The sequence below is a fragment of the Protomyctophum bolini genome (genome assembly GCF_963924005.1).
Source record: "Protomyctophum bolini genome assembly, chromosome: 6".
Lineage (NCBI taxonomy): Eukaryota > Metazoa > Chordata > Actinopteri > Myctophiformes > Myctophidae > Protomyctophum > Protomyctophum bolini.
In genome coordinates this window covers 47,728,708-47,789,655 of record NC_137867.1, presented here as the reverse complement: position 1 = coordinate 47,789,655, position 60,948 = coordinate 47,728,708, and the positions used below count along the sequence as shown (strand labels likewise).

Here is a 60,948-nt window from a genome sequence, read left to right as displayed (position 1 = left end):
GGACCATGGGCTATAGCCCATATCGTACGGCATACAATAGCGCGCTGTTTTTCATCATTTTTGAGGATTTAAAAAAAATGACGAAATGAAAAAAACGATGGGTTATAGCCCATGTTTTTGAAATTTTGAAAAAAAAAGTTAGCCTCGTTTCTCATCATTTTGGACCATGGGCTATAGCCCATATCGTACGGCATACTATAGCACGCCGTTTTTCATCATTTTTGAGGATTTGAAAAAAATGACGAAATGAAAAAAACGATGGGTTATAGCCCATGTTTTTGAAATTTTGAAAAAAAAAGTTAGCCTCGTTTCTCATCATTTTGGACCATGGGCTATAGCCCATATCGTACGGCATACTATAGCGCGCCGTTTTTCATCATTTTTGAGGATTTGAAAAAAATGACAAAATGACAAAAACGATGGGTTATAGCCCATGTTTTTTGAAATTTTGAAAAAAAAAGTTAGCCTCGTTTCTCATCATTTTGGACCATGGGCTATAGCCCATATCGTACGGCATACAATAGCGCGCTGTTTTTCATCATTTTTGAGGATTTAAAAAAAATGACGAAATGACAAAAACGATGGGTTATAGCCCATGTTTTTGAAATTTTGAAAAAAAAAGTTAGCCTCGTTTCTTATCATTTTGGACCATGGGCTATAGCCCATATCGTACGGCATACTATAGCGCGCCGTTTTTCATCATTTTTGAGGATTTGAAAAAAATGACGAAATGACAAAAACGATGGGTTATAGCCCATGTTTTTGAAATTTTGAAAAAAAAAGTTAGCCTCGTTTCTCATCATTTTGGACCATGGGCTATAGCCCATATCGTACGGCATACTATAGCGCGCCGTTTTTCATCATTTTTGAGGATTTAAAAAAAATGACGAAATGACAAAAACGATGGGTTATAGCCCATGTTATTGAAATTTTGAAAAAAAAAGTTAGCCTCGTTTCTCATCATTTTGGACCATGGGCTATAGCCCATATCGTACGGCATACTATAGCGCGCCGTTTTTCATCATTTTTGAGGATTTGAAAAAAATGACAAAATGACAAAAACGATGGGTTATAGCCCATGTTTTTGAAATTTTGAAAAAAAAAGTTAGCCTCGTTTCTCATCATTTTGGACCATGGGCTATAGCCCATATCGTACGGCATACTATAGCGCGCCGTTTTTCATCATTTTTGAGGAGTTGAAAAAAATGACAAAATGACAAAAACGATGGGTTATAGCCCATGTTTTTTGAAATTTTGAAAAAAAAGGTTAGCCTCGTTTCTCATCATTTTGGACCATGGGCTATAGCCCATATCGTACGGCATACTATAGCGCGCCGTTTTTCATCATTTTTGAGGATATGAAAAAAATGACGAAATGACAAAAACGATGGGTTATAGCCCATGTTTTTGAAATTTTGAAAAAAAAAGTTAGCCTCGTTTCTTATCATTTTGGACCATGGGCAATAGCCCATATCGTACGGCATACTATAGCGCGCCGTTTTTCATCATTTTTGAGGATTTGAAAAAAATGACGAAATGACAAAAACGATGGGTTATAGCCCATGTTTTTGAAATTTTGAAAAAAAAAGTTAGCCTCGTTTCTCATCATTTTGGACCATGGGCTATAGCCCATATCGTACGGCATACTATAGCGCGCCGTTTTTCATCATTTTTGAGGATTTGAAAAAAATGACAAAATGACAAAAACGATGGGTTATAGCCCATGTTTTTTTTAATTTTGAAAAAAAAAGTTAGCCTCGTTTCTCATCATTTTGGACCATGGGCTATAGCCCATATCGTACGGCATACTATAGCGCGCCGTTTTTCATCATTTTTGAGGATTTGAAAAAAATGACGAAATGAAAAAAACGATGGGTTATAGCCCATGTTTTTGAAATTTTGAAAAAAAAGTTAGCCTCGTTTCTCATCATTTTGGACCATGGGCTATAGCCCATATCGTACGGCATACTATAGCGCGCCGTTTTTCATCATTTTTGAGGATTTGAAAAAAATGACGAAATGACAAAAACGATGGGTTATAGCCCATGTTTTTTGAAATTTTGAAAAAAAAAGTTAGCCTCGTTTCTCATCATTTTGGACCATGGGCTATAGCCCATATCGTACGGCATACAATAGCGCGCTGTTTTTCATCATTTTTGAGGATTTAAAAAAAATGACGAAATGAAAAAAACGATGGGTTATAGCCCATGTTTTTGAAATTTTGAAAAAAAAAGTTAGCCTCGTTTCTCATCATTTTGGACCATGGGCTATAGCCCATATCGTACGGCATACTATAGCGCGCCGTTTTTCATCATTTTTGAGGATTTGAAAAAAATGACGAAATGAAAAAAACGATGGGTTATAGCCCATGTTTTTGAAATTTTGAAAAAAAAAGTTAGCCTCGTTTCTCATCATTTTGGACCATGGGCTATAGCCCATATCGTACGGCATACAATAGCGCGCTGTTTTTCATCATTTTTGAGGATTTAAAAAAAATGACGAAATGACAAAAACGATGGGTTATAGCCCATGTTTTTGAAATTTTGAAAAAAAAAGTTAGCCTCGTTTCTTATCATTTTGGACCATGGGCTATAGCCCATATCGTACGGCATACTATAGCGCGCCGTTTTTCATCATTTTTGAGGATTTGAAAAAAATGACGAAATGACAAAAACGATGGGTTATAGCCCATGTTTTTGAAATTTTGAAAAAAAAAGTTAGCCTCGTTTCTCATCATTTTGTCCCATGGGCTATAGCCCATATCGTACGGCATACTATAGCGCGCCGTTTTTCATCATTTTTGAGGATTTGAAAAAAATGACAAAATGACAAAAACGATGGGTTATAGCCCATGTTTTTTTTAATTTTGAAAAAAAAAGTTAGCCTCGTTTCTCATCATTTTGGACCATGGGCTATAGCCCATATCGTACGGCATACTATAGCGCGCCGTTTTTCATCATTTTTGAGGATTTGAAAAAAATGACGAAATGACAAAAACGATGGGTTATAGTCTATGTTTTTGAAATTTTGAAAAAAAAAGTTAGCCTCGTTTCTCATCATTTTGGACCATGGGCTATAGCCCATATCGTACGGCATACTATAGCGCGCCGTTTTTCATCATTTTTGAGGATTTGAAAAAAATGACAAAATGACAAAAACGATGGGTTATAGCCCATGTTTTTTGAAATTTTGAAAAAAAAGGTTAGCCTCGTTTCTCATCATTTTGGACCATGGGCTATAGCCCATATCGTACGGCATACTATAGCGCGCCGTTTTTCATCATTTTTGAGGATATGAAAAAAATGACGAAATGACAAAAACGATGGGTTATAGCCCATGTTTTTGAAATTTTGAAAAAAAAAGTTAGCCTCGTTTCTTATCATTTTGGACCATGGGCTATAGCCCATATCGTACGGCATACTATAGCGCGCCGTTTTTCATCATTTTTGAGGATTTGAAAAAAATGACGAAATGACAAAAACGATGGGTTATAGCCCATGTTTTTGAAATTTTGAAAAAAAAAGTTAGCCTCGTTTCTCATCATTTTGGACCATGGGCTTTAGCCCATATCGTACGGCATACAATAGCGCGCTGTTTTTCATCATTTTTGAGGATTTAAAAAAAATGACGAAATGACAAAAACGATGGGTTATAGCCCATGTTTTTGAAATTTTGAAAAAAAAAGTTAGCCTCGTTTCTTATCATTTTGGACCATGGGCTATAGCCCATATCGTACGGCATACTATAGCGCGCCGTTTTTCATCATTTTTGAGGATTTGAAAAAAATGACGAAATGACAAAAACGATGGGTTATAGCCCATGTTTTTGAAATTTTGAAAAAAAAAGTTAGCCTCGTTTCTCATCATTTTGGACCATGGGCTATAGCCCATATCGTACGGCATACTATAGCGCGCCGTTTTTCATCATTTTTGAGGATTTGAAAAAAATGACAAAATGACAAAAACGATGGGTTATAGCCCATGTTTTTTTTAATTTTGAAAAAAAAAGTTAGCCTCGTTTCTCATCATTTTGGACCATGGGCTATAGCCCATATCGTACGGCATACTATAGCGCGCCGTTTTTCATCATTTTTGAGGATTTGAAAAAAATGACGAAATGAAAAAAACGATGGGTTATAGCCCATGTTTTTGAAATTTTGAAAAAAAAGTTAGCCTCGTTTCTCATCATTTTGGACCATGGGCTATAGCCCATATCGTACGGCATACTATAGCGCGCCGTTTTTCATCATTTTTGAGGATTTGAAAAAAATGACGAAATGACAAAAACGATGGGTTATAGCCCATGTTTTTTGAAATTTTGAAAAAAAAAGTTAGCCTCGTTTCTCATCATTTTGGACCATGGGCTATAGCCCATATCATACGGCATACAATAGCGCGCTGTTTTTCATCATTTTTGAGGATTTAAAAAAAATGACGAAATGAAAAAAACGATGGGTTATAGCCCATGTTTTTGAAATTTTGAAAAAAAAAGTTAGCCTCGTTTCTCATCATTTTGGACCATGGGCTATAGCCCATATCGTACGGCATACTATAGCACGCCGTTTTTCATCATTTTTGAGGATTTGAAAAAAATGACGAAATGAAAAAAACGATGGGTTATAGCCCATGTTTTTGAAATTTTGAAAAAAAAAGTTAGCCTCGTTTCTCATCATTTTGGACCATGGGCTATAGCCCATATCGTACGGCATACTATAGCGCGCCGTTTTTCATCATTTTTGAGGATTTGAAAAAAATGACAAAATGACAAAAACGATGGGTTATAGCCCATGTTTTTTGAAATTTTGAAAAAAAAAGTTAGCCTCGTTTCTCATCATTTTGGACCATGGGCTATAGCCCATATCGTACGGCATACTATAGCGCGCCGTTTTTCATCATTTTTGAGGATTTGAAAAAAATGACGAAATGACAAAAACGATGGGTTATAGCCCATGTTTTTTGAAATTTTGAAAAAAAAAGTTAGCCTCGTTTCTCATCATTTTGGACCATGGGCTATAGCCCATATCGTACGGCATACTATAGCGCGCCGTTTTTCATCATTTTTGAAGATTTGAAAAAGATGACGAAATGAAAAAAACGATGGGTTATAGCCCATGTTTTTGAAATTTTGAAAAAAAAAGTTAGCCTCGTTTCTCATCATTTTGGACCATGGGCTATAGCCCATATCGTACGGCATACTATAGCGCGCCGTTTTTCATCATTTTTGAGGATTTGAAAAAAATGACAAAATGACAAAAACGATGGGTTATAGCCCATGTTTTTTGAAATTTTGAAAAAAAAAGTTAGCCTCGTTTCTCATCATTTTGGACCATGGGCTATAGCCCATATCGTACGGCATACTATAGCGCGCCGTTTTTCATCATTTTTGAGGATTAAAAAAAATGACAAAATGACAAAAACGATGGGTTATAGCCCATGTTTTTGAAATTTTGAAAAAAAAAGTTAGCCTCGTTTCTCATCATTTTGGACCATGGGCTATAGCCCATATCGTACGGCATACTATAGCGCGCCGTTTTTCATCATTTTTGAGGATTTGAAAAAAATGACAAAATGACAAAAACGATGGGTTATAGCCCATGTTTTTTGAAATTTTGAAAAAAAAAGTTAGCCTCGTTTCTCATCATTTTGGACCATGGGCTATAGCCCATATCGTACGGCATACTATAGCACGCCGTTTTTTAACATTTTTGAGGATTTGAAAAAAATGACAAAATGACAAAAACGATGGGTTATAGCCCATGTTTTTTGAAATTTTGGAAAAAAACGTTAGCCTCGTTTCTCATCATTTTGGACCATGGGCTATAGCCCATATCGTACGGCATACTATAGCGCGCCGTTTTTCATCATTTTTGAGGATTTGAAAAAAATGACGAAATGACAAAAACGATGGGTTATAGCCCATGTTTTTTGAAATTTTGAAAAAAAAAGTTAGCCTCGTTTCTCATCATTTTGGACCATGGGCTATAGCCCATATCGTACGGCATACTATAGCGCGCCGTTTTTCATCATTTTTGAAGATTTGAAAAAGATGACGAAATGAAAAAAACGATGGGTTATAGCCCATGTTTTTGAAATTTTGAAAAAAAAAGTTAGCCTCGTTTCTTATCATTTTGGACCATGGGCTATAGCCCATATCGTACGGCATACTATAGCGCGCCGTTTTTCATCATTTTTGAGGATTTGAAAAAAATGACAAAATGACAAAAACGATGGGTTATAGCCCATGTTTTTTGAAATTTTGAAAAAAAAAGTTAGCCTCGTTTCTCATCATTTTGGACCATGGGCTATAGCCCATATCGTACGGCATACTATAGCGCGCCGTTTTTCATCATTTTTGAGGATTTGAAAAAAATGACAAAATGACAAAAACGATGGGTTATAGCCCATGTTTTTTTTAATTTTGAAAAAAAAAGTTAGCCTCGTTTCTCATCATTTTGGACCATGGGCTATAGCCCATATCGTACGGCATACTATAGCGCGCCGTTTTTCATCATTTTTGAGGATTTGAAAAAAATGACGAAATGAAAAAAACGATGGGTTATAGCCCATGTTTTTGAAATTTTGAAAAAAAAGTTAGCCTCGTTTCTCATCATTTTGGACCATGGGCTATAGCCCATATCGTACGGCATACTATAGCGCGCCGTTTTTCATCATTTTTGAGGATTTGAAAAAAATGACGAAATGACAAAAACGATGGGTTATAGCCCATGTTTTTTGAAATTTTGAAAAAAAAAGTTAGCCTCGTTTCTCATCATTTTGGACCATGGGCTATAGCCCATATCATACGGCATACAATAGCGCGCTGTTTTTCATCATTTTTGAGGATTTAAAAAAAATGACGAAATGAAAAAAACGATGGGTTATAGCCCATGTTTTTGAAATTTTGAAAAAAAAAGTTAGCCTCGTTTCTCATCATTTTGGACCATGGGCTATAGCCCATATCGTACGGCATACTATAGCACGCCGTTTTTCATCATTTTTGAGGATTTGAAAAAAATGACGAAATGAAAAAAACGATGGGTTATAGCCCATGTTTTTGAAATTTTGAAAAAAAAAGTTAGCCTCGTTTCTCATCATTTTGGACCATGGGCTATAGCCCATATCGTACGGCATACTATAGCGCGCCGTTTTTCATCATTTTTGAGGATTTGAAAAAAATGACAAAATGACAAAAACGATGGGTTATAGCCCATGTTTTTTGAAATTTTGAAAAAAAAAGTTAGCCTCGTTTCTCATCATTTTGGACCATGGGCTATAGCCCATATCGTACGGCATACTATAGCGCGCCGTTTTTCATCATTTTTGAGGATTTGAAAAAAATGACGAAATGACAAAAACGATGGGTTATAGCCCATGTTTTTTGAAATTTTGAAAAAAAAAGTTAGCCTCGTTTCTCATCATTTTGGACCATGGGCTATAGCCCATATCGTACGGCATACTATAGCGCGCCGTTTTTCATCATTTTTGAAGATTTGAAAAAGATGACGAAATGAAAAAAACGATGGGTTATAGCCCATGTTTTTGAAATTTTGAAAAAAAAAGTTAGCCTCGTTTCTCATCATTTTGGACCATGGGCTATAGCCCATATCGTACGGCATACTATAGCGCGCCGTTTTTCATCATTTTTGAGGATTTGAAAAAAATGACAAAATGACAAAAACGATGGGTTATAGCCCATGTTTTTTGAAATTTTGAAAAAAAAAGTTAGCCTCGTTTCTCATCATTTTGGACCATGGGCTATAGCCCATATCGTACGGCATACTATAGCGCGCCGTTTTTCATCATTTTTGAGGATTAAAAAAAATGACAAAATGACAAAAACGATGGGTTATAGCCCATGTTTTTGAAATTTTGAAAAAAAAAGTTAGCCTCGTTTCTCATCATTTTGGACCATGGGCTATAGCCCATATCGTACGGCATACTATAGCGCGCCGTTTTTCATCATTTTTGAGGATTTGAAAAAAATGACAAAATGACAAAAACGATGGGTTATAGCCCATGTTTTTTGAAATTTTGAAAAAAAAAGTTAGCCTCGTTTCTCATCATTTTGGACCATGGGCTATAGCCCATATCGTACGGCATACTATAGCACGCCGTTTTTTAACATTTTTGAGGATTTGAAAAAAATGACAAAATGACAAAAACGATGGGTTATAGCCCATGTTTTTTGAAATTTTGGAAAAAAACGTTAGCCTCGTTTCTCATCATTTTGGACCATGGGCTATAGCCCATATCGTACGGCATACTATAGCGCGCCGTTTTTCATCATTTTTGAGGATTTGAAAAAAATGACGAAATGACAAAAACGATGGGTTATAGCCCATGTTTTTTGAAATTTTGAAAAAAAAAGTTAGCCTCGTTTCTCATCATTTTGGACCATGGGCTATAGCCCATATCGTACGGCATACTATAGCGCGCCGTTTTTCATCATTTTTGAAGATTTGAAAAAGATGACGAAATGAAAAAAACGATGGGTTATAGCCCATGTTTTTGAAATTTTGAAAAAAAAAGTTAGCCTCGTTTCTCATCATTTTGGACCATGGGCTATAGCCCATATCGTACGGCATACTATAGCGCGCCGTTTTTCATCATTTTTGAGGATTTGAAAAAAATGACAAAATGACAAAAACGATGGGTTATAGCCCATGTTTTTTGAAATTTTGAAAAAAAAAGTTAGCCTCGTTTCTCATCATTTTGGACCATGGGCTATAGCCCATATCGTACGGCATACTATAGCGCACCGTTTTTCATCATTTTTGAGGATTTGAAAAAAATGACAAAATGACAAAAACGATGGGTTATAGCCCATGTTTTTTGAAATTTTGAAAAAAAAAGTTAGCCTCGTTTCTCATCATTTTGGACCATGGGCTATAGCCCATATCGTACGGCATACTATAGCGCGCCGTTTTTCATCATTTTTGAGGATTAAAAAAAATGACAAAATGACAAAAACGATGGGTTATAGCCCATGTTTTTGAAATTTTGAAAAAAAAAGTTAGCCTCGTTTCTCATCATTTTGGACCATGGGCTATAGCCCATATCGTACGGCATACTATAGCGCGCCGTTTTTCATCATTTTTGAGGATTTGAAAAAAATGACAAAATGACAAAAACGATGGGTTATAGCCCATGTTTTTTGAAATTTTGAAAAAAAAAGTTAGCCTCGTTTCTCATCATTTTGGACCATGGGCTATAGCCCATATCGTACGGCATACTATAGCACGCCGTTTTTCATCATTTTTGAGGATTTAAAAAAAATGACAAAATGACAAAAACGATGGGTTATAGCCCATGTTTTTTGAAATTTTGAAAAAAAAAGTTAGCCTCGTTTCTCATCATTTTGGACCATGGGCTATAGCCCATATCGTACGGCATACTATAGCGCGCCGTTTTTCATCATTTTTGAGGATTTGAAAAAAATGACGAAATGACAAAAACGATGGGTTATAGCCCATGTTTTTGAAATTTTGAAAAAAACAGTTAGCCTCGTTTCTCATCATTTTGGACCATGGGCTATAGCCCATATCGTACGGCATACTATAGCGCGCCGTTTTTCATCATTTTTGAGGATTTGAAAAAAATGACAAAATGACAAAAACGATGGGTTATAGCCCATGTTTTTTGAAATTTTGAAAAAATAAGTTAGCCTCGTTTCTCATCATTTTGGACCATGGGCTATAGCCCATATCGTACGGCATACTATAGCGCGCCGTTTTTCATCATTTTTGAGGATTAAAAAAAAATGACGAAATGACAAAAACGATGGGTTATAGCCCATGTTTTTGAAATTTTGAAAAAAAAAGTTAGCCTCGTTTCTCATCATTTTGGACCATGGGCTATAGCCCATATCGTACGGCATACTATAGCGCGCCGTTTTTCATCATTTTTGAGGATTTGAAAAAAATGACAAAATGACAAAAACGATGGGTTATAGCCCATGTTTTTTGAAATTTTGAAAAAAAAAGTTAGCCTCGTTTCTCATCATTTTGGACCATGGGCTATAGCCCATATCGTACGGCATACTATAGCGCGCCGTTTTTCATCATTTTTGAGGATTTGAAAAAAATGACAAAATGACAAAAACGATGGGTTATAGCCCATGTTTTTTGAAATTTTGAAAAAAAAAGTTAGCCTCGTTTCTCATCATTTTGGACCATGGGCTATAGCCCATATGGTACGGCATACTATAGCGCGCCGTTTTTCATCATTTTTGAGGATTTGAAAAAAATGACAAAATGATAAAAACGATGGGTTATAGCCCATGTTTTTTGAAATTTTGAAAAAAAAAGTTATCCTCGTTTCTCATCATTTTGGACCATGGGCTATAGCCCATATCGTACGGCATACTATAGCGCGCCGTTTTTCATCATTTTTGAGGATTTGAAAAAAATGACAAAATGACAAAAACGATGGGTTATAGCCCATGTTTTTTGAAATTTTGAAAAAAAAAGTTAGCCTCGTTTCTCATCATTTTGGACCATGGGCTATAGCCCATATGGTACGGCATACTATAGCGCGCCGTTTTTCATCATTTTTGAGGATTTGAAAAAAATGACAAAATGATAAAAACGATGGGTTATAGCCCATGTTTTTTGAAATTTTGAAAAAAAAAGTTATCCTCGTTTCTCATCATTTTGGACCATGGGCTATAGCCCATATCGTACGGCATACTATAGCGCGCCGTTTTTCATCATTTTTGAGGATTTAAAAAAAATGACGAAATAACAAAAACGATGGGTTATAGCCCATGTTATTGAAATTTTGAAAAAAAAAGTTAGCCTCGTTTCTCATCATTTTGGACCATGGGCTATAGCCCATATCGTACGGCATACTATAGCGCGCCGTTTTTCATCATTTTTGAGGATTTGAAAAAAATGACGAAATGACAAAAACGATGGGTTATAGCCCATGTTTTTTGAAATTTTGAAAAAAAAAGTTAGCCTCGTTTCTCATCATTTTGGACCATGGGCTATAGCCCATATCGTACGGCATACTATAGCGCGCCGTTTTTCATCATTTTTGAGGATTAAAAAAAAATGACAAAAACGATGGGTTATAGCCCATGTTTTTGAAATTTTGAAAAAAAAAGTTAGCCTCGTTTCTCATCATTTTGGACCATGGGCTATAGCCCATATCGTACGGCATACTATAGCGCGCCGTTTTTCATCATTTTTGAGGATTTGAAAAAAATGACGAAATGACAAAAACGATGGGTTATAGCCCATGTTTTTGAAATTTTGAAAAAAAAAGTTAGCCTCGTTTCTCATCATTTTGGACCATGGGCTATAGCCCATATCGTACGGCATACTATAGCGCGCCGTTTTTCATCATTTTTGAGGATTTGAAAAAAATTGACAAGATGACAAAAACGATGGGTTATAGCCCATGTTTTTTGAAATTTTGAAAAAAAAAGTTAGCCTCGTTTCTCATCATTTTGGACCATGGGCTATAGCCCATATCGTACGGCATACTATAGCGCGCCGTTTTTCATCATTTTTGAGGATTTGAAAAAAATGACGAAATGACAAAAACGATGGGTTATAGCCCATGTTTTTGAAATTTTGAAAAAAAAAGTTAGCCTCGTTTCTCATCATTTTGGACCATGGGCTATAGCCCATATCGTACGGCATACTATAGCGCAATTTGCTAATGTTTCCCATCCTCCGCAATTTGCTAATGTTTCCCATCCTTTTCGGTAAATACAACACATTGAGCAGGGCACTGCAGGGAGTTGAACCCCGTTCCGGTAAACCAGAAGTCCGACACCAGTGCCTTAGTTTTTGTGTCATTTTGTGTCATTTACAGGTCCAGGTGTGCATACGCATGTGCGCCTGTGCGTGTGTAGGTGCACAATATAACCCATCGTTTTTTTCATTTTTTCAATATTGTCAAATCCTCAAAAATGATGAAAAACGGCGCGCTATAGTATGCCGTACGATATGGGCTATAGCCCATGGTCCAAAATGATGAGAAACGAGGCTAACTTTTTTTTTCAAAATTTCAAAAAACATGGGCTATAACCCATCGTTTTTGTCATTTTGTCATTTTTTTCAAATCCTCAAAAATGATGAAAAACGGCGCGCTATAGTATGCCGTACGATATGGGCTATAGCCCATGGTCCAAAATGATGAGAAACGAGGCTAACTTTTTTTTTCAAAATTTCAAAAAACATGGGCTATAACCCATCGTTTTTGTCATTTTGTCATTTTTTTCAAATCCTCAAAAATGATGAAAAACGGCGCGCTATAGTATGCCGTACGATATGGGCTATAGCCCATGGTCCAAAATGATGAGAAACGAGGCTAACTTTTTTTTTCAAAATTTCAAAAAACATGGGCTATAACCCATCGTTTTTGTCATTTTGTCATTTTTTTCAAATCCTCAAAAATGATGAAAAACGGCGCGCTATAGTATGCCGTACGATATGGTCCAAAATGATGAGAAACGAGGCTAACTTTTTTTTTCAAAATTTCAAAAACATGGGCTATAACCCATCGTTTTTGTCATTTCGTCATTTTTTTCAAATCCTCAAAAATGATGAAAAACGGCGCGCTATAGTATGCCGTACGATATGGGCTATAGCCCATGGTCCAAAATGATGAGAAACGAGGCTAACTTTTTTTTTCAAAATTTCAAAAAACATGGGCTATAACCCATCGTTTTTGCCATTTTGTCATTTTTTTCAAATCCTCAAAAATGATGAAAAACGGCGCGCTATAGTATGCCGTACGATATGGGCTATAGCCCATGGTCCAAAATGATGACAAACGAGGCTAACTTTTTTTTTCAAAATTTAAAAAAACATGGGCTATAACCCATCGTTTTTGTCATTTTGTCATTTTTTTCAAATCCTCAAAAATGATGAAAAACGGCGCGCTATAGTATGCCGTACGATATGGGCTATAGCCCATGGTCCAAAATGATGAGAAACGAGGCTAACTTCTTTTTTCAAAATTTCAAAAACATGGGCTATAACCCATCGTTTTTGTCATTTCGTAATTTTTTTCAAATCCTCAAAAATGATGAAAAACGGCGCGCTATAGTATGCCGTACGATATGGGCTATAGCCCATGGTCCAAAATGATGAGAAACGAGGCTAACTTTTTTTTTCAAAATTTCAAAAAACATGGGCTATAACCCATCGTTTTTGTCATTTTGTCATTTTTTTCAAATCCTCAAAAATGATGAAAAACGGCGCGCTATAGTATGCCGTACGATATGGGCTATAGCCCATGGTCCAAAATGATGAGAAACGAGGCTAACTTTTTTTTTCAAAATTTCAAAAACATGGGCTATAACCCATCGTTTTTGTCATTTCGTCATTTTTTTCAAATCCTCAAAAATGATGAAAAACGGCGCGCTATAGTATGCCGTACGATATGGGCTATAGCCCATGGTCCAAAATGATGAGAAACGAGGCTAACTTTTTTTTTCAAAATTTCAAAAAACATGGGCTATAACCCATCGTTTTTGTCATTTTTTTCAAATCCTCAAAAATGATGAAAAATGGCGCGCTATAGTATGCCGTACGATATGGGCTATAGCCCATGGTCCAAAATGATGAGAAACGAGGCTAACTTTTTTTTTCAAAATTTCAAAAAACATGGGCTATAACCCATCGTTTTTGTCATTTCGTCATTTTTTTCAAATCCTCAAAAATGATGAAAAACGGCGCGCTATAGTATGCCGTACGATATGGGCTATAGCCCATGGTCCAAAATGATGAGAAACGAGGCTAACTTTTTTTTTCAAAATTTCAAAAAACATGGGCTATAACCCATCGTTTTTGTCATTTCGTAATTTTTTTCAAATCCTCAAAAATGATGAAAAACGGCGCGCTATAGTATGCCGTACGATATGGGCTATAGCCCATGGTCCAAAATGATGAGAAACGAGGCTAACTTTTTTTTTCAAAATTTCAAAAACATGGGCTATAACCCATCGTTTTTGTCATTTTGTCATTTTTTTCAAATCCTCAATAATGATGAAAAACGGCGCGCTATAGTATGCCGTACGATATGGGCTATAGCCCATGGTCCAAAATGATGAGAAACGAGGCTAACTTTTTTTTTCAAAATTTCAAAAACATGGGCTATAACCCATCGTTTTTGTCATTTCGTCATTTTTTTCAAATCCTCAAAAATGATGAAAAACGGCGCGCTATAGTATGCCGTACGATATGGGCTATAGCCCATGGTCCAAAATGATGAGAAACGAGGCTAACTTTTTTTTTCAAAATTTCAAAAACATGGGCTATAACCCATCGTTTTTGTCATTTCGTCATTTTTTTCAAATCCTCAAAAATGATGAAAAACGGCGCGCTATAGTATGCCGTACGATATGGGCTATAGCCCATGGTCCAAAATGATGAGAAACGAGGCTAATTTTTTTTTCCAAAATTTCAAAAACATGGGCTATAACCCATCGTTTTTGTCATTTCGTCATTTTTTTCAAATCCTCAAAAATGATGAAAAACGGCGCGCTATAGTATGCCGTACGATATGGGCTATAGCCCATGGTCCAAAATGATGAGAAACGAGGCTAACTTTTTTTTTCAAAATTTCAAAAACATGGGCTATAACCCATCGTTTTTGTCATTTCGTCATTTTTTTCAAATCCTCAAAAATGATGAAAAACGGCGCGCTATAGTATGCCGTACGATATGGGCTATAGCCCATGGTCCAAAATGATGAGAAACGAGGCTAATTTTTTTTTCCAAAATTTCAAAAACATGGGCTATAACCCATCGTTTTTGTCATTTCGTCATTTTTTTCAAATCCTCAAAAATGATGAAAAACGGCGCGCTATAGTATGCTGTACGATATGGGCTATAGCCCATGGTCCAAAATGATGAGAAACGAGGCTAACTTTTTTTTTCAAAATTTCAAAAAACATGGGCTATAACCCATCGTTTTTGGCATTTTGTCATTTTTTTTAAATCCTCAAAAATGATGAAAAACGGCGCGCTATAGTATGCCGTACGATATGGGCTATAGCCCATGGTCCAAAATGATGAGAAACGAGGCTAATTTTTTTTTTCAAAATTTCAAAAACATGGGCTATAACCCATCGTTTTTGTCATTTCGTCATTTTTTTCAAATCCTCAAAAATGATGAAAAACGGCGCGCTATAGTATGCCGTACGATATGGGCTATAGCCCATGGTCCAAAATGATGAGAAACGAGGCTAACTTTTTTTTTCAAAATTTCAAAAAACATGGGCTATAACCCATCGTTTTTGTCATTTCGTCATTTTTTTTCAAATCCTCAAAAATGATGAAAAACGGCGCGCTATAGTATGCCGTACAATATGGGCTATAGCCCATGGTCCAAAATGATGAGAAACGAGGCTAACATTTTTTTTCAAAATTTAAAAAAACATGGGCTATAACCCATCGTTTTTGTCATTTCGTCATTTTTTTCAAATCCTCAAAAATGATGAAAAACGGCGCGCTATAGTATGCCGTACGATATGGGCTATAGCCCATGGTCCAAAATGATGAGAAACGAGGCTAACTTTTTTTTTCAAAATTTCAAAAAACATGGGCTATAACCCATCGTTTTTGTCATTTTGTCATTTTTTTCAAATCCTCAAAAATGATGAAAAACGGCGCGCTATAGTATGCCGTACGATATGGGCTATAGCCCATGGTCCAAAATGATGAGAAACGAGGCTAACTTTTTTTTTCAAAATTTCAAAAAACATGGGCTATAACCCATCGTTTTTGTCATTTTGTCATTTTTTTCAAATCCTCAAAAATGATGAAAAACGGCGCGCTATAGTATGCCGTACGATATGGGCTATAGCCCATGGTCCAAAATGATGAGAAACGAGGCTAACTTTTTTTTTCAAAATTTCAAAAACATGGGCTATAACCCATCGTTTTTGTCATTTCGTCATTTTTTTCAAATCCTCAAAAATGATGAAAAACGGCGCGCTATAGTATGCCGTACGATATGGGCTATAGCCCATGGTCCAAAATGATGAGAAACGAGGCTAACTTTTTTTTTCAAAATTTCAAAAAACATGGGCTATAACCCATCGTTTTTGTCATTTTGTCATTTTTTTCAAATCCTCAAAAATGATGAAAAACGGCGCGCTATAGTATGCCGTACGATATGGGCTATAGCCCATGGTCCAAAATGATGAGAAACGAGGCTAACTTTTTTTTTCAAAATTTCAAAAACATGGGCTATAACCCATCGTTTTTGTCATTTCGTCATTTTTTTCAAATCCTCAAAAATGATGAAAAACGGCGCGCTATAGTATGCCGTACGATATGGGCTATAGCCCATGGTCCAAAATGATGAGAAACGAGGCTAACTTTTTTTTTCAAAATTTCAAAAAACATGGGCTATAACCCATCGTTTTTGCCATTTTGTCATTTTTTTCGAATCCTCAAAAATGATGAAAAACGGCGCGCTATAGTATGCCGTACGATATGGGCTATAGCCCATGGTCCAAAATGATGAGAAACGAGGCTAACTTTTTTTTTCAAAATTTCAAAAACATGGGCTATAACCCATCGTTTTTGTCATTTCGTAATTTTTTTCAAATCCTCAAAAATGATGAAAAACGGCGCGCTATAGTATGCCGTACGATATGGGCTATAGCCCATGGTCCAAAATGATGAGAAACGAGGCTAACTTTTTTTTTCAAAATTTCAAAAAACATGGGCTATAACCCATCGTTTTTGTCATTTTTTTCAAATCCTCAAAAATGATGAAAAATGGCGCGCTATAGTATGCCGTACGATATGGGCTATAGCCCATGGTCCAAAATGATGAGAAACGAGGCTAACTTTTTTTTTCAAAATTTCAAAAAACATGGGCTATAACCCATCGTTTTTGTCATTTTGTCATTTTTTTCAAATCCTCAAAAATGATGAAAAACGGCGCGCTATAGTATGCCGTACGATATGGGCTATAGCCCATGGTCCAAAATGATGAGAAACGAGGCTAACTTTTTTTTTCAAAATTTCAAAAAACATGGGCTATAACCCATCGTTTTTGTCATTTCGTCATTTTTTTTAAAATCCTCAAAAATGATGAAAAACGGCGCGCTATAGTATGCCGTACGATATGGGCTATAGCCCATGGTCCAAAATGATGAGAAACGAGGCTAACTTTTTTTTTCAAAATTTCAAAAACATGGGCTATAACCCATCGTTTTTGTCATTTTGTCATTTTTTTCAAATCCTCAATAATGATGAAAAACGGCGCGCTATAGTATGCCGTACGATATGGGCTATAGCCCATGGTCCAAAATGATGAGAAACGAGGCTAACTTTTTTTTTCAAAATTTCAAAAACATGGGCTATAACCCATCGTTTTTGTCATTTCGTCATTTTTTTCAAATCCTCAAAAATGATGAAAAACGGCGCGCTATAGTATGCCGTACGATATGGGCTATAGCCCATGGTCCAAAATGATGAGAAACGAGGCTAACTTTTTTTTTCAAAATTTCAAAAACATGGGCTATAACCCATCGTTTTTGTCATTTCGTCATTTTTTTCAAATCCTCAAAAATGATGAAAAACGGCGCGCTATAGTATGCCGTACGATATGGGCTATAGCCCATGGTCCAAAATGATGAGAAACGAGGCTAACTTTTTTTTTCAAAATTTCAAAAACATGGGCTATAACCCATCGTTTTTGTCATTTCGTCATTTTTTTCAAATCCTCAAAAATGATGAAAAACGGCGCGCTATAGTATGCCGTACGATATGGGCTATAGCCCATGGTCCAAAATGATGAGAAACGAGGCTAATTTTTTTTTCCAAAATTTCAAAAACATGGGCTATAACCCATCGTTTTTGTCATTTCGTCATTTTTTTCAAATCCTCAAAAATGATGAAAAACGGCGCGCTATAGTATGCCGTACGATATGGGCTATAGCCCATGGTCCAAAATGATGAGAAACGAGGCTAACTTTTTTTTTCAAAATTTCAAAAACATGGGCTATAACCCATCGTTTTTGTCATTTCGTCATTTTTTTCAAATCCTCAAAAATGATGAAAAACGGCGCGCTATAGTATGCCGTACGATATGGGCTATAGCCCATGGTCCAAAATGATGAGAAACGAGGCTAATTTTTTTTTCCAAAATTTCAAAAACATGGGCTATAACCCATCGTTTTTGTCATTTCGTCATTTTTTTCAAATCCTCAAAAATGATGAAAAACGGCGCGCTATAGTATGCTGTACGATATGGGCTATAGCCCATGGTCCAAAATGATGAGAAACGAGGCTAACTTTTTTTTTCAAAATTTCAAAAAACATGGGCTATAACCCATCGTTTTTGGCATTTTGTCATTTTTTTTAAATCCTCAAAAATGATGAAAAACGGCGCGCTATAGTATGCCGTACGATATGGGCTATAGCCCATGGTCCAAAATGATGAGAAACGAGGCTAATTTTTGTTTTCAAAATTTCAAAAACATGGGCTATAACCCATCGTTTTTGTCATTTCGTCATTTTTTTCAAATCCTCAAAAATGATGAAAAACGGCGCGCTATAGTATGCCGTACGATATGGGCTATAGCCCATGGTCCAAAATGATGAGAAACGAGGCTAACTTTTTTTTTCAAAATTTCAAAAAACATGGGCTATAACCCATCGTTTTTGTCATTTCGTCATTTTTTTTCAAATCCTCAAAAATGATGAAAAACGGCGCGCTATAGTATGCCGTACAATATGGGCTATAGCCCATGGTCCAAAATGATGAGAAACGAGGCTAACATTTTTTTTCAAAATTTAAAAAAACATGGGCTATAACCCATCGTTTTTGTCATTTCGTCATTTTTTTCAAATCCTCAAAAATGATGAAAAACGGCGCGCTATAGTATGCCGTACGATATGGGCTATAGCCCATGGTCCAAAATGATGAGAAACGAGGCTAACTTTTTTTTTCAAAATTTCAAAAAACATGGGCTATAACCCATCGTTTTTGTCATTTTGTCATTTTTTTCAAATCCTCAAAAATGATGAAAAACGGCGCGCTATAGTATGCCGTACGATATGGGCTATAGCCCATGGTCCAAAATGATGAGAAACGAGGCTAACCTTTTTTTTCAAAATTTCAAAAAACATGGGCTATAACCCATCGTTTTTGTCATTTCGTCATTTTTTTTAAATCCTCAAAAATGATGAAAAACGGCGCGCTATAGTATGCCGTACGATATGGGCTATAGCCCATGGTCCAAAATGATGAGAAACGAGGCTAACTTTTTTTTTCAAAATTTCAAAAAACATGGGCTATAACCCATCGTTTTTGTCATTTTGTCATTTTTTTCAAATCCTCAAAAATGATGAAAAACGGCGCGCTATAGTATGCCGTACGATATGGGCTATAGCCCATGGTCCAAAATGATGAGAAACGAGGCTAACTTTTTTTCCCAAAATTTCAAAAAACATGGGCTATAACCCATCGTTTTTGTCATTTTGTCATTTTTTTCAAATCCTCAAAAATGATGAAAAACGGCGCGCTATAGTATGCCGTACGATATGGGCTATAGCCCATGGTCCAAAATGATGAGAAACGAGGCTAACTTTTTTTTTCAAAATTTCAAAAACATGGGCTATAACCCATCGTTTTTGTCATTTCGTCATTTATTTCAAATCCTCAAAAATGATGAAAAACGGCGCGCTATAGTATGCCGTACGATATGGGCTATAGCCCATGGTCCAAAATGATGAGAAACGAGGCTAACTTTTTTTTTCAAAATTTCAAAAAACATGGGCTATAACCCATCGTTTTTGTCATTTTGTCATTTTTTTCAAATCCTCAAAAATGATGAAAAACGGCGCGCTATAGTATGCCGTACGATATGGGCTATAGCCCATGGTCCAAAATGATGAGAAACGAGGCTAACTTTTTTTTTCAAAATTTCAAAAACATGGGCTATAACCCATCGTTTTTGTCATTTCGTCATTTTTTTTAAATCCTCAAAAATGATGAAAAACGGCGCGCTATAGTATGCCGTACGATATGGGCTATAGCCCATATCGTACGGCATACTATAGCGCGCCGTACATATCGTACATGTCATATCGTACATGAGGGTATTGATTTGAGCTCCCTCTTTGTGGGCACTAACAGAGAGACTTTTCGTACGGTATGCTACATGCCTGTCACTTGTGGAGCAATAGAAAGCCACTGTTGTAAAGGGATTCTGTGTATTGTATATTTCAATGTATTGTGTATTGTATATTTTAAAGTATTGTATACCTGTTAAAGTTTTTGATTCATGGGGTTTTTTTTTAATTATTGTTTGGACCCAATGTTTTATACATTTGTGTCAATAAAGTAACTAACTAACTAACTACATCTGCAAAAAAAAATTGGTTTAAGCTGACAGTTAAATATGGCAAAATGCAGTACAGTATATGACAAATATTGATGTCCCTGTATATCAATACAAATATTGATGTCCCTGTATATCAATACAAATATTGATGTCCCTGTATATCAATACAAATATTGATGTCCCTGTATATCAATACAAATATTGATGTCCATGTATATCAATACAAATATTGATGTCCCTGTATATCAATACAAATATTGATGTCCCTGTATATCAATACAAATATTGATGTCCATGTATATCAATACAAATATTGATGTCCCTGTATATCAATACAAATATTGATGTCCATGTATATCAATACAAAGGTGCGTGCGTCAGTGGTGCAGCCAGAAATGTGATTCTAGATGGCCTCGCTATGGCTAGGTGGCCCCGAGAAAAATCGGTTATTTATTTCGCCGTATTTCGGTTATATTGCCCCCAGAGTGACAGTCAGGCAGTACACACACACGCACACGCACACGCACACACACACGCACACACACACGCACACACACACACACACACACACACACACACACACACACACACACACACACAGGGGCTGAGGTCACAGCCCTGAGAGGGGCTGAGGTCACAGCCCCTGAGAGGGGCTGAGGTCACAGCCCCTGAGAGGGGCTGAGGTCACAGCCCCTGAGAACACCAACATGTTTACACACTGTCAACATCATTGCAAAATATTCACTGTTATTGCAAAACTGTGAAGGGCACGCCTGACAAAGAACTATGGGCATGAAGTGGACACAGACATAATATCTGGGTGGGCCTACTTGGAACGATGCAAGTTGGAAATGCATGCCCCACCCAGATATCATGCGTTGGACCCTCTACAGTGGTGCCTGGCCTAGTAAAAAAAGATGAATAATCCCACACGTAAAGTAGAAACTGTTGGAAATCACGGTACGTTCAAAATATGAGCGTTAGTGAATAAAATAAAAATAAGTTGCTTAGTGAATCGGGCCCATTATTCTAAATTCTTCACAATTACGCATCGTTTTTTTTTTAATGTTCAGCTCAGCTTGTAATGAAGCAAATATAAAATAGGTTTAAACTGTTCCGCGTTTTGCTGAGGACCCTCGAGGACCCTCGAGGGCCCCTGGGGGTCCGCAGACCCCACTTTGAGAACCACTGCCATGCAGCCTTACTGTAGGAACACATATCTAAGAACACATCTCTCTCCCCCCCTCTCTCTCTCTCTCTCTCTCTCTCTCTCCCCCCTCTCTCTCTGTCTCTCTCTCCCCCCTCTCTCTCTCTCTCCACCCCCCTCTCTCTCTCTCTCTCCCCCCCTCTCTCTCTCTCTCTCTCTCTCTCCCCCCCCCTCTCTCTCTCTCCACCCCCCTCTCTCTCTCTCTCCACCCTCCCCTCTCTCTCTCTCTCTGTCTCTCTCTCTCTCTCCACCCCCTCTCTCTCTCTCTCTGTCCACCCTCTCTCTCTCTCTCTCTCACCCCTCTCTCTCTCTCTCCACCACCCTCTCTCTCTCTCTCTCTAACGCCCTAATGAACTTTAAACAAGCAACAACTCAGAGGAACACGGAATCCACTCATTCATAGCCTGACCAATAACAGTAGCTCATCTGTCTAATTATTTTTTGCCTGACCAATTAACATTAACCAAATAGTGTTTTATTTCTCTGTTCTTACAGAATAAACTGTCTCCTGAAGTTCCTGTTCGTGTCTTTGACGACTAAAAGAAGTCCGTTACACTATCTCTCTCTCTCCCTCCCCCTCTCTCTCTCTCTCTCTCTCTCCCCCCCCCCCCTCTCTCTCTCTCTCTCTCTGCTTTCATCTCTTCCCGACTCGACTACTGTAACGGACTATTATACTTCCCTCACCTCCTCATCTATTCATCAACTACAGTTAACCCATTCTGACCTAAGATCAGATTCATACGAGGTTTTCCACTGGACACACACTGGTCTGATTAACCCATTCTGACCTGAGATCAGATTCATACGAGGTTTTCCACTGGACACACACTGGTCTGATTAACCCATTCTGACCTGAGATCAGATTCATACGAGGTTTTCCACTGGACACACACTGGTCTGATTAACCCATTCTGACCTGAGATCAGATTCATACGAGGTTTTCCACTGGACACACACTGGTCTGATTAACCCATTCTGACCTGAGATCAGATTCTAAAAAAATGTCAGTCGTTCTTCGATTTTTTTCAAAAATAGCAGACCTACAAGCTCGTAGTGCGCCACCTGCTATTTTTCAATAGCTAAAGCATGACATGATGTGCTAACACCAAAACGGGTTCCCGTTCAGAATGGGTTAATTCAGAACACAGCCGCCAGGATTCTTACAAAACACCAAATCGCAGATCACACACATATCACACCGTATATCACTGGTTACCCATCAAATCCAGAAGCAACTTCACAATCATTCTAACCACTTATAATAAGGAGTTACATGGGCTGGCCTCCCACCCTACCCTACATCTCAGACCTTCTGCTCCCACCCTACCCTACATCTCAGACCTTCTGCTCCCACCCTACCCTACATCTCAGACCTTCTGCTTCCAAAACCAAACACCAGATCACTCCGGTCCTCAAGACAATAAGAGCCTACTGAAAATTAAGATCGCTCCGGTCCTCAAGACAATAAGAGCCTACTGAAAATTAAGATCGCTCCGGTCCTCAAGACAATAAGAGCCTACTGAAAATTAAGATCGCTCCGGTCCTCAAGACAATAAGAGCCTACTGAAAATTAAGATCGCTCCGGTCCTCAAGACAATAAGAGCCTACTGAAAATTAAGATCGCTCCGGTCCTCAAGACAATAAGAGCCTACTGAAAATTAAGATCGCTCCGGTCCTCAAGACAATAAGAGCCTACTGAAAATGAAGATCGCTCCGGTCCTCAAGACAATAAGAGCCTACTGAAAATTAAGATCGCTCCGGTCCTCAAGACAATAAGAGCCTACTGAAAATTAAGATCGCTCCGGTCCTCAGACAATCAGGGCCTACTGAAAATTAAGATCGCTCCGGTCCTCAGACAATCAGGGCCTACTGAAAATTAAGATCGCTCCGGTCCTCAGACAATCAGGGCCTACTGAAAATTAAGATCGCTCCGGTCCTCAGACAATCAGGGCCTACTGAAAATTAAGATCGCTCCGGTCCTCAGACAATCAGGGCCTACTGAAAATTAAGATCGCTCCGGTCCTCAGACAATCAGGGCCTACTGAAAATTAAGATCGCTCCGGTCCTCAGACAATCAGGGCCTACTGAAAATTCCGGCGACCAAACGGGTAACCCAGGGCGACCGGGCTTTTGCCGTATAGCTGCTCCCACACTGTGGAATGCCCTTTCCCCCCCCCCCCCCCCCCCCGTTTCATAAAGAATGCAGATCGAGTCTGTTGACATCTTTAAGAAGTCACTGAAAACATATTTATTTTTCGTTTGTATTTTGATCTGTGATTTGTCGCTTTGAATTGATTGTTTTTTTTTGTTTTTAACCTTGTTTTTTTACTTTGTTGTACAGCACTTTGTAACTGTTGTTTTGATAAGTGCTTTATAAATAAAATTTACTTACTTACTTACTCTCACCCCTCTCTCTCTCTCCCCCTCTCTAACATGCTTCTCCACGCCTCCATCCAATGAGAAACAGGAATACAATGATATAGCCGTCACTCACCCCCCTCTCCCTCTCCCCCCTCTCTCTCTCTCTCTCCCCCCCCTCTCTCTCTCTCCCCCCTCTCTCTCTCTCTCTCTCCCTCTCTCAAACATGTTTCTCCACGCCTCCATCCAATGAGAAACAGGAATACAATGTAGCCGTCACTCGCCCCCCCTCTCCCTCTCCCTCTCGCTCTCTCTCTCTCTCTCTCTCTCTCTCTATAGCCATCACTCGCCCCACCCCCTGAAGGAACCGATCAATATTCAGTGTCTGAACCTCCAATAAATACGGGCTGTCATGCATGTTATGTTATAGCCTCACAGTCTGGACTTCACCATGAAGACTGCTCTGCTGCTTCTGCTGCTGTTCTGCCTGGCCGAGGCTGATGACATCCGCGGGGAGTTCCAGAGGTTTAAGAGCCAACTGGAAGGACAGCATGCAGGTCAGTATAATGTTTACCTCTCAAACAACAGTGGGCTCATTTTAAGAGCCAACTGGAAGGACAGCATGCAGGTCAGTATAATGTTTACCTCTCAAACACCAGTGGGCTCATTTTAAGAGCCAACTGGAAGAACAGCATGCAGGTCAGTATAATGTTTACCTCTCAAACACCAGTGGGCTCATTTTAACCCATTCTGACCTGAGATCAGATTCATACGAGGTTTCCACTGGACACACACTGGTCTGATGAACCCATTCTGACCCGAGATCAGATTCTAAAAATGTCAGTCGTTCTTCGATTTTTCAAAAATAGCAGACCTACAAACATAATGCTAACACCAAAATGGGTTCCCGTTCAGAATTGGGTTAACCTCCTTCTTTTGGGACACTTTTTAAAGTTGCTCGAGTCGATATATCCAATATTCTTCATTGTATACATGCATTTATTTTCAAATAAAGAAGAGTAAAGATGTGTAAAATGTGTAAATAAAATCACACATGTGTGAAGTGAGGGGCACAGCCGTTCGCTTCATTGACTTTGTATATGTAATCACGCCGCTCAAACTGTGCAGGTTTGAATGTATATAGCTTGAGAGGGACAGTTATACCAGAAGCAGAGACGTGTTTTCAGTAAATCTAACGTGGTTAAAAATGTTGGAGTTTGAAGTCACAATGAGTTTATATGGCAGTGTCTGATAAAAATGTAGGCCTATATCAAAATGTCTAAATACTGAATCAAGCAACTTCATTGTCTGAGGTGTTCACAAAAGCCTGAGTAGACGATGAAATGAGCCCAAACATATTTGAACATGAAATGTATTGATTTTTAAGAGGCTGCATGCTTGTTAATCAGACCCAGTGTGTGTCTAGTGGAAACCTCGTATGAATCTGATCTCAGGTCAGAATGGGTTAATCAGACCAGTGTGTGTCCAGTGGAAACCTCGTATGAATCTGATCTCAGGTCAGAATGGGTTAATCAGACCAGTGTGTGTCCAGTGGAAACCTCGTATGAATCTGATCTCAGGTCAGAATGGGTTAATCAGACCAGTGTGTGTCTAGTGGAAACCTCGTATGAATCTGATCTCAGGTCAGAATGGGTTAATCAGACCCAGTGTGTGTCCAGTGGAAACCTCGTATGAATCTGATCTCAGGTCAGAATGGGTTAACGTGACGTAAAAATGAAGACTATAATAGGATGTAAACTTCAAAGTGGGACGTGCCTCAAATGTCTCCTCATCTCACCTAAAGTAACCAAGTACTGTACTCTTACATATTGAGTATTTACTACTTTTGGTACTTTAACCCATTCTGACCTGAGATCAGATTCATGCGAGGTTTCCACTGGACACACACTGGTCTGATTAACCCATTCTGACCTGAGATCAGTTTCTAAAAATGTCAGTCGTTCTTCGATTTTTCAAAAATAGCAGACCTACAAGCTCATAGCGCGCCACTCGGTGGCGCGCTATGAGCTTGTAGGTCTGCTATTTTTCAGTAGCTAAAGCATAACATGATGCTAACACCAAAAGGGGTTCCCGATCAAAATGGGTTAAGTTGTATTTTGATGCAATACTATTTCTACCTTGCGTTACTTGTACTTAAGTAAAACATGTAAACGTACTTTTGTCCACCACTGAATTTCACATGTCAGTTGTCTGTGTGATTATACATGTGATGTCAGTTGTCTGTGTGATTATACATGTGATGTCAGTTGTCTGTGTGATTATACATGTGATGTCAGTTGTCTGTGTGATTATACACGTGATGTCAGTTGTCTGTGTGATTATACACGTGATGTCAGTTGTCCGTGTGATTATACATGTGATGTCAGTTGTCTGTGTGATTATGCATGTGATGTCAGTTGTCTGTGTGATTATTAGAGCTGGGACTCGATTAAAAAAATTAATCTAATTACCGTAATCAGAGGCTTTGTAGTTAATTAATCTCGATTAATCGCATTTTAATCGCATATCAATATTTTACCCGAGAACAGTGAGAAACCTTTTTTTTTCAAATGTTTTTTTGGTATCCCAGTGAATAGTGACTACGGGATTCCACTAATTTTCAACATTTTACTGTCATTAATATACCTTAGAGTTGTTGTGTGGCTATAATAAAGTCCCCCCCATTCTGTGTTTCCTAGAACTGGAGGTCTGAAAAACAAATCAGTAACATTATGAAGTACATCTCAGTGACATCACAAAATAAAAATGTACTTCATAATGTTACTGTTTTTTTCAGACCTTCAGTTCTATAGGCAACACAGAATGGGGGGGACTTTATATTATTTCCAGTGCACACAACTCAATAGAAAAATGCGTTTGATTCCAACAGTGATATATATATATATATATATATATATATATACATAGTGATAAGTGCCTATATAAAGTGTCTCAGTGTGTATATGAATACTCAAATGTACTTTACATGGCTGGGCATGAGAAAACAAATAAAAACAACTTTATTATGGGGGAAACAAAAAGGAGGTTTTTCTGTAGTTAATTAATCTCGATTAAGTCCCCCGGCCCTAGTGATTATACAGTGATGTCACATATGAATTAATAATTTCACATATCAGTTGTCTGTGTGATTTTACATGTGATGTCAGATATCAGGTTTCTGTGTGATTTTACATGTGATGTCACATATCAGGTTTCTGTGTGATTTTACATGTGATGTCACATATCAGGTTTCTGTGTGATTTTACATGTGATGTCACATATCAGGTTTCTGTGTGATTTTACATGTGATGTCAGATATCAGGTGTCTGTGTGATTTTACATGTGATGTCACATATCAGGTTTCTGTGTGATTTTACATGTGATGTCAGATATCAGGTTTCTGTGTGATTTTACATGTGATGTCACATATCAGGTTTCTGTGTGATTTTACATGTGATGTCACATATCAGGTTTCTGTGTGATTTTACATGTGATGTCAGATATCAGGTGTCTGTGTGGTTTTACATGTGATGTCAGATATCAGGTTTCTGTGTGATTTTACATGTGGTGTCAGATATGGCTTCCAGACTGTCTGCGAGTGAAACCAAGATGGAAGAGTTGGTGGAGGAACTGCAGAAACACAAAGCAGGTATTGATTAAAGTCTATATCGGGTGAAACATTGACCTACAGTATATAATTCTCACTGCTTCCTTTCCTCGTATGTCTTGTGTATTTTTCTGCATCAGGTAAAGTATGATAAAGGAAGTGGCGTTAAGAAGTTCCTGTTCATCATGAACAGAAACGACCGTGTATAGAGCGTCGCAGTCCCTCCCCCTTTCAGAACGACGAGTGGCCCAGGAAATGAAACGCAATGCATTTCTCCCATAGGATTTTCTTTAACCCATTCTGACCTGAGATCAGATTCATACGAGGTTTCCACTGGACAACACACTGGTCTGATTAACCCATTCTGACCTGAGATCAGATTCTAAAAATGTCAGTCATTCTTCGATTTTTCAAAAATAGCAGACCTACAAGCTCATAGCGCGCCACTCGGTGGCGCGCTATGAGCTTGTAGATCTGCTATTTTTCAAAAGATAAAGCATAACATGATGGCTAACACCAAAATGGGTTCCCGTTCAGAATGGGTTAAGTATTTATTTAAAGACGGTTACGCCGCGGACAAAGCCAACTCGGATCGTGACAAATCATGACGATGAACACAATGTTTTGGGGCCGATCAAATCATTAGAAAGAAGAAAATAAAGGCAGGAGACAAGACTATTTGTTTTGTTTTTCTTCTTATAAATTATTCGATCGGCCCCAAAACATTGTGTTCATTGTCATGATTTGTCACGATCCGAGTTGGCTTTGTCCGCGGCGTAACCGTCTTTAAATAAATACTTAAAGAAAATCCTATGGGAGAAAAGAAAAGTTGTGGCACTCCCTCTTTAAAGAAGCCCAGATCAAGAGCATGCTTAGACTGGCAAACAGTATCTCCTCTGACGCCTTACAAGTTTTAAATGATGAATATCAGTTGCCCTCCATGAGGCGGTTTAGAGTCCCTAAATATAAGAAAAACAGGCTAAAGAACTCTTTTGTGCAGCAGTCTGTTCTGCTTTTAAACCAAAGTTCTATTGTTCTTGTTCCATGTCTGCTTCTGTGATTTGTGTCCTGTAATGTATCTTTTGTAATGTATTGTGTTTATGTCTTATGTCTGTATCTTGAACGGTGACGTCATGGACGCAAACCTGTGACCAGATTTGCCTGCCATCGATCGCGCACATTACAGCTTTTCACCAGAGAAAAACTTTTTTTTCAAAAATGAGTTAATAGCACAGGCAGACTCTCACATACTAGAGCATGTCTGAAATAAGTGTCAAAGCTGAAATGTAAATATGAAATAAATGCTTAAACATGTAGCTAGGTGTAATGTTAGAGACCACAGAAGACATGTAAATATGAAATAAATGCTTAAACATGTAGCTATAGGTGAGTGTAATGTTAGAGACCACAGAAGTGAACCTTTTCAAGCCTGTTTTCTCAACTCGCTGTTTTCTGCAAGACATTACTCTATAAGCCATATCTCCAAAACCGGTGGGTCAAACTGAACAACCGATATGTCAATTTGAAGCTATGATTCCCTGCTTTGATATGAAATGAAAAAACAAAAATTCAAAAAAACTCCAATGGCAGTCTCCTAGTCAAATCTGGTCACAAATGTCAGTGCAAGCTGACAATAAAGTTGAATCATATCTTATCTTTGTCTGTTCTGTTGTAGCTAACAACAACCTGAAGACTGACCTGACCCAACTGAAGACTGACCTGACCCTGGAGATTACGCAACTGAAAAGTGAAGTAAAGAGGTTGAAATTTAAGACATTAGGTGAGAAGTAAAAAAAATTTTTTTTAATAAATATTAAAATGGTGTATTATGGATATTGTAATCATTACCGGGAGGGGGGGGGGGGGTGTTACTTATTAATAATCTAAATCTATGAAGTAACTAGAGAGGTGTCAAATAAACGCAGTGGAATAAAAACAATTTAATATTCTATTACCGGTATATATCTAAGAGTATATAACAGAAGTATACAGTGTCACAGACATTGAAATACTTCACTAAAATACCAGAAAAGTATTACTTGAGTATAGGCTAAATGTGTGGAGTATAGAAAACACCATTGATATAATAAGTGAATAGTTTTACCCTCCACTCCATCTCTGACTACTACTATTATTATTACAACTGTACGCGTTAGATATTGCTTTGAAAATCCATCAGTAAAATGTCCCGTTTGATGTTTTTCAGGGTGTGGCATCGCCGGATGGACGACGTTTGGAGACAGCTGTTACTCCTACAGGACCTACAATGAGACTACTGAAGGGAAAACATGGCAGCAAAGTAGAGAAGACTGTCAGAACCAAGGAGCTGATCTGGTGGTCGTTAACAGTAGAGAAGAACAGGTTAGAGAGAGAGAGAGAGAGAGAGAGAGTGTGTGTCCTAGGCATGTGAATCTCGTCTCATCTCACGATTCGATATGCATCTCGATGCACTGCCAGCGATACGATACTTTAGCGATACATGGAATCTCCTGGCGATACGATGCGATACGATACACCCCTCTACCGATACGATGCGATTTGATGGCGATTCAATTCGGATTTATATTAAAGCTCTATTAATTTCCCAAAACATGTAAGAATGCATTACATTTAAATTCAAAGCAATTTATTGTTTTACTGTAGGTTAGTATTATAGCTCTGCATCTCAAACAACCCAACTTATAGAATTCTGTAAGTAAACAAAGGGTCTGCTCTCTGCTGGTTATTGTGGAATTGTTAATTACTAATATAATCATAGGCTATAGTATAATAATTATATCTCAAAGGTCAATTTAAGGTTTTGTGCGTGTGTTTGATGGATCTATCCCTTGTAAATGAAGGATTTGGACGACGACAAAGTGAGCAGGAAACTAGCTATATATTTATATTGTAGACGTAAATCTAACATAAGATATTTTTGTTCCATTTGAAGATTTACTGCATGCATTTCATTTGATGCATTTCCTATTGAGGTAAATGTGAACAACCCAACTGAAATACACGTGCGTGCATGCGTGCAGGGGCGGCCTGACATTTTAATTCACTAATAAAGTAATGTTTAATCAATAAGTTGTTAAATTGAAAAAGGGCTTCCGTTATAAGACCTCCCGAATGGTTAAATGCTTTGTACTTCAGTAACCTGAAGCTGCTTTTCTGTCCAGGACTTTGTTGACAGATACGTTGGCAGAGACAACGTTGTGTGGCTTGGATTGACCGACAGCGAGACAGAAGGAGTGTGGAAGTGGGTGGATGGAACACCGCTGACCACACCAACGTAAGACTTCACCTTCATTATTCTACTCTGCTATTTAAAAGAAAACATTTTACGTTTATTTATTTTCAGCAAAACTACATTTCACATTGTTGTCTCCACCAGGCTGTGTACAGCTATTAAAAGGCCAGGGAGAACATGTGTGTTTTTAAACGAGATTTAAAAATGACCATAAGGAGGTGCAGGCTGTCTGGCGGAGTCAGGTTACCTTGGGGGTCGTCGACATGAAAATGTTTGAGAACGACTGACATAAAAAAAAAATAGGCTTTTCAGAGAAATGTCAGGATTTAGAAGGCCTTTTTTCGATATCAGTCCAAAAGGCATTTAATGTTTCTACTTCTACAGGTACTGGCGGTCTCGTGAGCCCGACGGTGCTGGAGATTGTGTTTTGGGTTATAATGGAGGATGGATGGACGCACCGTGTGCAAGTCTATCATATTGGATTTGTGAAATGGTTTTCTAGTGTTATGCATTCACTAGCCCATTCTGACCTGAGATCAGATTCATACCAGGTTTCCACTGGGACACACACTGGTCTGATGAACCCATTCTGACCTGAGATCAGATTCTAAAAATGTCAGTCGTTCTTCGATTTTTCAAAAATAGCAGACCTACAAGCTCGTAGCGCGCCACTCGGTGGCGCGCTATGAGCTTGTAGATCTGCTATTTTTCAATAGCTAAAGCGTAACACGATGCTAACACCAAAATGGGTGCCAGGTCAGAATGGGTTAATAATAGGCCCATCTCACAGCCCTTTCCACGCCCCATATAGGCCCCATTGTTTCATAGACAATACCCTTCTGTACTTTGGGTTCAAAGTTCTACTCATAATATCCTGCAGTATTTTGTCACGGGCCAAGAAACGTATATAAAAGTATGTAACCAAAAAAACGAAAATCTTGTGCTGCTGTTTTTGCTTGTAACAATGTGTTATATTGATTTTGGCAACACAAAATCTTTATATGTCATAAATACTGTACATATACATGTAACATCTGAAACAAGTACTGGTGCCTTAGTTTACTCATATGTGAATCTAGATCATGAAATGTAGCAAATTTGTAAAAAAAAAAAAAAAAACGCTTCAACTAACGTTATTGGCACCCAGCACAATGAAACATACACATAGTAAATTTAGCCAAAAGGTTATGTTTCATACATTAATACATTTAACAACCTACAGTACTAGTACTGTGTAATGAATAGATATAATAGAAAAATCAGTTGTAAGAAAAATGTATACTTGTGATTCTGTGAAGTTGCCTAAACTGAAATAACAAAGTAAAAAAAGAAAGAAAACAATACTACAACATGACGTAACGATATCATCCTGATGACAACAAAACAATACTACAACATGACGTAACGATATCATCCTGATGACTACAAAACAATACTACAACATGACATAACGATATCATCCTGATGACTACAAAACAATACTACAACATGACGTAACGATATCATCCTGATGACAACAAAACAATACTACAACATGACGTAACGATATCATCCTGATGACTACAAAACAATACTACAACATGACATAACGATATCATCCTGATGACTACAAAACAATACTACAACATGACGTAACGATATCATCCTGATGACTACAAAACAATACTACAACATGACGTAGCGATATCCTCCTGATGACTACAAAACAATACTACAACATGACGTAGCGATATCCTCCTGATGACTACAAAACAATACTACAACATGACGTAGCGATATCATCCTGATGACTACAAAACAATACTGCAACATGACGTAGCGATATCATCCTGATGACTACAAAACAATACTACAACATGACGTAGCGATATCATCCTGAGGACTACAAAACAATACTACAACATGACGTAGCGATATCATCCTGATGACTACAAAACAATACTACAACATGACGTAGCGATATCCTCCTGATGACTACAAAACAATACTACAACATGACGTAGCGATATCCTCCTGATGACTACAAAACAATACTACAACATGACGTAGCGATATCCTCCTGATGACTACAAAACAATACTACAACATGACGTAGCGATATCATCCTGATGACTACAAAACAATACTACAACATGACGTAGCGATATCATCCTGAGGACTACAAAACAATACTACAACATGACGTAGCGATATCCTCCTGATGACTACAAAACAATACTACAACATGACGTAGCGATATCCTCCTGATGACTACAAAACAATACTACAACATGACGTAGCGATATCATCCTGATGACTACAAAACAATACTGCAACATGACGTAGCGATATCATCCTGATGACTACAAAACAATACTACAACATGACGTAGCGATATCATCCTGAGGACTACAAAACAATACTACAACATGAACATGACGTAGCGATATCATCCTGATGACTACAAAACAATACTACAACATGACGTAGCGATATCATCCTGAGGACTACAAAACAATACTACAACATGACGTAGCGATATCATCCTGAGGACTACAAAACAATACTACAACATGACGTAGCGATATCATCCTGATGACTACAAAACAATACTACAACATGACGTAGCGATATCATCCTGATGACTACAAAACAATACTACAACATGACGTAGCGATATCATCCTGAGGACTACAAAACAATACTACAACATGACGTAGCGATATCATCCTGATGACTACAAAACAATACTACAACATGACGTAGCGATATCCTCCTGATGACTACAAAACAATACTACAACATGACGTAGCGATATCCTCCTGATGACTACAAAACAATACTACAACATGACGTAGCGATATCATCCTGATGACTACAAAACAATACTACAACATGACGTAGCGATATCATCCTGATGACTACAAAACAATACTACAACATGACGTAGCGATATTATCCTGATGACTACAAAACAATACTACAACATGACGTAGCGATATCATCCTGATGACTACAAAACAATACTACAACATGACGTAGCGATATTATCCTGATGACTACAAAACAATACTACAACATGACGTAGCGATATTATCCTGATGACTACAAAACAATACTACAACATGACGTAGCGATATTATCCTGATGACTACAAACTCCCACTGTACCTTCGACAGGCAGCCTCTGTAGACATTTTTTAAAGCACAGCTCAAGACCCACTTCAACACCCTTGCTTTTAATTGATCTTTGATTCTTTTGTTATTCATGTCCTCACTGTATTGCATTACTGCTTGATTTTTAATGTTATAAAGAAATAAAAACTAGACTAAAATGGACCAGTAGACAAGAGATCCAGTATAAGTGAATTTACACTTGGTTGCATGCTGAAAATAGCCGATCCACAAGCTCACAACGCGTCGCGGGCTTGTAGATCGACTATTTTCAGCAAGTGTAAAATCTGTCATTTCGACGGCATCAAGGCCCGGCAAAATACATTTTAGTCGACTAAATCACCTGTAGATTTAGTCGAATGGACACTGGTGGACAGTAAAGGCAAGAGCAGGCCGTCAAGCATTATTATATGCAATAATGTTTTGATCAACTCACATCAATAATACCGGGTGAAAGAAATATGTCACATGACATTATTGTAGCTACAATTTGATTTTTTTCTTAATAAAGTCTGTTCCTAGTGTTCCCATCATGTAAAGCGCTTTGGGTATTTAGAAAAGCACTATATAAATCTGAGCTATTATTACAATAGCCCATGAAGTTAATATAGGCTATATTTAAGGGTTTGCACTGCAACGACTGATGACAATGATCTGAAAAATGAATGAAAATCTAGGTGTGCCGTCGCGGAGCGCACACTAGGTAGCCAAGACCTGCATTGACATTTTACTATAAGGCATATCTCGCTCATTTCTTAAGCGATATTTAAAATGTAAAAAAGATCGCCATAATCCTTGGGAACTCTACTTTCAATTGGTGTTGTCAGCCAAGACTGTATTGTCTTCCAATCTAACAATATAGTCACATTACGCACATGTACGCAGTTCTTCCTGTTCTGTCGTTACAAGGAGAGAGAGAGAGAGAGAGAGAGAGAGAGAGCGCCCATTCAGGCTATATTAAAGGTCTTTTATATAATGTGATACATGTGATCTCACATAATGTGCGAGTTAGAGCTATAACGTTACTCAATGATCATTTGCCATCTGATTGATTTCACAGCAATCAACTAGATTTGAATAACAAAACGTATTGATTGGACAATATGTATCTGTTGTCAGAAAGTGTGTGAGAGAGAGAACATGTGAATGAAATTTCTCCAATTTCTATAATTGCTTGTGTGCGCTGAGAGAGAGAGAGAGAGAGAGAGAGAGAGAGAGAGAGAGGCGCTCCAAATTTGGTAAGTCAGCCAGATAGGTAGTAATGCCTTTATCTCACGTCAATTTTAGAGTGGTATACATTTATACATTAGCATCTTTCATTCAGATTATGTTCAATAACGTTATGGTAGGCCACAGACTAGAGTATAGGTTACAGCCAGGTTCAACCAAGTTGTGGCTCTAACTGGAGTCGATTTTCTGCCTTGCTCAAGGGCACGTCGGGACCTCGACAAGCCCAGGCTACTCACAGCTAGTCTCAGTGCATGTCATGGGTGTCATGCCGCCATCAGTCCTCCAGAGGGCATGTGCATGTGGCACTGAGGGGATACGCTCCGACTACTGGACACACAGTCATCACTGTTGGACATCTGCTGCACGCGCACACGCGCACACGCACACACACACACACACACACGCACACACACACACACACACACACAATGTCGTTAACAGTTAATTTAGTATTTCCCTCCCTCCCTCTCTGAAATCTGAAATGATCTTGTATACAGATTAATTTGATTGTATAGTAGTCGTATATTAATCTATAGAGTATATAGTAATCTCTGTACTCTCTAAAGAATAACATGACACAGAGACGGTGGCTGCTTAATTAAGTTAATTGAGGACCTTCTAGCTGCTAGACTATGTGTTTAATAAAACGAAATGAACTGCTAGAATCTAGCAGTTCATTTTGTTTTATTAAACACATTTCTTCCATGTTGTAGTTCACGTTTTGTAATGGCATCATCATGCTATTATGCCCGTGGATATACAGAGTGAACTTAACAATGATACATTAATATGATAATACCTTTTATATAATCACCAACATGAATTATGTTTGTTAAATATTTTGTGTATTGACTCACAATATTTTGTTATCTTTTATATGTTTCATATGGGTGTGTCACATATGTCATTTGATTTACTGTATACCCTGAATCTTGAATAAACAAAAAAGTGGAAAAAAAAAAGAATTATGTTTGTTATTTACAGCTAGATAAGAGTGTGGGGCGAGATGGGAAAGGGGCGACCGTACCCGTTACCGTCTAAACTGACCTGTACTGAATCAAGTGAAAAGACCACTTGAACTGATGTCTTCAAGCGCCGGCGAAGAGCTGGCTCTTGAAAGGCAGAGACTGTTGCAGGTGTCGTGGAAGGTTTAGGGACATCGGTATCGTCTTTTAGGCCGTTGTCTTTTACACCCAGCAGGCTCACAGCATGCTGCAATGTGGACAGAAGACGGGGGGGCATCTTGAAATGGGTTTCTGAGCTCAATTGCACCCAGAAAATTTGCACCGGGAATTTTTAACATGATTCAGTAGATTTTCTGTGGCTCAGAGAAAATCCCAGAGCACAGAAAATCCACTGGATGCGCATAAAGGTTGTTTGGGTGTTAATTGAGGTCAAAGAACCTAAAAGAAAAACGAAAAATAAAAGTAAATGGAAATTGATGTCATGAAACCTTTGAACAAATATCACATATAGATAGATATTATTATTTGTCTCGGTCATGGTTTATCCAGCATTATTACATACAGAAAAGGGGTTGACAACATGATACAATTGACCGAAAAGGAAAGGGCTGAAGTCGAAGCTTATTATGCCCACCTTTTTGAGACTTCAGTAAATCTCACGGAAGGAAAACAAAGACTGAATAAAGAAATCAGATTTCAACATTGCTGCATTTCTAATAAAAAGTATAAACTAAATCAGATCATATTTGGGTGTATGGCTGAGGTGGCCTATAGGAAAGTCTTCCCCTCATTCCCCCAATAATACCTCATTCCATGCAAATGGTGATGGCCCGGCAGCTTTGCCCTTCGGGAAACGCCAACTGCACACCCTTGAGTTGCAGTTTGGGGTGAAGTTGCGACGCCTGTAAATAGAAGATTTATATTACTCATGTGCACAAGAATTACAGAAGCAATATTATAGGCGATGAAAAACACATTATAGGCAATGAAAAATGTAAATGTCAGACTCTCTCCAACAATATAATTAGTTTGAGATAAGTTAATTTGTTTGTTTTAAAGAGAAACAAATTCAAATAAAACAGTGGCTCAGGGGTAGAGTGACCGGATGGGAACCGCAAGGTTCCCGGTTCAAACCCGGGCTCCCCCAGAGTTAGTGTCGAAGTGTCCTTGAGCAAGACCCTTAACCCCTAATTGCTCCTGATGTGCAGGTTGGTGCCTTGCATGGTTTCCTCCGGCATGGGTGAATGGAATGCACAATCTATGTGAAGTGCCTTGGATAAAGGCGCTATATAAATAAATGCTCCATCAGCTTGTGACCACAACTTGTTCCTGTTTGCAGTTGACTCAGCACTGCTGGTCTGGGACAGGAACAAGCTGCAGGTTGAAAAGGCCCTCAGCTCTGAGCTCGGTAGAATCTGCACCGGGCTCGCTGATAAAAACTGAATCCATTCTCTTTGGTTCAAATAGTGATCTCAGTGAGGCTGATGACTTCTTGATTAGAGTGGGTGACAATATTATCACACAAAATGATTAAATTACATACCTAGGTTCCATCCTGGAGGCCAATCTTTCCGGTGATAAAATGGCCACCAACGTAATCAAAGAAGTCAACCAAAGAACAAGATTCCTATACAGGATCTCCTCACTGGTCTTCACCTTGAAGACCCTAACAGGAGCCCTAGTACAAGGTTTCTACGACTCTCTTGGTACCACAGCACCTCAAAGGCCCTTAAGACATCCCAAACAAACTTCAGGTTACTACTTGTCTCACTCCTCAAACCCACCTCACCCCTGCCCATGTTTACAGACTGGAATGGCTTAGGGTTGACGACAGAGTACAGCATCTTGCAATGGGTCTGGTCCACAAGATTCGATACAGCACCAAGATACACATCTTGTACCCGTCTAAATACTTCCTTATTGTCAACGAAGTCCACACACCCATAACACAGAGGGAGGGAGCGCTACTAACCACCTAGATTCGGCGCAAACAAGGGACCAAATTATTTTCACTCCTATGCCACCAAAATGTGGAACGCCCTACCAACAGTGATTAAGACATGCAAATCCCATGACTCCTTCAAAACCGCTCTCAAAGGGCACCTACGGACGGCCGCAGTATGAAACTGGCCCCCGTAAAACCTGAATCCCCCCCCCCACCCCTTTTGCCCCTCACTGTATGTATGTTATATATACACTATATAGAGTATATTTGTACGTCTCTAATGTTATGATGAATTGAACATGGTGGGCCCTATTGTAAACAAGTGTAATGCTTTATGGTGTCGTCCACATAGTTAAGAGTTTTGTTTTGAGTTGTGCTTGAAATGTACTGTAATTCTCCCGTTCATAAATTCATCAATCAATCAATCAGCTGAGCACATTCATTAGGAATATCTATAAAATACACCTTATTCATCCAATTGTGCTGTAGTAACTTTATTAGACGGATAAGACCCTAGAGATGCATATATGCATCATCTCGTTTCCAAGGGGTCCTTTATAATGGGATGAATCTAGAGTTGCAAAACCCTCATACAATTTGCGTTTTCGATCTGCTTGTATTAAACGACGTTAAAAATCACCAACATTGCAGCTCTAGGCCAAGCTTGAATTATCCTCTTTCAATTTTTGTTTCATAACAATCCACCACGGTATACATGTTAATTATGAGCTGCTTTCTGTCAAGAAATGATCTGCAGGTTATTCTTTTTGTAACTATTGAACAGGTCGTGACTCGTGCTGCTGTCTCCTGCATTATGTACAAATTCTAAACAGGACCGTTCAGTGTTTTACGACGTGCTTCCAAACTCCAACACCTGCAGAGAATTTCTTGACAGAAATAAGTAGCTGAAAATGTCTACGGTGGATTTTTATGAAACAAACGCTCGGCAGATTCAGAGAAGATCATTTAATTGGCCTATAGCTACAATATGTTGCGTTGGTGAGTTTAACGTCGTTTAATGGGGAGTCAATGGAGGTATTTTTGCAACTCTAGATTCACCCCATTATTAAAACAAATCTAGAGTTGCAAATTGCGGCTACCCTACGCACTGATTACAAGTGTGTTGAGCAGAAAAGCGTCAAAAACTTCACATACATCGATCCTTGAGGCGGATGCGTACTTTTGTAGCCGTTTGACTGAATTAAAGTAATGTTAACACCGGGTTAGCTAGCCCTGGTTCTTGACTCTCGTATTCATACGAGAGTCTGCGCCAAACATAGTTATTTCTTCAAATTGCCACTTACCTTATTAACCGCAGCCTTTTCCTCTTTTCTTTGCGGTTGCAAGGAAAGCGGTAGAATGAGAGTTTGGTGGTTGTTTTAGTCTCAGATCGTTTCAAACACCGAGGGACACAGCACTGAGCCGGCATATTGACGAAAAGAGTTGGACTTCCAAAAACCAAAACATTGCTGCGTTTCCACACGAACATATTAAGGGAGTGTACAGATCGGTACACTCCGTAAATAAGTCCGTGTGGGGACCTTAGGTGGGGACGAGTTCCGCACACACAAAAAAAAATCCGTTTTCTGTTATACTTTTCTTTCCTTTTTTTAAAGACCTGCTTCCTGTGTGAACGCCTGGACCCAAAACATTTATAATAAAGAAAAACAGTTTGCAGTTTGCAGAATTACATTCCAAGCACAACTCAATACAAAAACTGTTAACTGTGAGTGGAGGTCAATAAAGCATTACACTTGTTTACAAGAGGGTCCACCTTGTTCAATTCATCACATTTATAGACGTACAAATGTACACTTCTATTTTGTTTGCCAAAGAACAGAACAGAAATTCATCATAAAGGAGGTAAAAAGGCCAGTAACACTCATTTTGAGATGGGGGTCCCTGTAACAAATTAATTTTGAGATGGGGGTCCCTGTAACAAATTAATTTTGAGATGGGGGTCCCTGTAACAAACTAATTTTGAGATGGGGGTCCCTGTAACAAACTCATTTTGAGATTGGGGTCCCTGTAACAAACTCATTTTGAGATGGGGGTCCCTGTAACAAACTCATTTTGAGATGGGGGTCCCTGTAACAAACTCATTTTGAGATGGGGGTCCCTGTAACAAACTCATTTTGAGATTGGGGTCCCTGTAACAAACTCATTTTGAGATGGGGGTCCCTGTAACAAATTAATTTTGAGATGGGGGTCCCTGTAACAAATTAATTTTGAGATGGGGGTCCCTGTAACAAACTCATTTTGAGATGGGGGTCCCTGTAACAAATTCATTTTGAGATGGGGGTCCCTGTAACAAATTAATTTTGAGATGGGGGTCCCTGTAACAAACTCATTTTGAGATGGGGGTCCCTGTAACAAACTCATTTTGAGATGGGGGTCCCTGTAACAAATTAATTTTGAGATGGGGGTCCCTGTAACAAATTAATTTTGAGATGGGGGTCCCTGTAACAAATTAATTTTGAGATGGGGGTCCCTGTAACAAATTAATTTTGAGATGGGGTCCCTGTAACAAACTCATTTTGAGATGGGGGTCCCTGTAACAAATTAATTTTGAGATGGGGGTCCCTGTAACAAATTAATTTTGAGATGGGGGTCCCTGTAACAAATTCATTTTGAGATGGGGGTCCCTGTAACAAATTCATTTTGAGATGGGGGTCCCTGTAACAAATTCATTTTGAGATGGGGGTCCCTGTAACAAATTAATTTTGAGATGGGGGTCCCTGTAACAAACTCATTTTGAGATGGGTGTCCCTGTAACAAATTAATTTTGAGATGGGGGTCCCTGTAACAAACTCATTTTGAGATGGGGGTCCCTGTAACAAACTCATTTTGAGATGGGGGTCCCTGTAACAAATTAATTTTGAGATGGGGGTCCCTGTAACAAACTCATTTTGAGATGGGGTCCCTGTAACAAATTAATTTTGAGATGGGGGTCCCTGTAACAAACTCATTTTGAGATGGGGTCCCTGTAACAAATTAATTTTGAGATGGGGGTCCCTGTAACAAATTCATTTTGAGGGTCACCGGCCAATGATATCATTTTGGACGATCTTGACGTGAACAGGTATGAGAACCACTGACACAGAAACGATTTTGAGCAGTACCTCCGCTCCATTACGCAGCTATGTGTGTCCCTGTGTCTGTCCCCGTGTCTGTCCCTGTGTCTGTCCCTGTGTCTGTCCCCGTCCCTGTGTCTGTGTCTGTCCCCTGTGTCTGTCCCCATGTCTGTCCCTGTGTCTGTCCCTGTGTCTGTCCCTGTGTCTGTCCCTGTCCCTGTCCCCTGTGTCTGTCCCTGTGTCTGTCCCTGTGTCTGTCCCTGTGTCCGCCCCCTGTGTCTGTCCCTGTGTCTGTCCCTGTCCCTGTGTCCGTCCCCGTGTCCGCCCCCTGTGTCTGTCCCTGTGTCTGTCCCTGTGTCCGCCCCTGTGTCTGTCCCTGTGTCCGCCCTTGTGTCTGTCCCTGTGTCTGTCCCCTGTCTGTCCCCGTGTCTGAGCACGGAAGGCTGCAACACGGTGACTCTGTCATTTCTCGACCGTTTCGGATGTGGGAAGGCTCGCCGGAACAGGGCCGGCACCCCAGGCGCGTTCCAGGGGGTCTGGACGTCCCGGGGACCCCCCGGGGACCCCTACACGGTAAACTCTATAATTATAAATAAAAGATATTTTCCAAAATTAATCAAAGTACAGTACAGAGCACAGTACACTACAATACAGTTCAGAGTACATTACAGTACAGTAACTATAACAATGAATGTATAGTTGCACCGCTCAGTTCACACAGGTGTGATTTTCAGAAACCTGCTAGGATATATTATATATAGAAGACATTTTGTAGAAGCGGCCTCAGGTCTTAATGGGTTAATAACTTAATACAAGTGTCATGTCATGTTTCATAAACAAATGATCACCTTTGCATTTACAGAAAGGGAAGTTTGCAAGACCGGGTGGCGAAATATTACTTCTCAATTACTTCACTATTCTACCAAAGCATTGGTTTTCATCTTCCCCTTTTAGTGACTTTATCTTTCCAACCTGTCAGACGGTAATACAGTATGTACAGTATTGTGCACTTTGAACAGCAGCCACAATGAGTGAGGACGTGTATGCCAAGCCAGATCTGACCAAGAAGGTCAGGTATGGACCGAGAGACAGAGACAGAGAGACAGAAGACAGAGGAGACTGGGAAGACAGGGTTGTAGACATCTACGTGACTGCAGACTACGCTGACCGCAACGCTGACCGCAACCCTGCCCCCAAACCTGGCCCCAAACCTGGTCCCGAACCTGGCCCCAAACCTGGTCCCGAACCTGGCCCCGAACCTGGCCCCGAACCTGGCCCCAAACCTGGCCCCGAACCTGACCCCAAACCTGTCCCCAAACCTGACCCCGGCACGGAGCAGGATGCTGCACGGAACAACACAGCGCAACAGCAGCGTGGAGGTAAAATAAAAACTAAAAACTAAGATTGTTTTTCAATAGTTAATTAACATGGTCTATGGTATAAACTCTCTTTTTGACTGCAAAAGGTTAACGCAGAACCTTCTAGAATACACGTTCTGTGATAATTATGTATATAATATCTTTACTCCACACCATGGGCGACTGGGCCTTCTGCCACACGGCCCCTGCATGTCTGTGGAACTCCCTCCCTCCCTTTGCAAACAGAACGCACCATGGGCGACCGGGCCTTCTGCCACAAGGCCCCTGCATGTCTGTGGAACTCCCTCCCTCCCTTTGCAAACAGAACGCACCATGGGCGACTGGGCCTTCTGCCACACGGCCCCTGCATGTCTGTGGAACTCCCTCCCTCCCTTTGCAAACAGAACGCACCATGGGCGACCGGGCCTTCTGCCACAAGGCCCCTGCATGTCTGTGGAACTCCCTCCCTCCCTTTGCAAACAGAACGCACCATGGGCGACTGGGCCTTCTGCCACACGGCCCCTGCATGTCTGTGGAACTCCCTCCCTCCCTTTGCAAACAGAACGCACCATGGGCGACTGGGCCTTCTGCCACACGGCCCCTGCATGTCTGTGGAACTCCCTCCCTTCCCTTTGCACTTGAACGCACCGTGGGCGACCGGCCCTTCTGCCACACGGCCCCTGCATGTCTGTGGAACTCCCTCCCTCCCTTTGCAAACAGAACGCACCATGGGCGACCGGGCCTTCTGCCACAAGGCCCCTGCATGTCTGTGGAACTCCCTCCCTCCCTTTGCAAACAGAACGCACCATGGGCGACCGGGCCTTCTGCCACACGGCCCCTGCATGTCTGTGGAACTCCCTCCCTCCCTTTGCAAACAGAACGCACCATGGGCGACTGGGCCTTCTGCCACACGGCCCCTGCATGTCTGTGGAACTCCCTCCCTCCCTTTGCACCTGAACGCACCGTGGGCGACCGGGCCTTCTGCCACACGGCCCCTGCATGTCTGTGGAACTCCCTCCCTCCCTTTGCACCTGAACGCACCGTGGGCGACCGGGCCTTCTGCCACACGGCCCCTGCATGTCTGTGGAACTCCCTCCCTCCCTTTGCACCTGAACGCACCGTGGGCGACCGGGCCTTCTGCCACACGGCCCCTGCATGTCTGTTGGAAGGAATCCAACTAGCAAGTAGCAACTGCTTCTGGCGTAATGTTCCATTCTGATAAGCTTTATTATTGATATCAAACCGGATCGCTGATTTATATATATATTTTTTTCATTATTATTTTGGTTTGGTTTTTCCTTCTCTCGTTGTCTCTTTTGGAGGATAGGAACTCATATAGTGAACTCAGTTTCTTTGTACTACTTTTCATTGGTTCAATATTTTCGAGCACTGAAGCACTGAATTATAATCAAAACCGTCAACAATGTAGAAGTTCAAAGTAACCCAAACCAAGTAGTAAATGAATGTTCACTGTGTTTAAACCCTAAAATCTATACATTAATGTCATCTTTCATGACGCATCGTCGACGTGACTTATTTTAACCCATTCTGACCTGAGATCAGATTCATACGAGGTTTCCACTATGGACACACACTGGTCTGATGAACCCATTCTGACCTGAGATCAGATTCTAAAAATGTCAGTCCTTCTTCGATTTTTCAAAAAATAGCAGACCTACAAGCTCGTAGCGCGCCACTCGGTGGCGCGCTATGAGCTTGTAGATCTGCTATTTTTAAATAGCTAAAGCATAACATGATGCATAACACCAAAATGGGTTCCCGTTCAGAATGAGTTAAATGTCTTCTTTTTTGGAACTGAACCCTGAATTATAAAGTTAAGTGTGATAATGTTAATGTTTGTTTTTCAGCCCCTAAAGAGTCGAAGCAGAATCTCTACGTAGCCGTTGTTGTGGTGTGGGGTCTTCTCCTATTGGCTGGCATCGTTGTCCTGCTCATACTCTGTGAGTATCATTCTACAAACACTTATAAGGGCTCCATTTTCATCCATGCTAAACCCCTTATCCCTGAACTTATTTGCCTTTTTAACCATTTTGAAAAACATTTTTGAATAGTTGCGAACGCAGTGAGCACTTACTATGAGACCTAGCAGATCATGTCTGTGCGTGCGTGTGTCCCCCCTTTGTGCCCATATATGGAGCTACGTCCAAATATGGAGTGTGTTGCATCAACAAATCACTCAGCTCCATGTATGGGCACAAAGGGCACAGACACTATTGCAATTTACGATCTGCGTTCGCTTCCCGCGTTCGCGCGTCTTACTCGTTATAAAATAGCCAATCTACAAGCTCACAACATGTGGATGTAGATCGAGTTGAACTATTCAAAAATGTTTTTCAAAATAATAAAAAAAAAGTTTAGGGATAAGGGGTTTAGCGGTGACGAAAATAGAGCCCTATATCTCTGCTGTCGGGAAGAAACCACCTGATGCTGAATGGATTCAGCATCACGAAAACCCCCTAGTTTGACACATAAAGCATGATGACATTTTGAATATTTTGCCTTCTATAGGTTGTTAATGGTATGGTCACATATTATGCCAATTATGAAAATTGCTTAAAGGTCCACTTCACCACTTTTCAACCTATATTCATTATAATCGGTCCTCACTAATAATCATGAAACAATGGCGCATTCTTTTTCTATTCGGTCTGTGTCTCATAGGAGGGCTGTGGGCAGTTCAGAAACCGTCCTCCAGTGACATCATCGATGGGGAATACAAGCTAATACAAACTGCAGGCTTTCTAGTCCTGAAAAGTTGCAATGTGAAAATGGAAGCCATCGTTCTCACGATAATGAAAATATAAACATTTTTGTAAAAAAAAATCTTGTTTAAAAAATAATCTGCCTAATGATGATGTCACTGGAGGACGGTTTCTGAACTGCCCACAGCCCTCCTATGAGACACAGACTGAGTAGAAAAGAATTGAGAGAAAGGTGAGAGTAGGAACGAAGATTGCTCGGTAGACAGAGAGAAACTCTCTTTTCGTCACAACTCACAACAGAGCGGTACAGCGACTGTAACACCGCCCCCTGCCGGCTCCGATTTCTCCGGCTGATCTCCTTCTCCGTCCTCCCCTCACTCATGAACAAGACCCCGAGATACTTGAACTCCTTCACCTGTGGGGTAATGCCTCATTCCCTACCCGGACTGCACAATCCACCGGTTTCCTGCTGAGAACCATGGCCTCAGATTTGGAGATGCTGATCCTCATCCCAGCCGCCGTATACACTCGGCTGCGAACCTTAACCCTAACCTCAGAAAACTATATAACCTATAAACTTAACCCTAACCTCAGTAAAACTATACCTAAACCTATAACCTTAACCCTAACCTCAGTAAACTATACCTAAACCTATAACCTTAACCCTAACCTCAGTAAAACTATACCTAAACCTATAACCTTAACCCTAACCTCAGTAAAACTATACCTAAACCTATAACCTTAACCCTAACCTCAGTAAAACTATACCTAAACCTATAACCTTAACCCTAACCTCAGTAAAACTATACCTAAACCTATAACCTTAACCCTAACCTCAGTAAAACTATACCTAAACCTATAACCTTAACCCTAACCTCAGTAAACTATACCTAAACCTATAACCTTAACCCTAACCTCAGTAAACTATACCTAAACCTATAACCTTAACCACGAAGCTCAGTAAAACTATACCTAACCCTATAACCTTAACCCTAACCTCAGTAAACTATACCTAAACCTATAACCCTAACCCTAAACTCAGTAAAACTATACCTAAACCTATAACCTTAACCCGAAACTCAGTAAAACTATATCTAAACCTATAACCTTAACCCTAACCTCAGTAAAACTATACCTAAACCTATAACCTTAACCCTAACCTCAGTAAAACTATACCTAAACCTATAACCTTAACCCGAAACTCAGTAAAACTATACCTAAACCTATAACCTTAACCCTAACCTCAGTAAACTATACCTAAACCTATAACCTTAACCCTAACCTCAGTAAACTATACCTACTGTAAACCTATAACCTTAACCCTAACCTCAGTAAACTATACCTAAACCTATAACCTTAACCACGAAGCTCAGTAAAACTATACCTAAACCTATAACCTTAACCCTAACCTCAGTAAACTATACCTAAACCTATAACATTAACCCGAAACTCATTAAAACTATACCTAAACCTATATAACCTTAACCCTAACCTCAGTAAAACTATACCTAAACCTATAACCTTAACCCTAACCTCAGTAAACTATACCTAAACCTATAACCTTAACCCTAACCTCAGTAAACTATACCTAAACCTATAACCCTAACCCTAAACTCAGTAAAACTATACCTAAACCTATAACCTTAACCCTAACCTCAGTAAAACTATGCCAATCAGACACATTGTTAACCCATTCTGACCGGGAACCCGTTTTGGTGTTAGCACCATGTTATGCTTTAGCTATTGAAAAATAGCAGATCTACAAGCTCATAGAACGACTGACATTTTTTTTAGAATCTGATCTCAGGTCAGAATGGGTTCATCAGACCAGTGTGTGTCCAGTGGAAACCTCGTATGAATCTGATCTCAGGTCAGAATGGGTTAAGGCGGGTCTAACCTACAACGTTGGTGGGATTCATAATCCACCCTAAACACGACCACGCCCCCACCGGCCACGACGTCTTTCTGCTAGAGGTCTTTTTGTCTCGTCTTCGAATAAAGATCATTAATCAGAAGAAAGTTGAATTTATAATGAAGTTAATCTGATTATTGATTCTCCTTCTTACAGACGCTCCGTTGATCAAAGAGAAACACACCCTGCAGTCCAGTTTGGATCAGTTACAGAACAGACATGACAACCTGACTGACCAGAGAGACCAGTTGCAGACCAGACTTAACACCACGACTGACCAGAGAGACCAGTGGAAGACTAGGTTTGACAACATGACTGAACAGAGAGACAAGTTAGAGACCAGCCTTAACACCACGACTGACCAGAGAGACCAGTTGCAGACCAGACTTAGCACCATGACTGAACAGAGAGACCAGTGTAAGAACACCATGACTGACCAGAGAGACCAGTTGCAGACCAGCCTTAACACCATGACTGACCAGAGAGACCAGTTACTGAGCAGACTTAACGACATGACTGACAAACTAGATGACCTGAAGATGATACTTTGTGGTCAGTGAGACAATGTTTTGTATTCATTCTAATATCATGTAGAATATAGATCATCATTTGTCATTAATCTGAGCACATGGAAACAGTGTCTAACATTATATTTTGTGGTTAGAATCACATGGATTTACATTTGGTGATGGTGTGTGTTACTACATCTCTACTGAGAGGAAGACCAGGGAGGACAGCAGAGCATTCTGTACAGCCAGACAATCTGACCTGATGACCATAAAGAGCAGAGAGAAGCAGGTGCAGTGTGTGTGTGTGTGTGTGTGTGTGTGTGTGTGTGTGTGTGTGTGTGTACATGTGTGTGTGTGTGTGTGTGTGTGTGTGTGTGTGTGTGTGTGTGTGCGTGCGTGCACGATCACACACTCACACGTCACGTGCATGGTCTCACACATGGGTGTCCATTAGTCATTAGTGTATGCTTCAGTTGAGACAAACATCTATTGTACACACTGTACTTCAATAACACATTTAGTGTACACACTGTACTTCAATAACACATCTATTGTACACACTGTACTTCAATAACACATTTAGTGTACACAGTGTACTTCAATAACACATCTATTGTACACAGTGTACTTCAATAACACATCTATTGTACACATTATACTTCAGTAAAGCATCTATTGTACACATTGTACTTCTGCAACCATCTGCTTTTCTGTCCAGGACCTTGTTGTCAGAGTTCTTGACGCAGTTGGCGAACACAGGGTGTGGATCGGATTGACCGACAGGGACGAGGAAGGAGTGTGGAAGTGGGTGGATGGAACACCACTGACCACACCGACGTAAGACTTGACCTTCATTATTCTACTAACACATTTTAATTACATTAACCATACTTCTTTTTCACATTTTTGTCTAAATGGTAGCCTATTAAAACCTATAAATTATACTGTATCCGTTTCAATTCTCCAGTAAATGTAATACCAACAATAGCATAATTTGAAGTCACGATTTAAAAAACAAAACCTTTAGAGAAACAAAGCCTTGTTGTGAAGGTATTGTAATGTATTAAATGTATCTACTTCTACAGGTACTGGTGGAGTGGTGAGCCTGATAATGATGGCGATGAAGACTGTGGTGGTGATGGAGGACAAGACTGTGGTGATGAAGGAGGAGGACAAGACTGTGCTATATCTGGTTATGGACAATGGAACGACAAACTATGTTCTCAACTTCACCGCTGGATTTGTGAAATAGTTTTCTAGAGTTATCTAGTGATGGTGATGTGCATTAGTTAAAGGACCACTTCACCACTTTTCAACACATCTTCACATAGTGGGTGCTCACCGATTCACAATCTAATCCGCTTTTTGTTTTTGTACATCAAATACACGACCTGATGTGAGCTTGTAGATCTGCTATATTACCCCCCCCCCCCTGAATAGGCATGCTGGGGTTCAAGAGGATATTTGATATATTCATTATAGAGGGTATATCTATATGCGCATGACATCATCGTACCCGGAAGTTATACTGAGAGTCAAATAGACTACTTTATTAAGTTATGCGGGAACGCCTACTGACTGTCAAAAAGACTCCTTTCTGGCCTTGGCAGCCCAGACATCCAAACAGATCTGATTGCATTAACCCTCTAAGACCCGCATTAACCCATTCTGACCTGAGATCAGATTCATACGAGGTTTCCACTGGACACACACTAGTCTGATTAACCCATTCTGACCTGAGATCAGATTAAAAAAATGTCAGTCGCTCTTCGATTTTTCAAAAATAGCAGACCTACAAGCTCGTAGCGCGCCACTCGGTGAGCTTGTAGATCTGCTATTTTTCAATAGCTAAAGCACGACATGATGCCAACACCAAAATGGGTTCCCGGTCAGAATGGGTTAATTTCTACTTGCAAAAAATAGATTTCAAGCTTACTACTACTTTGTACTACTAGGACTAAGACTAAAAAAGATGTTAAAAAAAAAAATTACATTTGGGGGATATATCTTTCACAATAATGTTCTGGACATTCTAATGATCACAAAAAAATCATATATTACAATTATTTTACCTACTTTTAGGGTCAAAAGTCTTTTGCACAGAGTCCAGACATTTTTAATTTGTGTGAATTTCAGCCTCTGTGGGTGGTATTTATATGCAAATATCATGACCAATGGCATTGAAATGGCATTGCAATGAACATCACTGATGACGTTTAGGTGAAAAAAGAACAGAAAAAAATAATTAAGTAATGAATTAAAATATAATTGTTGCTATAAAGCAACGCTGGGTCTTAGAGGGTTAAACAAGGTTAATGTTAAACTCACTTTATGAATGCCCATACCCTCTATTTATGTAACACATGAATAATAGCCAGCATCTGTTATACTTAAAAATGTTATCCCACAATTGTGCAACCCATTTTGTTCACCCATTGTCATTATCTAATGTAATTCTGGACGCTACACTGACTCCCTCTGCCAACCTGGGGAGAGCAACGGACTGACCTCATGAAGATCCTTTATATGTTCCTTCTTCTGTTTAATTGTAATGCCACAGACAGATAGATCAATAAAGTGTTTGTGATTGGTCCAAATCAGGTTGTTAATTAAAACACTGAATGTTATAAATACAACATGTACATGAACTCTAATTACCTACACTGTAAATTACTGTTTACATTTCTAACATGTAGAATTGATCACATCAATGTTGTGTTTGTGACACCAGGGAGTTGATATAAACTGCTGTACCTCATATGATAAAGAGGATACACTTTAGTAACTAAATTAATGTACAGGATGTGCAGTTGAATAATAAACATCCCTGAGTTTGGACTTCTTTAAATGTAGGTCAACAGATGAGGAACAACTTCAGATATTTGTTTAGTCCATATCTAGACAATTAAATATAATTATATGTAAATGACTTCAAATGAGAAGTTCTGAAAAGGCAGGCGTACAGAATGACACAGTGGAGGAAGTTACTACTGCATGGGGCAGATCAGCTGTTGTCACTATTTTAAATGCTATTATGAAATACAACCCTAACACACTAAGACAATTAATACCTGTTAATTACACTAGTATCCAGTTAACCCATTTAGACCTGATGTCGAAAATGTCTTATTTATCCTGACAGTTTTCTGAAACACCTATGTTTCTATGTCAGTGGTGCTCAAAAGGTCAAGTACCTTCAAAATGATCTGTATTTGACCGCGGATCCACATCTGAAAATATGTAGTCCCCCCCCCCCCCCCCCCCCCCCCGAAAGCAAAGATTTGAGTTGAAAGAATATATGCAAAGATTTGCACCACATCTTCGCACTATGAGCTTGTAGATCTGCTATTTTTCAATAGCTAAAGTATAAAGTCTGTGAAAAAAGATTTCACGTACAGTAAATTGCACCAGTGGCGTGCACAGACATTTCGAGGGGCAGGGGCTCAAGTGCAAAAAAGGGCACCTTGTGCAGCAGCGCGTGGAACCGGCCGGTTGCCTTAATTAATAGTGTGAGATTTAGAGATTTTGGGGCCTAAATAATATATTAGAAGCTTTTTATCAAGAATTGATCAATGTCACCATGGTCACCTTTTTCAAAAGGGCACATTGCCAAAAGGGCACCCCTAGTGTCTATCTGTGCACGCCACTGCAGTACACAGACGGACGGACGGACGGACGGAGTGCAAAAAATACCCTCTCCCCATGCCTTCGGCCTGGTGGAGACAATGAAGAAGTCATTAGTCATGTTTAACAGTCTGTGTTATTGCTAGTAGCCTAAATGTAAATTAACCACCATCATTGAATTACGTTTCCTCTGACATTTTGTTTAGGTTATCAAGTTCAAGTATCAAGTTTGCTACCGTATACTTCACTATTCTTTCAAAGCATGCATGTCATTTTCCTCTTTTGTGACATATAAGTCTAACAACAAGTTTCAGAACCGATCAGTTTGACAATGAACTACAATGACTGAGGACGTGTATGTCAACACCGGGCCAAATCCCACCAAGAAGGTCAGATCTGGCCGAGGAGAGATGGAGATGCAGGAGAGAGGAGAGAGAGAAGAGGAGACAGGCGACATCTATCTGATTCCAGACGACCAGGACCCCATCTATGTGACTCCAATCGACCCGGACCCCATCTATCTGACTCCAGACGACCAGGACCCCATCTATCTGATTCCAGACGACCAGGACCCCATCTATGTGACTCCAAACGACTCGGACCCCATCTATGTGACTCCAATCGACCCGGACCCCATCTATCTGACTCCAGACGACCAGGACCCCATCTATCTGATTCCAGACGACCAGGACCCCATCTATCTGACTCCAAACGACTCGGACCCCATCTATGTGACTCCAGCCGACCCGGACCCCATCTATGACACTCCAGACCCTGGGACACAGAACAACACAGCTAAAGAGCAGCTTGGAGGTAACATTATAACTAATGTTGTATACAAAAGGTTAACTAATATATGTATGGATGTTAGTGTTACACAAGGACAGTGTAGTGGTGTAGGGTGAACTCTACTACTAAAACACACATTATGTATATTCACTCCTAAAATGTTAATATTAAACTGTATATGTATATGGGTTACATGTAAAAAATGAAAAAAAAGGGAAAGGAATACATCAATGATGTGTCTTTGTGTCATATTAAATTGGTAGGAGATTTCCAACTTTACAAGCAATTAGAATTGCGTGATTAAAAACAATATGCCATTTAGGCATAAATGGACTGATTTTCCAATTGTAGGCTATAGGCGTAAGGGGCTTAATCATTCACCCATTTAAATAAGTGCTTTCTTCAGATAAAAAGGCAGATCTGGTTATCTGGCGGGTCAGAAAGGCTGAGCACTTAATTATTAATTATGCGAGATCCTTTTGGGGAGTCTGGAGGACGGGACCGCAGCACACACCAGCTCACATGCCAGCCTTCATCCATATGTTTATGGTTCATTCATCAATCACTCCATAAACCTTGATTATTATGACTGCCTTGACATGCTACTGTATATCTGTCATGCAGGCATCACTCACCCACAGCACTTTTCACAGCAGTGCGCACGTGCATTACGCACGAATGGGTAAATTAATTAATATAGGCCTAGCCTACAAACGTATTCCATTCGTGGCGATGCGACTGTGATGTGTCATGTAGCCTTGAGGTGCGTGCGTGCGTGCGTGCGTGCGCGGACATGACAGCAAGGCAGGCGAGGCGAGAGGGAAACAGACAGGGTAGGCCTAAAGCTTTATTTAATTATATATTAATATATTTAAGATACAACACACTGCATTGAGTTGGGCTTGCAGTTGTAAATCGCGTGTACATGCGTGCATCTGTGTGTGTGGGGGGAGGAGGGGGGGGGGGATGGATTTATTGGCTTTTTCCATCATGTAACGGTTTCCATATACGTTGTTTGGTCGTATTGCAGTTATTCATGTCACAAACACGAGGGCAAGGCTTGATTTCATAGGGCGTGCCAGATTCATTTCAGCCGTCACATTTATCAACTAATTAGGAAGGAAATGAAGGAAGGATCAGCTGTTTGGGATCACTTCATAAATGTCATGCCGACCGACGTGAGTGTCTCCAAAACCGACGCTCGAATTTGAGGCAGATTTTACACTCGATTGATAAATGAGAGCCATTGACCCTGAATGCTATACTCTATTTCAGCTCAGTCAATTAAGAACATAAATTACTTACAGTATGCCATCACAACTTGTGACTTATTTTAAATGTCTTATTTTGGGACTATACTGGTTTAAACCTACAGGGAGTGTGACGATGGTGTCGTATGTTTTTCAGGCTCTGAAGACTCAAAGCGGAATCTCTACTTGGCTGCTGCTGCGGCGTGTGGGTGGCTGCTGTGTGTTCTCCTATTGGCTGGCATCATTGTCCTGGTGGTACTCTGTGAGTAAAGCATTCTATTCTTTACTGTTGATGGATGTTGAGGGAAACACTTTGGGCTCTACTGTTGGCGCGAGGCCAAGGTCAAGGCTCTATTGTGAGGAAGGTGGGTTGGCGCGAGGCCAAGGTCAAGGCTCTATTGTGAGGAAGGTGGGTTGGCGCGAGGCCAAGGTCAAGGCTCTATTGTGAGGAAGGTGGGTTGGCGCGAGGCCAAGGTCAAGGCTCTATTGTGAGGAGGGTGGGTTGGCGCGAGGCCAAGGTCAAGGCTCTATTGTGAGGAGGGTGGGTTGGGCATATCAGTGGACGGGGATCTTCTAAATGTCTGTAGGTGAAGTGTCTTGTTTTTCCATGTCTATACTCTATACGCACAGGTCTGCTGTTTTTCCATGTCTATACTCTATACGCACAGGTCTGCTCCAAGGTGTTTGCTTTTTATTCAAAACACCATAAATATGACACAACGTTTGGGCCGTGAACGAACGGCCTTCATCAGGTGATAATCGGCAGTATGTGTGACGACTCCCTTTTAAACCCAGTCGTCACATCACGTGACTGATGACGACTGCATGGGCAGGAGATTCACTGACACCAATAAGTAAACAATCAAGTCATCGTGTAAATCAGGGCTCAAGATTTACTTTTTTACATGGTAGCACTGGTGCTACAAGTTTAACCCATTCTGACCTGAGATCAGATTCATACGAGGTTTCCACTGGACACACACTGGTCTGATGAACCCATTCTGACCTGAGATCAGATTAAAAAAATGTCAGTCGTTCTTCGATTTTTCAAAAATAGCAGACCTACAAGCTCGTAGCGCGCCACTCGGTGGCGCGCTATGAGCTTGTAGATCTGCTATTTTTCAATAGCTAAAGCATAACATGATGCTAACACCAAAACGGGTTCCCGTTCAGAATGGGTTAAAAATGTAGGCGCACCTTTCTTCTTTTTTTTTATGAATAAAAACAGCACTATAACATGAAAGTAGAGTTACAAATGCATGGTAGAGGAGGGGAAAGGAACTGGTTGGAATAACGTGTTCCTTCCACGCGCTACGTCCAACCAGGGAAACTCCCCCCTGTCAGGTGTAAAGGAGCGACTTGGACACTCAGGCATGAAGGAAGCATGAGTTCAAGTCCGTTGCTCTCCCCATGTCCCCCATATAAAAGGTCCACCTGGTTTACTTCCAATAATTTAGCTGGAGAGGCGCACACACACGCACACGCACACACACACACACACACACACACACACACACACACACACACACACACACACACACACACACACACACACACACACACGTGTGTGTGTAGGACAGTATATGCGCACAATTACAACAGCATGATAGCTGATAGGGGGAACCGTTTTTTATATATTAGCATGCTCTCTAGGATCACATTGCCAAACAGCACTGATCTCTGATCAGTGTTAAGCAAAACGGTCACTTATAGTAGCTAAGTACAACACTGATCTCTGATCAGTGTTAAGCAAAACGGTCACTTATAGTAGCTAAGTACAACACTGATCTCTGATCAGTGTTAAGCAAAACGGTCACTTATAGTAGCTAAGCCTTTTGCGGCGCGCGCTTAGGCGTGCGGCCGCGCGCACACCCCCTACTGAACATTCCGCACCTCATACTGTAAATATCTTCCCGCGGCCTCATCAGTTTGTTGATTCTCCTTCTTACAGATGGAACGTTGATTAAAGACAAACACATCCTGCAGTCCAGTTTGGATCAGTTCCAGAACAGTCATGACAACCTGACCCAACTGACTGACCATTTGGACAAGTTAGAGACCAGACTTAACACCACGACTGACCAGAGAGACCAGTTAGAGACCAGACTTAACACCACGACTGACCAGACAGACCAGTTAGAGACCAGACTTAACACCATGACTGACCAGAGAGACCAGTTAGAGACCAGCCTTAACACCATGACTGACCAGAGAGACCAGTTAGAGACCAGCCTTAACACCACGACTGACCAGAGAGACCAGTTAGAGACCAGACTTAACACCACGACTGACCAGACAGACCAGTTAGAGACCAGACTTAACACCATGACTGACCAGAGAGACCAGTTAGAGACCAGACTTAACACCATGACTGACCAGAGAGACCAGTTAGAGACCAGCCTTAACACCATGACTGACCAGAGAGACCAGTGGAAGACTATGTTTGACAACATGACCGAACAGAGAGACAAGTTAGAGACCAGACTTGACCAGAGAGACCAGTTACTGAGCAGACTTAACGACATGACTGACAAACCAGATGACCTGAAGATGATACTTTGTGGTCAGTGAGACAATGTTTTGTATTCAATCTAATATCATGTAGAATATAGATCATCATTTGTCATTAATCTGAGCACATGAAAACAGTGTCTAACATTAGATTTTGTGGTTAGAATCACATGGATTTACATTTGGTGATGGTGTGTGTTACAACTACATCTCTACTGAGTGGAAGACCTGGGAGGACAGCAGAGCATTCTGTACAGCCAGACAATCTGACCTGATGACCATAAAGAGCAAAGAGAAGCAGGTGCAGAGTGTGTGTGTGTGTGTGTGTGTGTGTGTGTGTGTGTGTGTGTGTGTGTGTGTGTGTGTGTGTGTGTGTGTGTGTGTGTGTGCGTGCGTGCATGCTGTAACCTACTCCATCTAGTTGAGACACACATCTAGTATTGTACAGATTGTACTTCAGTAACCAGCTGCTTTTCTGTCCAGGACTTTGTTGTCAGACTCGTTGGCGGATCCAGACTCAAGACTGTGTGGATTGGATTGACCGACAACGAGACTGAAGGAGTGTGGAAGTGGGTGGATGGAACACCACTGACCACACCACCGTAAGACTTTACCTTCATTATTCTACTGAGGCCCATTCTAAATATACTCCTTCTAAATACTGACCTAAGTTTTCTGAAAAACTAATATTTATATAGCAGCATCACATCTTATTATTTCTTTAATACTGTACATACTGTACAGAACCCCAAAAGGGGTCCCCGCCCAGGATGGGTTAAAGAAAACATTTTAACTACATTTATTTCCAGCAAACTACATTTCACAATATTTCCTCTTCATATTTATTTCTACATGGAATCAAAGGCTATAAATTATAGCCTTTGATTCCATTTAGAAATAAATAAGAGTGTATTAAAGCCTATAATATAGAACAGTTACTCTGTATCCGTTGTCTAATTCATTGTCCAATTAATTTGTACGTAGTGTTTTAATGTAATATAATTTGAAGTCATGATTAAAAAAACTATAAACATTCAGATCAAATCCTTGTTGTGAAGGTATTGTAATGTATTCATGTGTCTACTTCTACAGGTACTGGCGGCCTGGTGAGCCTAATGACCGTGGTGGAGGAGAAGACTGTGCTGAGTCTTATCCTGATGGAGGATGGTACGACACTCCATGTGGGGCGACACGCCGTTGGATTTGTGAAATAGTTTTCTAGAGTTATGCATTAACTAGTAATAGTTATGTGTATGTGCAGCACCTGATTAACCCTTTGTGGTGCATGGAGCTATACCACCCGCCTGTGTGTGTGTGTGTGTGTGTGTGTGTGTGTGTGTGTGTGTGTGTGTGTGTGTGTGTGTGTGTGTGTGTGTGTGTGTGTGTGTGTGTGTGTGTGTGTGTGGGGGGGGGGGTTATTTTCTTTTTCTGAGTACACCAAATAGACAATGAGCTTGTAGATCTGCTATTTTGGGAAATGTTCCCCCCCAGAATATTCATGCTGGGGTTCAAGAGGATAATTCATATTTCCATTATTCATAATGTAATGTCACATGTAATCAATGAATAACAGCCATCCGTTTCATTTTAACACCACAGACAGATTGATCAATAAAGTGTTTGTGATGAAACTGGGTTTGGTCCAAATCAGTTTGTTAAAACAACACTTTTCAACCTATCTTCATATAATAGGTCCATAATCATGGCAAAATGGCGCCATTTCCCCCCTACTCAGTCTGTGTCTCATGATAGGAGGGCTGTGTGCAGTTCAGAAACCCGTCCACCAGTGACATCATCGTTAGGCAGATTTATTTTTCAACAACATTTCTTTAAAACAATGTTTAGATTTTTATTACCGTGAGAACGATGGCTTCCATTTTCGCGTTGAAACCTTTCAGGACTAGAAAGCCTGCAGTTTCTATTAGCTTGGATTCCCTATCGATGATGTAACTGGTGGACGGGTTTCTGAACTGCCCACAGCCCTCCTATGAGACACAGACAGGTTTCTGAACTGCCCACAGCCCTCCTATGAGACACAGACAGGTTTCTGAACTGCCCACAGCCCTCCTATGAGACACAGACTGAGTAGAAAAACATTGTGCCATTTTATCATGATCATTAGTGAGGACCAATTATATGATATATATAGGTTGAAAAGTGGCGAAGTTGTCCTTTAAAACAGTGAATGTTATAAATAAAACAGTACATGAACTCTAATTCATTCAGCCTCTGTAGACATTTTTAAAGCTCAGCTCAAGACCCACTTCTACAACATTGCTTTTAGTTGATCTTTTATTTTTTGTTATTCATGTCCTCACTGTATTGCATTACTGCTTGTTTTTTAATGTCGTTGCCTTGCTTTTCTTTTTTTTTCTCCATTGCTCTGTAAAGCACTTTGAGCTGCATTTCATGTCATGAAAGGTGCTATACAAATAAAGTTTTAATATTATTATTAATTACTGACTGCACTGTAAATTACTGTTATATTTCAACATGTAGTAGAATTGATCACATCAATGTTGTGTTTGTGACACCAGGGAGTTGATATAAACTGCTGTACCTCATATGATAAAGAGGATACACTTTAGTCACTAAATTAATGTACAGGATGTGCAGTTGAATAATAAACATCCCTGAGTTTGGACTTCTTTAAATGTAGGTCAACAGATGAGGAACAACTTCAGATATTTACATACTAGTCCATATCTAGACAATACCAGTTTAAATATAATTATATGTAAATGACTTCAAATGAGAAGTTCTGAAAAGGCAGCCGTACAGAATGACACAGTGATGACCAGTGGAGGAAGTTACTATTATTGTACATGTACTGTAATGATGGTACAATATTGGCCTCTAAATTGTAAATGTCTAGCATTCAAGTCCGGATGGTAAACCGCAAGGTTGCCAGTTCGAACCCTGTGGGCTCCCCCAGAGTTAGTGTCGAAGTGTCCTTGAGCAAGACGCTGAACCCCTAACCCATTCTGAACGGGAACGCATTTTGGTGTTAGCATCATGTTATGCTTTATAGCTATTGAAAAATAGCAGATCTACAAGCTCGTAGCGCGCCACCGAGTGGCGCGCTACGAGCTTGTAGGTCTGCTATTTTTTGAGCGACTGACATTTTTAGAATCTGATCTCAGGTCAGAATGGGTTAATCAGACCAGTGTGTGTGTCCAGTGGAAACCTCGTATGAATCTGATCTCAGGTCAGAATGGGCTATTTGCTCCTGACGTTGGTGCCTTGCATGGTTTTCCACAATATGACATTGATGAGCTCCACTTCAACAGCCCAACTATTTTCTAATAGGAAATACTCGACAAAAAAACAATACACCTCAAAACTGTAATTAGTACTTAAGTACTTAAGTAAATGTACGGTAAGTATACAGTACTTAAGTAAATGTACGTAGTTACTTTCCACCACTGTCCCAGAGCATTATTCTGCTGAAACTAGCATATCTACAAGCTCACAATGAGCTTGTAGATCACGAAGACATCTGCCATGCACTGTACAGTTCACCAGCATTGCCTTTTTTCACTTTTGAGATCTACAAGCTCACACTGAGCTTGTAGATCGGCTATTTTCAGCATGCAACCAAGTGCATAATCAGGCATTACGACACCACCAAGGCCTGACAAAATGTATCTTATGATAGTTAGTTGACTAAAACTAAAGCATTTTAGGTGACTAAAATATGACTAAAACAAGTTTTATTCAAAAGGCTATATGAGTAAAAACGAAATAAATAAAAACAATCTGTGAAAATCAACACTGGTACAACTACAGTATTGAAAGCATCAAATGCAGCAAAAACAGAAAACAATGTCAAACCTCTCTCTCTCTCTCATGTTGGTAACCATGACAACACCAACCAGGTAGGCCTACTACTATGAAAACATGCCCAAAAGAAACAACTGTATCCTACATGAGAACTTATATCTGCAATAGTGGAACTGTCTAATCCACGAAGCTTGTAGATCGGCTATTTTCCCCTCCATTTCTATTTCATTGGACAATTAAGCCCCAATGAGACCAAGAGCAGAACAACCAGACATGCATGACAACTCAATATTATGGCCACAGCTAATATAATGTAAACTAATATGCACCACAAATCAAACAACCTAAATCTAAATAAACAACCAAGCATGTCTGTGATTTATGCTTTTTATTCATACAAGCACCAGCAGCCAAACAGCATCTAATTAACCTCATCAAAGTGCACAGCTGCGCAATAAGTAGCAACAACAACAACACGTCATGTGGGCAACACACAGCATTGTAACTAAATAAAACAGCATTTATATTTATATTCTAGATGAGCCTTGCCTTACCTTCTAAGATGAAGTGGCGCTTCCTCCCTGCCTTTTGCTCCTGCATTGTTCTTCAGTTGGTTTTGTTTATTGTCTGTCTGCTCTTTGTATAATCCACAAGTTCATCTCTCGTTGTGTCCGTTTGTAAAATAATCCTTTAAATGTCTCAGATAAGAGTTGACACACTTTGGATTTATAGTTGGAGCATTGAGTTCACCTGCTGTGGTGTGGTGGCTACTAGCCTACAGGCTACTCTCATTTCTGTAGTTTAAACTCTTTTGTTTCCAAGTTTAATGAATAAATGCTCATGTGGTTTGCTGTGAGTTGTGTCCATTGTTCAGCAGCTGTAGCTTGTTGTTGTAAAACACATTGAATGTTTAAGTTGTCAGTATAGGCCTGTTTGTGTAAAACGTGCAAACAAAGTGTTGTAGTCTAGACTAGAGAGTTGAGTCACTGCCACCAAACATTACACAACTCCTCCTTGTAACCCTTTACTGCCACCTGGTGGAAAAAACACTTCATTTGAATCCATGCAGCATCTACAATTCTAGAACCTTATCCAAAAACAGAGCCAATCTACAAGCTCACAACGACGTTATGTGAGCTTGTCCGTGGCTCAAATGGGTCCGAGAGGCTAAATGTCATCAAATGGTGGTCCGTGGCTCAAATGCTGAGAAAATAATGGACCTTGTTAAGGAAAATATTGAAAACCACTGATGTACTTTGTTTACTGTATAGATTCCCAAACTTTTTATCATTTTTTATTCCACGATTTTGTCAGTAATTTGCACCCCCTTTGTCAATTATATAATGTCATGTGATACCCTACGCCAACCTGGGGAGAGCAACGGACTTGAACTC

The 60,948-nt window shown here is 39.8% G+C and overlaps 1 protein-coding gene and 1 long non-coding RNA gene across 2 annotated transcripts; one reads left to right on the top strand and one right to left on the bottom strand.

The window, feature by feature from the left end:
- Positions 1-24,341: 24,341 nt before the first annotated feature.
- On the top strand, positions 24,342-31,885 carry LOC308317062 (CD209 antigen-like protein C; the record flags this gene model as incomplete). Its single annotated transcript, XM_080765853.1, has 7 exons — positions 24,342-24,447; positions 27,465-27,539; positions 29,173-29,277; positions 29,704-29,858; positions 30,659-30,771; positions 31,114-31,248; positions 31,501-31,885. 6 exons carry the CDS (start codon positions 24,342-24,344, stop codon positions 31,229-31,231), a joined length of 672 nt encoding a protein of 223 aa, XP_080621979.1. The 3' UTR covers positions 31,232-31,248; positions 31,501-31,885.
- Positions 31,886-36,164: 4,279 nt separating this feature from the next.
- LOC308317107 lies at positions 36,165-39,492 on the bottom strand. Its single transcript, XR_013964225.1, has 3 exons — positions 39,326-39,492; positions 36,882-36,978; positions 36,165-36,323 (listed from the first exon to the last, which is right to left on the bottom strand). It is a non-coding gene; the product is annotated as an uncharacterized lncRNA (long non-coding RNA).
- Positions 39,493-60,948: the final 21,456 nt, after the last annotated feature.